The sequence below is a fragment of the Balaenoptera physalus genome (assembly GCF_965194825.1).
Source record: "Balaenoptera physalus genome assembly, chromosome: 5".
NCBI classification, from domain to species: Eukaryota; Metazoa; Chordata; class Mammalia; order Artiodactyla; family Balaenopteridae; genus Balaenoptera; species Balaenoptera physalus.
In genome coordinates, this window is record NC_138884.1 from 51,612,479 (window position 1) to 51,679,747 (window position 67,269).

Consider the following 67,269-nt stretch of genomic DNA (forward strand, 5'->3'; position numbering starts at 1 on the left):
ATTTGCAGTGGATGCAGTGCGCGCAGGACCCACCGAAGCTGGATCCTCGGGGGCCCCCAGCCCCAAAAGTGGGCCTTCAGCCAGGCACCCAGGTTCCCACTGGAGCTGAAGGCACAGGTAACAGGGGCCTAGGGTTGGCCACCGTCCCCATGTGGATCCTCTTCTTTCAAGACAGGGGCATTGGTCTTTCAACCAAAACAGCCACCGAGGCGGGGGGTGGGGGGGGGTCTCAGCTGCCGTTTTTCACTAGGGGGTATTGACTTGGTCAGTTTTGTAACTCCTCTCACACCTCCCTTTCAAAGGACCCCACACTAAGTCTGCCTAAGAAGTGGGCTTGATGGGGAGACCCCTAGAAAATTGGAGGTTCCCCACTTCCTTACTTGTGACTCTCTTAGATGACCCCCTAACCTCCCCTCTCCAACTGTGCATGAGGCTTCAGATGGTCCTGACCCCTCCCACACCCACATCAACGTCCCCCAAACAATGCCCTCACCAACGTGCGCTCGGTGGTCAGGAGGTGGACCGGGAGTCCCTCACCTTCCTTCCCTTCCTCCTGCTCTGCCTCAGCCTGTGCTCCCAGGATGTCCGGCCCCAGGGCCCAGACCTCGCACCCGAAGCCACACAGATCCCAGCGGAACCCGGAGCCCAAGGCGCCCAAGGAGATTCCCCCTGAGGCTGTGAGGGAGGATGTGGACAGGATGGAGGCGCTGGTGGGGCCCGTCCACTCAGCCCCAAGCAAGTCACATGCAGAATGTGGAAAGGCCGGAAATGAGCTGAAGCAGGAAGAGGACGACACCTACTTGGACCCGTGTCTCTTGAGCTACACTGACGAGCTGCGTTCCCGGGAACACTCTGTCACCAAGGTAGGCTGGGCCTGGAGCCTGGGGTCTACAAGATGCCAGGGCATGGAACTCTCAGCACCCAAGATCTGGGTTCTGCTCAGGCCGATGGGACTTAAGCTCAGCTCCTTGTTCCTGAGCCTGGTGTTAGGGGAGGTTTACGCAGATGTATGTGTGTATATGTTTGTGTCTGTGTGTATGCCTTTGTGTGTCTGTGTATGTGCATCTGTATATGTGCTCTTTTCTGTGTGACTGTGTATGTGCATGTGTGTGTGTGTGTGTGTGTGCTGACCATCCCCGCCTTGTGGAGGAGAGTGGGGGTGGGTCTCTGCTTTTCACTTTCCCTCCTGGTCTTCTTGTGTCACAGGCCACTCCTGGCCAAGGATGCTCACAGCCTCTTCTTTCTGTCCGAGGTGGAGGCAGTCATTCACCCTCGATTCCCGGCAGAATTGTTTTCCCCAGACCCACAGCTGGATGTCTCGGCCCTTGCTGAGGAGTCGAAGCAGGAGGAAGGACTCACCCCTGAAGAAGTGAGCCAGGGGAGGGAGAGGGACACTTAGGGAGCCAGGGGACTCCAGGGGAGGGGGGACCCCAGGTGATCCAGGGGACAGGGGAAACCAGGTGGCCCAGGGGAGCCCGAGGAGGGAGGGATCGCAGGTAGAACAGGGGAGACAAGGGACACCCAGGAAGACCAGGGCACGGAGGGACCCCAGTGAGCAGGGGAGAGGTAGGGCCCCAGAGCAGGAGGCCCACATGGCTCTGTCCATCCCTTCCCTGCCTCGGAGGCCTGGCATGGGGAAGGGCCCTCTCTGGGGTGGGTGCAGCGCAGGGTGATAGGAAGGAGAGGATGGGGAGCCGGGAGCGCAGGGAAGGACACACAGCTGGGAATAAGGTGCAGGAGGATGGCAGGAATGCCACCGTGTCTGGATTTGGAGTCTAGTCCTGGGGTCACCCGTCCCCTCCTCCCCCCCAGGGCCATTGTCCCACTGCCCAGTGCTCCTCCTCTCACACGTGCGCGTGGAGCCGTCACTGTCCTCCTCCCTCCTACCAGCTGGTGCAGAAACGACTCCTGGCCTTGAAAAAGGACGAGGGTGGGCCGGCAGCCCCGAGCCACAGTGCACCCGGAATGGGCTCAAGTCCATCTGAGTCCCACGCCGGCCAAGGTGCCCAGAGGCACGACCAGGACCGCCGTCGAGGGGTCAGTGATGAAGCCTGCCCACCAGAGATTGATGTTGAGGCTCTTCATAGGCCCATCCGAACAGACACTGGCCCGTTCGGGCCCAAAGTCTTTGTTCCCTCTCCAGGACGTCAGGAGGTCTCTCCATCCCGGGCTGGGCGGCCCTCCCCTCCCCAGGGTAAAAGGCGCACTGGCCCTCGACTGGGACCCAGGGATGCGTCTGTTCTCAGAGTGGCGCCTCCTGTTCGGGAGGCCCGAAGGCCCAGGGACGCGGCCGGTAAGGACAAGGAGGAGCGCCCCAGCCTGGCCTCCCTCTTGGCCTCTCCGCAGGGCCTGCCGCCTTGCCGGCTGTCCCAGAGTCGTGCCCCTGCCTCAGGCCTGGCCTCCCCTGGAGGTTGGGGGGCCCAGAGTGCTCCCCAGGCCCCCTCCCCTCAGAGAAGGGGCCTCAGTCCAGCTCCACCAGCCGCTCCCAAGTCGAAGAAGCGGGCTCTGTGTGGGCGCCCAGCCGCTGCTGAGAAGCTGCCCATCCCCGGGGCTGCCCACGGGGTCTCTGCGAGGCCAGCCTTGGCTCTGGGGCTGGCTCGCCCCTCACAGCCGAGAAAGAGAAAGCGTGACCCGTTTGTCACAGGGAAGAGGAGGAACAGGAAGAGGAAGCGCTGCAGCTAGTAGGGAACAGCCGGGCCGGCCCTCCAGGGCGAGCCCCCCAGGGCGGCCCCCACGGGAGCCTAGGGGCTCCTCCTCACCCCAGTGCTGATCCTGGAGGATGTGGGGGGAAGGGAGGGAGGGCAGGACCACCAGGGCGGGGAGGGGGAGTGGGATTGTGGGGGGTTAGGGAGGTGGGGGAGGTGGGTGTGGGCAGGACCTTTGGAGTGATGTATGAAAATGGTCAATAAAGATAGTTTTGGTGGGAAATGCTCTCAGGCCACTGTCATCTTGTTCGTGTGGAGCTGCTCCACAGAGAGCGATCCTGAGAAGAAGGAAGGGTGAGGGAGGTCACAGGAGCTATGGATCTACAGGTGACCAAACCTTTCCTCCACATAGACAAGGACTCCTCAGGCTGCCCCTGGGAACGCACAGCTCTCACTTTCCCCAGGGACCCCCTCATCATCCCCTTCTCTAAAGCCTGCTTGGCTAGGGGCCTTCTGGGGCATCTGTAGCATCTTCTGCATCCCTGAACCGTCTGGGGAGGGAGAGCTGCTTTTGTGCCTCTCAGCCCTCTGGACACTAACCAGTTTCTAGGACGGAGCCTGGAGACGGCCCTTGTCTTTATGGAGCTTCTCTCTGCTTCCCTGAAGTGGCCAGGCGATGGCGCTGGGGTGACCCTCCGCTCATCCAGGGTTTCCTGTGTGGGTGGCCTGACCAGACAGGAAAAGTCTTGGCCATGGGGACAGGACTGTCTGCCTCGTCATAGCGGGAGCGTTCTCTAGTCCCACTGGGATTATTGCAATGTGGAGCGTGGTTGAGGCAGCTACCTCTTAATCCCAATGAGGATGCAACAAGGGGAATGGGCGCGGGGAAGTTCATGGGGCACCTGTTACAGGTGTGTATAAGGGTAGTGACAGTGGGGCCCCTTTGTGGGACTTGTGGGATTTCTGTGCAGCAGCATCTCGTTCAGCTGAGGGAGGAGGACCCATCTGGCTGTGGCTGTGGGGACTGGCCTTAGGGGCCTAGGGGTGTGCAACGACACCCCAGAACTACTGTCCCTTCCCTTTCCACCCATGGCTGGACATGTGTGTGTATTGGTATCAACACTGATTTGTATTCCCATAGAAAACAGTTCCTCCTGACAAACTATGACCGTGTTTCACAAGAACAGCTTGCTCACAGGGGCAGCAGGGGTGGGGAGAGGTGTCTGTGGCCCCAGATCTGGGTGGGAGCTGGGATCCATGCTGAGGAGTGTAGAGGCCTCAGTCACCGTCCTGTGGTTGCCGGCAGAGACTGAATCATCAGAGCAGGGGAAATGACCCGCTCATAAGGGTGAGACGAGCAAACAATGAGGGGCAGGGAGCAGACCCCTGCTGTCTCCCTGAACTGCCCCCCCTCGCAGCCTGCTTAGCCCCCGTCACGGCCTGTGCTGGCCCACCTCTGAAGCCCCTTCCTCCTAATGCACTCAGATGCTCTGATCCTTTGTGGACCCGCCCTGGGCCTCACCCCCCCTTCCCTGCTGGCCAAGGCCTCTTCTCCCGGTTCTGAGTTCTGATTCCTTCCCCAGGACCCAGGCGGGGGTTGGGACACCAGAGACTCCCTAATTCTCCCTCCTCCTCCCTGAGATCTTGACAATCACCTTTGTATGTTTCTATGATTTTAACTACTGTAGATACTTCATGTGAGTGGCTATGATATGTCCTTTGATGAGTGGCTTATTTCACTTAGCATAATGTCTTAGAGGTTTATCCATGTTGTAGCATGAGACATGGTTTCCTTTTATTTCAAGGAAGGAAATATTTCCTTGTGTTTTTAGACCCCCATTATCCCTTCATCTGTTGATGGACATTTGGGCTTCTTCACGTCTTGGGTATTTTGGATAATGCTACGACGAATGTGGGTGTGCAAAGATCTCTTTGAGATCCTGCTTTGAATTCTTTTGGATACATACCCAGAAGTGGGACTGCTGGATCACATGGTAGTTATATTTGTAATTTTTTGAGGAAACTTCATATTGTTTTCCGTAAGGGTTGTCCCATTTTACACCTCTCACCAACAATGAGAAAGATAGCTACCATCAAGAACTTGGTATATATCCATCTTATAAAAATGTTTATGCTTTTAGCAGAGCTGTAGATAATCAAAATTATGTATAATAACAATATTTTTGGTTATATATGGTGTCATGTAAATCATATTGCCTTTGGCTTCTTCTTTCAACATTCTTACTTTAAGAAAAATGGATATATTAGATGTTCTTTAATTTTTTAATTATTTATAATTTTGCATTGTATGCATACATTAAAAATATTTTATCAGTTCCCTTGTTGGTGAACTTTTAGAAATTATAATGTGACAGGGTAATCAGTTCCAGAGGAAAAGTTTTTCCTTTCAGAACTTTGAGTATTTATTCCATCGAATATGGCTTTTGTTACTGTTTTTTTCAAATTATGCCATCAATACACCCTTTCATGGTGGGTGATCAGTTTCCTTGCTGATTGTTTTTTGGAAGACTGTCTGTTGTCTTTTGTGTTCTCCAGTTTCTTGACGTGTGATTAGTTTCAGGTTAAAAAAATGTATCCTCCATGTGATCTATTTTGCTTCATTAACTGATAATCCACATTCTTCATCTCATCTAGAACATAATATTATCTTTTTCATATGTTACTTCTACTCATTCTCTCCTGTCTCTACTTCTAGAACCCTGGATATATGTATATTAGACCATCTTATATATTCTCTGTGTCTTCATCAGCTTGGACGGCTATAACAAAATGCCCTAGACCTGGTGGCTTGAAAAACAGACGGTACTTTCTTAACACTTCTGAAGGTTGGAAGTCCAAGATCAAGGTGCCATATTTAGTTCCTGGTGAGAGCTCTCTTCCTACTTTTCAGATGGTTGTCTTCTTACCGCGTCCTCACGTGGCAGAGAGAAAGAGGGATCTCTCTTGTGTCTTTTCTTTTAAGGGCACTAAACCCATTATGAAAGCTCCATTCCCATGCCCTAATTACCTCCCAAAGGCCCTATCCCCAAATACATTGAAGGGTAGGGCTTCAACATAAGAATTGGTGGGGGGGATATACGTCCATAGCATTCTGCCCCTGGGACCCAAAATTCGTGTCCTTATTGTATGCAAAATACATTCATTCTATCCCAACAGCCTCAAAAGCCTTAACTCATTCCAACATCAACTGTAAAATTTAAAGTCCAAAGTCTGATCTAAACACCATCTAAATCACATATGGGTGAGACAGGAGGTACTATTCATCCTGAGGCAAAATTCCTCTGTAGCTGTAAATCTGTGACCCAAACAAGTTAAGTGTTTCCAAATACCATGTTGGGACTGGCATAGAATAGACATCCCTACTCCAAAAGGAAGAAATAGCAAAGAAGGAAGGGGTGACAGTTTCCAAGCTAGTCCAAAGCCTAGCAAGGCCAGTCCCATTAGATCTTAAGGTACGAGAATAACATTCTTTAGTTTGATGCTTTGCCCTCCAGGCCCACTGGGGTGGCAACATCATCCCCACAGCTCGGTGGGGCAGCCCCACTCCTTCAGCTTGGTGGGGTGCCACCCACACTGCAGCTCTCTGTAGGGCCTCCACCTACACCATGACTCTCTGTGAGAGCGACAATCTCACACTTTGAAACTGAGACCCCTGGGCCTGTGGTGGGATTGACAGACCCGATGACCTCGGAATCACCTTTGGGGTCCTTCTTCCCTTTTCTTCAAGAGGAGTACACATGCACAGCCAAATTGCTCTAGTCTCCCATTCTGTAGAATCCAAGAATTCTGACAGCCTTCCTCATTCTGCCTGGCTTTCTCTGTCCCCTTTCGTTCAAACTGGCAGTGTCCCTTCTCTACTCCTGGCCTCTGCTGAGATGACTAATTAAATTAATATCACACCTATGATCTCTTCTTCAAAGGGTTGCTCAGCTGCACCCTTAGAGTTTCTTCAGAACAAGCTTTCTCACTTTCAAATATGGATAGGCTGAGAAGTTTCCAAATCTCTAAGTTCTGATTTCTTTTTGCTTAACAATTTGGTCTTCAATTTCTCTCTCTCCTGATGTGTTTTACTAGGAGCGGTGATGAGGAACCAAGCTACTTCTTCCAAACTTTGTTCAGAGATCTCCTCAGATGAATATTCAATTTCATCACTTACAAGGTCTACCTTCCCAAAAACGCTAGAACACAGTTCAGTCAAGTTCTTTGCCACTTTATAATAAGAATTGCCTCTCCTCCAATTTCTAATAATGTCTTCCTCATTTCTGTTGGAGACCTCACCAGAATAGCATCTAACGTCCATATTTCTATCTGTTCATGATTATTTCTGTATTCTCTACAAAGATGGAGACTTTCTCTCCAGTGTGCCTCTTTGCTTTCTGAGCCATCACCAGAATCACTTTTAATAGGTATAGGCTGAAAGGACTTTATGGAGATTTCAGCTCTTTTTTAGCATGCACTTCAAATCTCTTTCAGCCTTTACCTACTATCCAATTCCAAGGCCACTTCCACATATTTAGGTATTTGTTACTTCTTGGTACTAAAATATGTCTTAGCTCAAAAGGCTATAACAAACTACCACAGACTGGGTGGCTTAAACAAAAGACGTATATTTCTCACAGTTCTGGAGGCTGCAAAGTCCAAAATCAAACCACCAGCAGACTCTAGGTCCATACATTTCTCATTCATAATTTCTGACCGTTTCTTTTCTGTGCTACATTTTAGCTAATTTTTCACATCTATCATCCATGTCATCCACGTCCTCTTTGTCAGTATCTGATCTAACTTTTTCCCACTCCCTTTGATATACAGATGTGTGATGTTTGTATGTTGAATTTCATCATCCACTATAAAATATTCAATTTCAATGGTCAAGATTTACTAACATCAATCATTTTTACTGTTGAAGACAGAACATTCTTAACTGGAACTGGCACTGTTAATACAAGTGTATGATAGTGAATACAAGCCCAACTAGTACAGTTTGGTGCTACTCCTTGATTTGGGTTAAGGTGCCAGCACTTCTGCCACCTTTGCTTTTGCACCATCAGTACCTATGTCAACACAATTGTTCCAGAGTAAATCATGAGATTAAAAAAGTTTCACCAACAGTTTGAATATTACAGCATCATGTTGTTTGTGATCAAGCGTGAAGATCGTCAATATTATCTAGTGCTAGTACTAGACAAATTCAAGGAAAACGGCAAACCCAGTCACTTTTTGTTTCCTTTTCCATGTGAAAAGCTGTAAGCAACATTTCTTTGCCCTTTAAAGGGCTCATATGTCTCTGTTTAAAATATTCCATTCCTCTCTCTCTTTTTTCAAATTCATTAATTTATTTATTTGTTTTTAGCTGCGTTGGGTCTTCGTTGCTGTGCGCAGGCTTTCTCTAGTCGCGGTGAGCAGGCTTCTCATTGCGGTGGCTTCTCTTGTTGCGGAGCGCGGGCTCTAGGCGCGCGGGCGTCAGTAGTCGTGGCACACGGGCTCAGTAGTCGTAGATCGTGGGCTCTAGAGCGCAGGCTCAGTAATTGTGGAGCACGGGCTTAGTTGCTCGGCGGCATGTGGGATCTTCCCAGACCAGGGATCAAACCCATGTCCCCTGCATTGGCAGGCGGATTCCCAACCACTGCGCCACCAGGGAAGTCCCAAGTCCTCTCTCTTTAAACAGAAAGTGATTGGACTTAAAGCAGTGCTTAAAGTTTACCGGTACTAGAATCCTTGTTCAAAATTGCTCTGTGGCATAAGCCACAATGCAGTGAATTGTTGACACCTCCAAATCCCAGGGAGGCCCCTGAGTGCTCTCTCAGGAGGAAACTGAGGTCAGGTGTATCTGATGGCCTGTGTGCTCTCTGTGCTTCTGGTGATATGTGGGGGCTTTCAGGTGAGTGCAGTGGGTAGACTCATGGACTCTTAGTCTTGGCTGGGGGAGACAGCACTGTCGGGTTTATGTTTCCACATTTGCCTCCTTTTGTGTTGCCTTTCTCCCAGTTGCATTTAGCCTGATGAGAGGGAAGGAGGAGATGTCGGTAGCTGGGCAGGTGGTTCTCCAGGAGCAAATGTCAGGGACGGTTGTGTGGGCAAGATCCCTAGGCCCCGTCCTGGCAATCTTGCTGTGCACTGAGCAGTACAGATGAATCGGGTCCTTGACCAGAAGTCCAGGAAACTTTTGGCAATCTGGACAAAATTTGGGATCTGAGGATGGGCTCAGAAATTTCAGCAAGGATTTGGCGGAATCTTACCCTCGGGCTGTTTAAGACCCCTGGTTTTGAATGGCATGAAGCACCAGAGAGCCTTTGATCACATTTTATACAGCTGTCCTGTGTGTGGCCCTCCAGCAGCAAACCTTCTCTGCTGTGACCTCAGGGCAGGCCCCATTCCGCCCCCCCCACCCGAGGCTCCTGCCCTGTGAAGTATGAGGGTGTAGCGCAGGCTGACTGTCAAAGGCTCCTGGCTTGCCTGGCCCACAGGATGGAGCATCTGTTCACCTTATGCTGGTGCCCTTCCCAGAACCAATGGGCTCACAGCCCAGACATTTATGCTGAGTCTGGGGGCAGCTGTGCCCTGAGAAGCCATGTCTTGTCACTTGGCCCCGGGAGCACCTCCTCAACGGACCACGCTTATCATACGGGCCTCCTGCTCTTGTGCCCTCTTGTTTTGTTCTGAGGCAGGTGGTTGTGATGGCCAGTACTGTGGGGTCTTGTGATCTCAGAGCAGACACTGGAGGCTGACTGACCCCACAGAGGTGGACAAGGATGTGGGCTCAGGCGATGGGTCCTTTCTTGGGTTTCTGCCTCTCCTCCCTGACTCCTGACCCTTGCTCTCCAAAGCTCACCTTTCTGTTGTAGTTGCCTCCCAGGGGGCAGTGACGGGCTTTGCCCCGCTGAACTATACCCTCGGGGTAGGTGGCCACAGCCTGGCTTGTCACACACTGGGGAAATCCTACACTGGGGAAGTCAGGATTGTGACTTGCTGGGCTTGGAACCCAGGTAGAAAGGTAGATGGTGTGGGTCTGAGGGACTGATGCCCCAGCCCCAGGGCAGGTGACTTCTCCTGGGAGAGGTTGCCCATGGCCCCCTTTGGCCCCTCGACCCTGCAGAGGTGCTGATACACGCCCCCTGCAGGCCACAGCCTCTGTGCATAGGATCTGCCCCAGTATCACATGAGAAGCCGGGGCCAGGAGCCTCGTTCTCTCTGAGAGCAGCTGGTCATCCCACACTGAGGGGCGTCTTCTCGGACACAGGGCCCATAGCTGACCTGTAACTGACATATGGACTCTTCCCTGGGCTTTACCCCTGAATTTACCTCCATTCTTGTCTCCTGTCTCACGGCCCCTGCCTTTTCCCCCAGACACCGGAGATCTCCAGGCTTGGGTGGAGTATGGCATGTTGTCAAGCTCAGTGGTGTCCACCTCACCAGCCCACTGGAATCAAGCCCCAGGGAGCCTTTGAGAGAGCAAGACCAAGGACTTTAAGAAGACTACGGTTAATGTTAAGGAGCATAGATTGTAAGATGAGGAATTTCACTAGTGTTTTTCAATCCGTAAGAAGAAGGAAATAGAAATTGCAGAATTGAAACTTGCACAGACATCAAGAAATAATAGTTTAGGGCTTCTCTGGTGGTGCAGTGGTTGAGAGTCTGCCTGCTAATGCAGGGCACGCGGGTTCGAGCCCTGGTCTGGGAGGATCCCACGTGCCACGGAGCGGCTGGGCCCGTGGGCCGCAGCTGCTGGGCCTGCGCGTCTGGAGCCTGTGCTCCGCGGCGGGAGGGGCCGCGGTGGTGAGAGGCCCGCGCACCGCGATGGGGAGTGGCCCCCGCTTGCCGCAACTGGAGAGGGCCTTCGCACAGAGGCAAATACCCAACACAGCCAAAAAAAAAAAAAAAAGAAATAATAGTTTAACAAATGCCCCATTCACAGAATCAAGGAAATGAGCACCATCCACAGGGTGTGCAAAGGAGGTGCCTAATCCCAGGAGCAGCGTGGCCACGGCTCGGCTGAGAGCGAGGCATGTGCTGGGCAAGCTTTTGTATGTAATGTTCACCAAAGGGAACCTTGGCCAGTGATACCAGGGAAAGGCTATCATGGTGAAGGCCCACTCATCACCACACTCAACTTGAATCCAAGTATTGGCTGAAGAAACAGACTTGACAGAGAATTTGGCCACCTGGCCTGGCTTCTCCCTACAAAATGTCATGTTCCTCCAAGAACAGGCCAAGGAGTCACAGTTGTCCGAATCACAGACGGCATATCTTAACGGTACAGCTATTACAAATTTGCACCTTTGTTTGAAGGGAATTGTTAAGTGGTGGGTAGGGAGTGATGTGTTCCAGGGAGGATTTGGGCCCTCTGGCTTGCAGGTGACCCTCTTATCAGACAGGGCAATTCTGCCAATAACTCATCACTGCCTTCATTCCTCAGGTGGTAGGGATACAAAGGGATTAAAAGGGGTGCGGGCAGAGGACAGCCCTCACTGACAGCACAGAGCCATCACCTACTGTCTCCTCAACTCCTCTGCCCATATAGCCACCGAGGGTGCCAGCTGCTTGCGTTCACAGCAGCTGTTGATAGCACACCATCATCCAAGGAGTTCTTGAGCACCAACTTTGCACTACTCAGCAGCATAATGGAGAAATCAAGGATGGTCCATGGAAATAGCGAAGGGTCTTGTTTTAGGGCAAACGAGCTTATTCTGCAATATGTGCTTCTTAGTTAATTGGGGTTCGAATGTCCTTTCTTGGATGAAATGATGTTGATAATGTTTGAAAAATAAAAGGTTGGCCACCCCATGAGAAACTATGCTTTTATCTGAGTGGGGTTGGGGAGCAAGAGGGAGTAATGAAAATTTGGGTTGTTGAAGTAGTGACAGGGCAGGGCTGACTTGTTCAAGACTGCCTCCCTGCAGGAGGAAGGCCGGCCTTCCTCAAGACTTCATGGACACTCCCCATAGCCAGGGCTTACGGCTGTCATAGCTGGTGACTCAGCCATGGGCCTACTGAGCAATACAGCTGCAACCGCAGCTTGGCTCAGCCCTGACCAGCAGGAGAGAGGCTGGGCCTCCCTCAGCCTGAGTGCTCGTTCCATGGAGAGGGACTGGACTTGGGTCCTGTGTGTCCCAGTGCTGGTCCTAGTTCCTGCCCACACGGGACCTGGGCTTCCCTGATTCTGCAATATAAACACCAGAGCCCAAAGTTTGGGTCCCTCTCCTGGACCCTGGATCCCTACTGGATCCCTGTGTGCTGGCCCAAAACAAAGTGTGCAGTGGGGACCCACAAACTACCCACTATTCCTGTGACTGTGAACTGCCCCTGATAAACATGGCTCCAGCAGCCAGGGTTACATATTTTTAGGGAACTCTCTTATGGTTACAAGTGCAAAAGACTGAGAACTACTATGGAAAACTAATATTTGAAAACTTCACTCCAGTGATATTTGAAGAACCTCTATAAAATAACTATACAAACATAATCGCATTTTATTCCACTGTGTCCACAGTCTAAGCTTTAAATTGTATAAAAATGAGAACGAGAAGTAGAATGCCTCCAAACATTTGGAAATTAAGATGCACACTTCTCAATAATCCATGGTTAAAGAGGAATTTCAAGGAAAATTTTTAAGATAAATAGAACTGAGTGAAAATGAAAATACAACACATAAAATGTGGAAGGATCCAGATAAAACATTATTAAGAGGGAAACGAATGGCACTAAATGCTTAGAATAGAAAAGAGGGAAGGTCTCAGATCAATAATCTAAGCTTTCACACACGGAAACGGGAAAAAAATTGCACAATAAAATCAACACATGAAGAAGGAAGCAAATAACAATACACTCTGATCAACTGGAGTCTATTCTCGGAACACAAGCTTGGTTTACTATTCAAAAAGCATCAGCGTAATTTGCCATATTAATAGACTGAAGAAGAAAATCTACATGGCCACATCAATTAATGAAGAAAAAGCATTTGATGAACTTTAACACACATTCATGTCAGAAACTCTCAGGAATAGAAGGACTCTACTTCAACCCAGTAAAGAATATCTACAAAAAACCGACAGTGAACATCATACTTCATGGTGAGAGAATGAATGTTTTCCTCCTAAATTCAAAAGAAGGCCAGAATGTCCTCTTTCATCTCTCCTTTTCAACTTAGTACTGTAGGTACTAGCCAGTGCAGCATGGCAAGAAAAAGAAAGAAAGACACACAGATTAGAAAGGAAGAAATATTACTGTCCATACTCATGGATAGCATGACTGTCTGCATAGAAAATCCCAAGAAATCTCTAAGAAGCAATTAATAAGTGGCAATTACTTTAACAAAGTCTCAGGATACAAGATCAACACAAAAACATTAGTCATATTTCCAAATATTAACAATGAACAACTGGAAACCAAAACTAAAAATACAATGCCGGGGCTTCCCTGGTGGCGCAGTGGTTGAGAATCTGCCTGCCAATGCAGGGGACACGGGTTTGAGCCCTGGTCTGGGAAGATCCCACATGCCGTGGAGCGACTAGGCCCATGAGCCACAACTACTGAGCCGGTGCGTCTGGAGCCTGTGCTCTGCAACAAGAGAGGCCGCGACAGTGAGAGGCCCGCGCACCGCGATGAAGAGTGGCCCCCACTCGCCACAACTAGAGAAAGCCCTCGCACAGAAACGAAGACCCAACACAGACAAAAAGAAAAAAAGAAAAATTAAAAAACAAAACAAAACACAATGCCATACACAATGCTTCCAAAACATGAAATATTTGATTATAAATATTTTAATAGAGGATCTGTATGATACAACCAAACAAGACCTAAATCAATGGAGAGACATATCGCATTCATGGATTGGAAGACCCAACATAATAAAAGGTCAACTTCCAACAGAATTTTTTTGTCAACATGGACAAGCTTATTCTAAAATGTATGAACAAAAGGTAAAGGCAAAGGAACCAGAACAAGTAACACAATTTTGAGAAAGCAGAATATAGTTAGAGGATATTAAGACCTACTGTAAAGCTATAAGTAAGACAGTGTGGTATTGGTGGAAGGATAGATACATAGTTCAATGAATAGGATAGAGAATACAGAAATAGACACATGCCAATACAACAAACTTTTTTTTTTTTTTTACGTAAGTTAAAAAGCAATATAAAAAGCAAAATCTCTAGTCCTTATAATAACCCTGAAAGGAATACAAATCTGTTAAATGACTAAGCAAGACCATACACTTAGTGGCAGCACCAGAATCAGAACACAGGTCTACCTACTCTTGCTATGACTGAGCCTCTTCCTCTACATCTCCTAAACGTCACTCTGAGTTGAAGAGGGGAAAGAAATGGGAGGCCACCGTGATGCCACATCCTGTGCTTTAACCAGTATGTTTTCTTTATATACTGGACCATCTATTTCAGATTTTATTTGAAGCAAGTTTTGGCTTGCTTCAGTATGTATTTCATTTTCTATTTATTACCCTCTTTCATTCATGGCAGACAGGCTCTAGAGGTCCTGAGAATGTCTGAAACAAAGAATGCTATAAAACACCTTAGTAACTCTCGAAAATGCTAAGTGGACCCTGAATCAAAACTTCAAGTTTCAGAGAACTTACAGCCACTAACAATCTGCAAAACAAACAAATAAACAAACAAACAACCCCACACCCTAGCAACTCTCAACCTTGGATCAAACTACAATATGTTGGAAGAGGTATTACTGAAAAGAGCTTGAAAGGGCAGCCTAAAAGGCAGAGGGTACAGAACATGGGCCATGTCCCTGTAAAGGGGACATGGTTCATAATATTGTGAATCAAGGGGCTGGTTCACAATACTGGTCATGATGTTCAAAACTGTCAATCAAAGAGAGGTGCATTATTATATATTTGCTTGTTGCTATTGCTTTTCTGATTAGAAGATACAGAGTCACTTTAGGTAACTTCCATTTAATTTAATATTTATCTTCATTTTATATCCGGGTCACATTTTCTACATTAAAATATAATCATAAAAAAAGTATATATATATATATACATATATATATATATATATAAAATCATGCTGACTCCCCCCACCCCCTACACCCTCAGAGAAAAAAAGTGAAGAACTTTACACAACTTGAAAGAAAGATGGAATGCACAGAGAAGTTGCTATTGCACCCAAGTAACAAAGAACACAGAGAGACCAAACAGTAGACATGTCAGAAGTGCATAGAAGACAGCTCAGGGCTCGCAGCAGGAAGGAGGAGGAATTAAAAGACTAAAGCTTTTAAATGCTATCACTTGTGCCTCAAGATTACCCTGAAAAGGCAGATAGGTCAGAAAGCAGGACCAAACAGGGGATTTTCCAAAGGCTGCTATCTAACAGAGTTTAAAATATCCATAGATTATATATATATATAAAACTCCATACACAGAAGAGCTTTCTCTTCCCCACCTTGCCTCTAGCATCCGGTCAACACTTTAGAAACTTAAAACCACTGTTAGCATGTCCGAATGTAGAACCGATATAGGTTTTTTCTTTCTTAAAAAATTGTATCCCAACTCTTTCCAACCAACAATTCTGTTAATTATTTTCATTATGATTCCTCTGCATGGAAACCCAGTAAGGGATCATCAAGACAGGGCATCTCACTACTATCAGATCAATGCCAGTTGGGCAAAAGCTGCATGATTCTGTGTTACTCAGAGGGAGGGAGAACGGTAAGACACAGGAGTTGAAACTTATCCGTACCAAAGAGGAAAAGGAAACTCCTTTTCTAATCTATTCATTAAACAGGAAACAGCAGGTGGACAGGAAAAGCCGTCTGCCTAGAGCAGACCCAGAGGCACACCGAAATCTAAAAACAAGTGCTCAGGAAAGCGTCTCGGCTCAGAGAGGAAGCGTCTTTCAGACCCTATCTTGTCCCTAGTTTGGAGATCAAAGCATTAGAACTTCAGATAGTGATACTCTGGAGGGGGTGGACAGGGAAGGTCTGAGAGACCCAAATAATGAGGACACTAGGCAGCTAACTACACCACTACGTACAAATACACACATCAGTACGAAAAGTTCACCTCCAACCCTCAGCTACTTTAAACAAAGCATTGCAGGTCCAGGTTTTCTGAACAGGGGATATTTTAAAGTCTGTTAGCAGTTTGAAACATTGCAACACTGGCACAATATGTTACCTATTCTTTGTTTTTAATTACAGGGCTACACAGTAAACTCCAACACAAAGGTGGGGATGGGCGAGTGCAAAAGGAATAAAGAAAACAGAACCAGTATTTCACAAGAGCATCGAGCCAGCGATGAAGTAGCAGCTAATGCTTTGCAGCGTCTCGAGGGTAGAATTCGCTCAAGGTGCTCTGAGGGATTCTCTTCAGCATTTCTTTGGGGAAGATTCGGAGCAGTTGCCAGCCAATGTCCAAAGTCTCATAGACAGTGTGCTTTTCGTTAAGGACCTTACAAAACATTGAGATTAGATGAATAAAGGCCAAGTACTTCCAACTTATCAGCGTTATTCAAAATTTATTGTTATGGGTCTAGCACTGTGAGCATGAAGTATAAAAAAGAGACACAAAGCAGTCAGGTCTCCCAGGACTGGATGTGACCAAATGTGGAAATGAGGGTCTAGACAGTAAGTACCCCTGGGAATCAGAGAAAAGGGAGAAAGCCCGCAGGCGAGACGTTGGGCGTGTGCGTGCGTGCGTGCGTGTGTGTGTGTTTAACAACGGGTGGGATCTAAAAACACTCCACTGAATAATGGAAACTAGACCCAGAGTTTTGTCCAGAGAGTAGTGAGAAAAGCAGTTTCCCAGCAACACAGGCTGACCTGAAGGAGGCTAGTACAGATACTTAGAAGGCCTTAAATGCCAATTAAGCACCTGAATAGGTCCATGTGAAAGTTTTCAAACTTGCTATTGCTATTATTATTTTTAATAGCAGCATCATTCTTATCCTGCAAATAAATCTCATTTTTTAACGAAGGAGTTAGAGTGGCTAGAGTTCTGCATTCTTTTCTCTACCCGAATAATTTTTATCTTTTTAAGATATTAAGGTTCTGCATAAATTTTTTTTTTTTTTTTAGAAAACCCAACAATCATATGTTCTGGGGATTTTAATGTTACTTAAAAAATGTATCACACAAATAGAAAAGTGCACAAATCCTAAGTGTGCAGCTGATGCATTATTCCAAAATAAACAAACACATCGTTTGTAAGTATCACTGAGGTCAAAAATAGAGTTTACCAGCATTAGCAGGGGTGGCAGGGAAGAGACCAAACAAAACAGCTTGAAAGCCCTACACATGCTATGTAATAAAAACCATTATAGACTTTTTAACAGAAGGACAATCAATAAAATTAATACTAAATTTACCCCGGCAATGGCACATAGAGAGTCAGGGAGACTGGTGAAGATGCTGGCACTAACGGTCAAGGATGATGGGACAAAGGTCTGGACTAGGTCTTGGGACACAAAGAGTGGTCAGAGATCAGCAGCTTCAACGTCACCCAGGAACTTGTCAAAATACAGGCTCTCTGGCCCCACCCACACCTACCGAATCAGAATCTGCACTTCAACAGGATCCCTGGTAGATTCAAAAGCATATTCAACTTTGAGAAACACTGGCCTAAGTTTTTTTAATAGGAATGAAAAGAGAACAGGATAAGATGTTTCAAAGGAGAACAATGCAAATTAGCAAATATTTGATGACTGGAGAATACATGAAGAGGCTTAAGAATGCCCAATTCCTGAGCTTGGGCTAACTAGGGTAATGGTCATGCCAGAGGTAGACAGAAATTGAAAAGGGAATTGCTAGGCAGGTGGTCAGTTGGGAAAATACTCTGGCTCTCACCACGCTGAGCCAGAGAGGATGGTGGCATAAACACAGGCTTCCTAGCTGGAGATGTGGGATTAGAGCTTCAGAAAGAGGGTAAAGGCTCATACACAGGAAGTTAGTCGTCAGCATAGGGGAAAAAAAGCGCAGAAAGAACAGGTAATTAAGCCTTTGGGAACATTAACAATTAAGAAGCAGGAAGGTAAGAAATCAGGAGGATGAAAACAGATGGACTGGGAAAGTCCAAAACCCCCAAAGCCAGAGGAGAGCATTGCAGAGAGGTTAAGAGGGAGGAGAAGCGGCAATGGAGGTAGGAGAGCAGAAGGCCGGTTGTAAGGAAGATAAAAAATAAGACAGGAGCTAAATAAAGGGATAAAGACATCGAAGGTAGAGGGGAAGGAACCAGAGGGCTAAGAACAAAGACATGGCAGGCGGCTGGAAGAACCTCTTCTCTCATCAGAAGGAAAACTGTATGGAGACCAATGTAAATTCTCTCAGACTAGGGAAGAAGTCCTCAAAACTACATATGATGCGGTTTCTATTCATAGGAAAATAGTAATCTTACCCTGAGCAATGAAGTTCCTCTCAAACTTCTGCAGAAATTCCAAGTGAAGCAGATCATCTGAGGTAAGGGCTTCTTCTCCAACTACGGCTTTCATGGCCTGCACATCCTTACCAATAGCATAGCACGCATACTAAAGAGAAAAGAAGGTTTACATGAACCTTTATAAATGGTAACGGTACTCTGGGCTATATAAGTGTATTGCTGTAGCTATCTTCACAGTATTTCACATTATTTCCAAACATAATTCACATATGCAAGTACTGGAAAGACTTTATTATACAGTAGTCTCACTAAGAAAGGAGTCTTCAGGCATGCAATACATAGACATTACTAACACTCTACAAAAAATACACTCCCTCAATATATCAATGAGCTTCCATTTTGTAGAGCATTTAAAAATCACAACTTACACAATAGGAGAAATCCATCTCTAAATTCTATTCAAAAAAAAAATATCTGTGTTATCAGTAGGTTTATTTATCATTTCTACTTTAAGGTCAAATGTATTTTTCTTTAATTATGCTTGGTATACAATCTCAGGACTATAGAAACCAAGGATTTCATAGAATATACACAGCTGTATCCCTTAGCGTTCTGGTGATTGCCTAATATGTTAAACAAAAAATTAGTTAGAATAGTCTTTCAGAAATACTCTATAATAAAGGTTACTACTAAAAACGTAATCGTCTTATGCCTTTTTTATTTAAAAACTACCTCATACAGCATTAGAGGTGGGTTTCAAGCATGTGATCTTTAATCTTTGTCATGAGCAGTTATCCTTATGAAAAAGACTGTTTGGCTCTAATGAATGTTTCTGTATTCCAGTCTTCTGTATTATATATTCTATATTAAAATTCTACTTTGATGGGGGGAGAAGAAAAGTGATATGGAAGAAAGACAAGAGGTATAAGACAGCAGAATGAACTGAGAAAGTATTCATTTCTTTAAACACAATCCTGGAGAAAACATACGTACCAGCTGGTTAGATACATCGGCATGATCCTTTCTGGTCATACCTTCTCCAATAGCCCACTTCATTCACCGAGACAACGAGGGCAGCACATTAATAGGCGGGTAAATCTTGGGTAAAAGGGGAAGGGGGAAAATATTATATTGAAGTACAAAATTCAAGCTTTACTGGTAGTAAAGGAGGATTTTGAAACTCATTTTTATTGCTTAAATTGCATAAAACTGCTACATTTGTTTCCTAGATGATTCCTAATATCTCTTCCTGGTAAGAAAAGGAAGTAAGAAACATTTTACAGGTTAAGATTTCTTTTTGAGAATCAAATCCAAAAAGTAAAATCTACAAAACAGTACAAGATTCTATTAAAAACCTGAATTTTCAACATCTGCCTACAATAGCAAATCCAAATGGTCTTCTGAACTCTGACTCATAAAATCACACATAAAAAGATTAACAAGAATTTCACCTAAAGGCTGATATCAGAAGCTGGCATCTACTACAGAACCAATACAAAATCTGTTTTTGATTATTCAGTCATAAAAAAGAATGAAACCTTGCTGTTTGCAACATCATGGATGGACCTTTAGGGCACTATGCTAAGTGAAATAAGCCAGACAGAAAAAGATAAATACCATATAATCTCACATATATGGGACCTTAAAAAACAAACAAAAAAATGTCAAGCTCACAGATAGAGAACAGACTGGTGGCTGCCTGAGGCAGGGGATGAGTGAGCCAAATGGGTGAGGGAGGTTAAAAGGTACAAACTTCCAGTTATAAAATGAGTAAGTCATGGGGATGGAACTTTCACAGCATGGTGACTATGTATGTTAATAATACTGTATTGCATATTTAAAGGTAGCTAGAAGAGTGGCTCTTCAAAATTCTCATCACAAGAAAAAAAGTGTTGTAACTATGTGAGGTGGTGGATGTTAAGTGGACTTATTGCGGTGATCACTCTGCAACATCTACAAACATCAAATCATGACATTGTACACCTGCGACCAATGTAATGTTACATCAGTTATACCTCAATTAAAAAAATTTTAACAATAAAAGACAAAGAAAAAACTCTGAAAAATCTGTTCTTGTATTAATAACAAAAGTGTGTGTGTTTAACAACGGGTGGGATCTAAAAACACTCCACGGAATAATGGAAACTAGACCCAGAGTTTTGTCCAGAGAGTAGTGAGAAAAGCAGTTTCCCAGCAACACAGGCTGACCTGAAGGAGGCTAGTACAGATACTTAGAAGGCCTTAAATGCCAATTAAGCACCTGAATAGGTCCACGTGAAAGTTTTCAAACTTGCTATTTCTATTATTGTTTTTAACAGCAGCATCATTCTTACCCTGCAAATAAATCTCATTTTTTAACGAAGGAGTTAGAGTGGCTAGAGTTCTGCATTCTTTTCTCTACCAGAATAATTTTTATTGTTTTATATATTATTATTATATGTGACCTGGAGGGAGTCACTCACTCTTTGAGACCTTGTTACAGGGAAGAACCAAATCTGACTACACTGTGGATCTGTTTCTTTTACTTTAACCTTTGCCTTCCGCTGCTTTTGTTCACTAAAAGGATACATAATGGCCTGCCTCTGGGAACCCTGTTCCTCTGTCTGAATGTTAATCCAAAGTGCCTTTGTTCAGAGAAACATACGGACTCTGTCCACCTGTGGATGGCTGCAATTAAAAAGAAATTAACACATCCCCTCCCTGAGGCTGGCCATTCCAGGGGATATTCGCAAAACTTATGGCCCTTTTACTTTACCTCCTCATCTCCTCCCCATCTCTGTGCTATAGAAGAAACTGGCATCCAAACCCCGGTAAGATGGTTATTTTGAGACTTTAGTCTGCCGTCTTCTCGGTCTGCTGGCTTTCCGAATAAAGTCGTATTCTTTCCCTCAATGCGTCATCTCTGATTTATTGGCCTGTCGTGGGGCAAGCACAGCGAGCTTGGACTCGGTAACAACCTTAGTTTATCCGGATGCGGGTGCTTTGTACCAGGTGAACTCTAAAGTTTTCCCTTCTGTAGATAAGTTTACCTCAACACGTTCCAGAAGGGAAAAGAATAATCTCTCCTTCTGCTTGATTAAAGTAAGCAAACATCTACCTAAAGTGCACTTAAAATATTTGCTTTCCAGACATTTAGGTAATATATTCCGCCATGAAAATCTCAAGTTGTGGTCAATGTGTTGGAAAAAGTATGCACTTAATCAGTATTTCCAGTTTGGGTTTATGGCCTCTTGGTGGAAACAAGTCAGGAGAGTCAAAAGCAGAAAGAGATAACCATCTCCGTGTGTCCCACCACCTTCTCCTACAGCAAGAGGGAACCCACCTGCCCCATGGCTGAGCACAACTACACCACACAGGAACTCACAGCGCCTGGCCCTGAAATAATCCGAACCCCAGGGCCAATGCAGATCTGTGAAACTGGGTCCTAAATGCTGCTTTTAATTGACATGCTTTTGTTATCTGTATTGTTTAGACAGCTGCAACGTAAGCATGATAGAAATATTATTGAAATCAAGTATTTTTCAAACACATTGCTAAAGTTATAGGCTTTTACTTTTTTTTTTTCCCTCCTGCTTGAAATATTATTAATCTAGGATGGAACACAGCTCACCCTTCCTGTGCAGCAAAAGTACAGCTCAAGTTTCTCAATACTCTTTCGTTCCCAATCTTTCTAAATGATCAGGAAGAAAACATTTTAGAAGACATCTGGGAACATATCTTTTGCTGGCAAAGATGTTGAAAACAGAGAAAAAGTCAGAAAAAAATTACTTCCAGTGACATCAAGACCGTATTTTGAAATTGTTACCGACCAGGGTTCTTGGCGTCCTTAAACAATAAAAATTGATCAAAGGCCAGACAAGAAATTCAGGCAAGGCTTTATTGGGGCCCCTGCTGCAGCAGGGGGGAGCGAGAACAAACAACAGGTTCCTTTGCTTGCGTGCTCCCTAAGCGGGGGCGAGCTTGCTGCTTATATGGCAGTGGTCCCCAAACCTTTTTGGCACCAGGGACCGGTTTCATGGAAGACCATTTTTCCACGGACCGGCAGGGGGTGGGGTGGGGGGATGTTTCAGGCAGTAATGTGAGCGATGGGGAGCAGGAGATGAAGCTTTACTCTCTCCCCTGCCACTCACCTCCTGCTGTGCAGCCTGATTCCTACCAGGCTGTGGCCTGGGGGTTGGGGACCCCTGTTATATGGCGTGAGGGCAGGGGTGTGTCCAGGGGTCGGGCCAGAAGGGTGGCTTAGGTGGTTTGCCCACCGCTTAGGTGGTGTTGTGTGCAGGCGGCACGTGCAGTACCCTGCTTTTGCTCTGGGATCTTCAAAAGTGGCAGTTGGGTTTTTTGGTCTCTTTGTATCTTTTGTCCAGAATTTGCCCCAACTGGGCATGCACGTCGTTATTTTTAGTCCCATACAGTTTCTTTGTTATTTTGTTGCTCGAGGAGAGGTGTGTCGAGGTGCAAGCACTGCAACACTGCAGCAAAGGGCCCCAGGTCCCAGCAAAGGGTCCCAGGTCCCAGCCTGTCTCAAAATCAATATATGGCTGTTGAATACAATACTAGAACACTGCAAATAAAAGTATGTTATTTGATACATGGCACAAATTTAGTTCTGACAAATGAATTGGCTTCTAAACTTCAAGAGTAACACAAAAGAAGAAAATGAAGTATGCTTAGTGTTATTAAGGAATGCCTCAAAGGAGTGCTGGGTAGTGGGCATATTCTATTAGCAGCTTCAAGGAATTAAATAAATTAATGAAATTAAAGGAATTAAAGTATTTAACTGTGAGTCTAGACTGTTTTAGGACTACTGGGAGAATAGCACTAACCCAGTGGCCTCCTGTATATGTTGAAAATAGTAATATGCAAATTGGGTCATTTGTACAAAATTTAGGAAGATTTCTCATTAAGAAGTTCCATTGACTTAAAGTGATACCAATATGTGTTTAGTTCAACATTAAACTACTTCAAATGGTAGGGAATTCCTTTAACCTACTGTTATGTTGAAGCCCTAACCCCCAGTACCTCAGAATGTGACTGTATTTGGAGAAAGGGTCTTTAAAGAGGTGATTAAGGTAAAAGGAGGCCATTAGGGTGGGTCCTAATCCAATCTGACTGGCGTCCTTACTAGAAGAGGAAATCTGGACACAGAGAAGCACCAGGGAAGTGTGCACACGGAGGAAAGACCATGTGAGGACACAGCAAGAAGACAGTCATCTGTCAGCCAGGGAGAGAGGCCTCAGAAGAAACCAACCCTGCCAACACCTCGATCTGGGACTTCCAGCTACCAGAACTGTGAGAAAATAAATTTCTGTTGTTTAACCGTCTGAATGTGGCATTTTGTTACTGCAGCCCGAGGAAAATAATACTCTTAGCTTCTGGATTGGCCTGTGGTGGCCTTGCTGAGTGACTTGGATCGGTGAGTCCCTTCCGGCTCAGCCACAATCCGTTATACTCATGACCCTCAGGGTCTCACAAGGTTTGTATGCTAGGTGGGTGCCATGTTCGCTACCACTCTCTAAGTCTGCCTTATTTCCAAAGTACTTTAAGTTTCTCCTCAGACCATCACTGACCAGTCTAGTTCTGGCAAGCAGAAGGCACTCGGTGGCATTGTTGAAATTCAGGAAGTTTTCAAGTTTAATTGTGTCTGCCAGTTGAATTCCCGGAAGAGTTTGTGTCTGAGAAGGACCACGATGGTACCTCCTAGCTAACTCAGACCATCCTTAACCACATTCCACACCGTCCGTGCCTAACAGACACTTGTCCACTGACTCAATTTTCAGGGCCAATTGGTCATTTCTAGGCCTTTCCATTCTTTCTAGCGCAGGCTCCTTGTTCTCTCCTATAGAGAGGGCCAGTCCAGAGGTGTCCTCTATGAGCCATCGCTCTTAAGGACTCAGGGAAATCACCCTGAGTCCTTATTTTTGAAATGTGGCATCACTTATTTTTGAAATGTGACAGATTAAGCGCCTTACTAGGGAATGACCATTTCTTAGGTAATGAATGAAGGGCCTTGGTCGTGCCCTCCTCAGGAGCAGAGCCTCCAGAGCTTCAGAAGGACTTGGTGTGTTCTGTCCACCTTAGCGCAGGACCATGCTGGTACTGTCATGTAAGAAACTAAGGGTGTTAAATCAGATCATCTTATTAAAATAATAGAATATAAGATTGAAGGTAAGAAAGACTGAAGGAAAGGAAGAAAAAAAATCAGAACCAAAAGAGATAAGAGTGATAACATCGCAGGCCTGAGTCACCATCCTGAGAAAGGCTTGCTGGTGTCTAGGCACCTGAATTTTGGGAGGGCTTTCACCACTCCCAGAATTGATAAGAGTGGCTCACTGCTGCCTAAGATGTTTATGCAAACAATGTGGTTGGTGCTGAACACTTGCTTTCCTTCTGGAATCTGGGATTTTGATATGTACCAGGGAGAGGGTGCCTACATGACCATCCCCCATAAAAGCCTGGGCTCCTAGGCTGAGGCTAAACTTCCCTGGTTGGCAACATTTCACACATGTTGTCCTCATCGCTGGAGGACTTAAGCGTGTCCTGTGTGGTTCCACTGGCAGAGGACTCGAGGGAACTTGCCTCTGGTTTCCTCCAGACTTTGGTCCACTTGCCTTTTCCTTTGTTGACTGTACTTTGTGTCCTTCTGCTGTAAGAAATCACAGCTGTGAATATAACGCTAGGCTGATTCCTATGAGTCCTTCCAGTGAATCATGGAGCCTGGGAGTGGCGTGGGGGACCCCAATACAGGAGTGATCACGGAGAACTGCCAGAGGCAAAGAACCCAGAGTGGAATGCAGCCTGGAGACATTCCCTATAGGACACAAGTCACCTCCATGAGAACTGCACAGAACAAGCTCTTAACATAGCGTCCTCCTTTCCACCTGTCACAGATGGGCCTTTCATAATAACAGGAGATCTGTTCTGCATTTCCACACTTTCAAGTAACAATCACAGGTCACAGGAAGACGCGTGACACAACATACTTATATATTCCAAGCGCTTTATCTAGTAACAGGGCAACTCTACGAGGCTTTCTCAAGATTTGGCTCTTTCGGTGATTTCATTGCTTCTGAGAATGAGATTATTATCTTGCACTCAATAAAACATACAAACAAATAAATGTGTTAATGTCTGTACTAACTGTTAGATTTGGGTAGACTAGTATAGGCTATGTGTGGTAGGATTAATTCTTAGATTTGCCAAAGTCCAAAAGAAGAGAACCAGGTAAGCATCAAACTTCACACTTGTCATCACAAGAAAAAGAATGTGTAACAATGTGAAGTGATGTTTGTTAACTAAGCTTATTGTGGTAATCATTTCACAATATATACATACATCAGATCATTCTGTTGTACACTTTAAACTTACACAGTGTCATGTGTCAATTACGTCTCAATAAAACTGGAAAATAAGTTTCACGCTAATGGTAGACATCTTGAACAAAAATTCCATTTTTAAATAATTTGTGAGGAAGAGTGAAAGCCACTGAACAACTAAACCCTTCTGAGACATTCCGTATGGATTTTTAACCTCTTTCAAGAGGCTAACTGTCCATTTTAATATTAGGGAAAAGTAGACAATCCTGCAACAGTGGAATGAAAAATTCCTCCATTCAAAATTTTCTTCTCAAATCAGAATATTTAGATTTATCCTACACTGTGTTTGTAAGGGAAACATACTTACTACCACAAGATTTTGCTCTCATTTATGCAAAAAATAGTAGCTCTCTTACAGTGTTTGTCACAATTTCGATTTCAGAGGAAGTGTTAACTTACATAGGATTTAGCCAAATATGTTTAAAAATATGTCAAGATTGGGACTTCCCCGGTGGTCCAGTGATTAAGACTTTGCCTTCCAATGAAGGGGGTGCAGGTTTGATCCCTGGTCAGGGAGCTAAGATCCCACATGCCTCAGGGCCAGAAAAGCAAAACATAAAACAGAAGCAATATTGTAACAAGTTCAATAAAGACTTTAAAAATGGTCCATATGAAAAAGCTCTTTAAAAAAAATATGTCAAGATCAAACAGCTGTTTTTAAACTAATTGTGTATTTAAAGCTCTTTTGGTAGTTTTAGTGACAAAATAGAGATGCTTTTTAAATTTGAGTTAGCAATACTGTTAAACCAAAATGATTAAGGTCATACGGTTCACACTGTAATTTCAAAATTAACTCTTACACAAGAGAAGTTAATCTTAGAATAGGACAAAGAAATATATATTTGAAAACTAAGTTTAAGTAAATGTGAAATAAGTCCTTTGCAACATATAATTGCCATTTCATAAGAAAAGTAAAAGGCTGTGTGTTAGTCAGAGCAGAGGTAAGACAATTCTCCATGGGCTTCTCACATTTCTGCACATCTTACAAACAGAAGCACCGACAGCCCTTTATGCTCAGCTATCTTTCCAAGGATGTTTATATAGAAAACAGCCTTGTAAGATAATGTCTTCTTCCAGAGGTAAGGGCAAGCATGCTTACCTCCCAAAAGATTCTGATTCCCTGAACTCTTGTATTATAACCCACTGTGTGTGCAGGCATCCATCTGGGCCTAGCCACACAGCCCCTGTGTGACTCAGGGTCAAGGAGAACCAAGGCAAATATTCGGATGCCCATGCTGGCTGCAGTGGTTTATGAGTAACCAAGTAAGTAATAGAGTCCTTTGTTTCTGACCCATAAGTCTTCTGTCTTCTACCTGCATCCATGGAAAACGGCAGCTTAACTTGTTGCAAATAGGGCAAAATCTCAGATACTCCAAAGTTCTGGATGGAAAGATTAAAGTTCATCTCTCAGAAGACTTACTATAGAATGCATATGAAAAGGTCTATGACTAAATAATCTATTTATTTCAGGTCACTATGCAAACATTTATATATTTTAACATATTGATCTGCTCAATATGTTAAAATATATATGTATGTTTGTGCTCTTTTGTTTTTTATTGATGCATGATTAGAAATTCTTCTTTGTTTCCTTTTTAAAAATGGTATGTATTGCATTGTTTTTTGATAGAAAATAACAATGAAAAAAAATGTAGTCTGTGGTCTCACTAGTCAGAAAATCCCTGGTGACCTAAAAAATAAATAATAGACATAGGCACACTTGGCTAGAAAATTCAAATAGTACAGAAAAGCTTAAGGAACACAGAAACCACTCTTTCCCACCCAGCACCAACTTAACCATTTTTATGGCTTATTAAAATTGTCTGGGCTTTCCTGGTGGCGCAGTGGTGGAGAGTCTGCCTGTCGATGCAGGGGACACGGGTTCCAGCCCTGGTCTGGGAAGATCCCACATGCCGCGGAGCAACTAGGCCCGTGAGCCACAACTACTGAGCCTGCGCGTCTGGAGCCTGTGCTCCGCAACAAGAGAGGCCGCGATGGTGAGAGGCCCGCGCACCGCGATTAAGAGTGGCCCCGGCTCACCGTAACTGGAGAAAGCCCTCGCACGGAAACGAAGACCCAACACAGCCAAAAATAAATAAATAAATAAATAAATAATTAAAAATGAATATCTGCTTAAAAAAAATTGTCTTTTACTTCTGCATTTACTGCTTCCCATAAATCCTTTCTTTTCAGATTTTCTGGTAGGAAACTCCACAATCTAAGACAGGGAAGGCATCAGGTTCCTGGTTTAGGCACGGTGGCCACCATCCCTCTGCCATGAGATCCTTCTCATCATTAACAATGTTCTAGGGAAGCTGCAGCTTAGGTTCCAGGCACTGGGGGAAACGTAAGCAAATACTTCCTCCTTCCTCTTCCCAACAGGGAAGTGTGCTGGGCCCACAAGACTCCAGTCCCTGTCACCTGGGGACACCCTCCCCTTTTCTCTTCCAAAAGGGAAAGAGAAAAAGATCTACCATGGCCATAGTTAATCTTCTGAAGAGCAGATCAGGAGCTTATTTTTGCTTTAACCATGTAGAAGCAGGATCAACTGAAGTCACTATTGTGAACTGATTACCATTCATTTTTAATTAAAATGTGACATAATAAAAAGCATGCATCTCGTTAACTATATGTCACATTTGCTCAGCTCTAAATTTTGCTACACCATATTCTATTCATGTAATTTCAGTCTTTGAGTTTGTTTCTGCAGTAAAATTTCCACCTACATAAAATTTAACAGAATTGAAGAAACATGTTATGTGTACAGCCAGGTCTTTATCATTTCAAAATGTTTATATCCATACTTCAGTATGCTTTGATGATCTTATTTTTAACCTCAGAGTACAGGTTGGACTCTTTAGATATGCAGATTAATCTATGATCTTGCGATTTCAGAGTCACAGGCAATGATGGTATCATTCACCAACCAATTGCTAGTGTCAGGAAGCAGACTTTTCTTCTGCCCTATTAGGTTTAGTAATTAGAGGCCTGCAAATTAAAATGACAAAAGATAGTTTAACAGGAGAAGAAGTTTATTCATATATATGGGAGCTAACAAGAGAAGTAACTATCTCACTAAATGTTTAAAGTTAGAGGTTTATATATCTAACTTAGCAGAGAAAAGGAAAGTGGAAGAAAGGACTTCTATTCTTTTAGAAGAATAAATGAACGATAAGTAATTTTGTGATTATTTTGTGTCTGCACGTTCAAGCGGTCTTTCCTTCTTCTATGCGAATCTCCCCAGAGAGGGGATTTGTGGTAGGTTTACTCTTGATTTCTCTCCTGGGAGTAGACCTGTCTTGAAGAGGGAATCATAGAAGCCTCATTTCTCAGAAATGTCTGCTTTTCGTCAAATAAGGAAAGCTCTTTCTGCATCTGTTGATTCCCAAATGTTTTGAGCTTAAAATAATCTCCATACCAACTCTGAGGGTCCAACTGGGTCTCTAGGCATTCCTCCCTATATGTCCTCACTTGTAATGCTGTGAGGCAGTGCCTACTCTACCTTGTACAGATAAGGAAACTGGCTCAGAAGGACTCAGTTACCTGCCCCCGGTGAACAACTAGCCAGTTTCAGAGCTGGATTATTACAAGGGACATCTGAATCCATGGCCCAGCCTCTTAGCCCTTTGAGACATGATCACTCAAGAGATCTTAGAGGGCTTCCCTGGTGGTGCAGTGGTTAAGAATCCGCCTGTCAAGGCAGGGGACACGGGTTCGAGCCCTGGTCTGGGAAGATCCCACATGCCGCAGAGCAACTAAGCCCGTGGGCCACAGCTACTGAGCCTGTGGGCCACAACTACTGAAGCCCACATGCCTAGAGCCCGTGCTCCGCAACAAGAGAAGCCACTGCAATGAGAAGCCCGTGCATTGCAACGAGGAGTAGTCCCCGCTGGGTGCAACTAAAGAAAGCCCATGCGTGGCAACAAAGACCCAACACAGCCAAAAATAAAATAGAACAACAACAAACGTTTAAAAAAAATAAGAGCGATCTTAGAGCTCATGTGATCCAACCCTCTTTATGCTATAGAATAAATTTGTTTACCTCACTGTCAATCACTAAATCACTAAATGGGGGGTCTTGGACAATTTTCTCAGCCCATTTGTGTCCCGGTTTTTCCATCTGTAAAATGATTACAGTACTCACTTCAGAAGCATGCTTTGAGGAACAGTGCCAGGCACATAGTAATTGCTAAGTATCTGCTCTTATTATTATTTACTTTATAGACATCAACGCATTCTTATAAAATATTCCAAGACTAAGTGTACAGAATAAAACATGTAAATCATCTCTTACCCACCTGCCCACCCTCTTCCCAGGGGTCACCATCAGTGGATGTGTTTCTAGTCCTTTACCATCATAGTCATACCTATTTTTAATCTGTGCAAACACTCATGAGCTGTCTTCATGCATTTTAAGAGAAATGGAATCATATTTTGCAAATTATTCTCCAACCTCCTGTTTCCATTTAAACCACTCAAGTCTTATAGATCTTTCCATGTCAGAACATCTCAGTGTTGCTCATTCTTTTTTAACAGCTGCATGGTGTTATACTGAATGGACTTAAAATGATGTACCCTTCTGATATTGATAAGCTTCTAGGCAGTTGTGGGGCTTTTGGTTTTGTTTTTTTCATGTAGCTAGACAAGCCCTTAGTGATTATAGACATGTGGAAAAGCTAAAGAGAGCATGTTGTTCCAGAAAAGTTCACATTAATATACAGCAGAGACTCTTCTCTCATGATTGGCTTCGTGTCTCTCCAGCTCTGATAGATAATATCATCTAAACAAACATTTGGGGTTTTTTTTTTACCCATTTCTAGTGGGGCTGCACTTTTGGTTCCCTAACAACTTGCAGCTTCTGATCTGGGCAGAGTGAAGAACAAAAATAAAGGTGATGGTGGAGCTTGTGCCTAGGATGACACCCACTGGACTGAGATAATGAAACAGCCACTGAATGATGCACGTTTGACCCTGGGGATGTCAGAGGTTCCTAAGGGAGCTTTTAATGGGCTAGTATCACAGGGTCACTTTTTAAAAACAGGTTCTACTTAAGTGGGACTGCATCTTTCTGCATGTTTCTTTCTACCATCCTAGTTTCCTTCCAAACCAACGGGATGACAGACCATGCTACAATAACATGAACATGTCGGTTTACATGAGGGAGCAGGGAGTTTACCCTTATCTGGGGAATTCTGAAATAGAGACTCCTGGAGGCACTATTTCTACCTGAATGTTTTGCACACTGCTAACTAATCACTTCTTAACTGCATGAGAGAGGAGTTTTTCTATGTACCATTTCAAATCAGAATCCGATGGTATTTTACCATTAGGCAACAAAACATCAGCAGTTTCCAAAATTTAGTGAAATTTACAATAATTGAAAAAAAATTTTGTGCTAGCAAAAGTATCCAAGAGAGAAGAATCCAAGCCAGGAGCAAATATATTATCAAATTATTCATGAAATAATAATGATAATGATGTTGTGTGTTTGTGGAGAGCTTCCCATAAATGACGCCCTGAGCCAAGCACTTGGCTTAGATCACCTCACTTAATTGTCTCGACAGCGTAATCACTCTCACCTAAATATGAATTCAATCAGTCTGACTGGTTGAAATGCAAGGAAGAGTTCACTGATGTTCCCTGGTTTATAAAGAAAACTGCTTGTTATTACTTCTCTTCTGGATTATTTCACAGACATTAGATCGAAGTTTTAGAAGAAAATTCCCCATTTTAGTTTAGCAGATCTTCCCATGTTTTTATCATGTCTTAGCTATAAAAATTTCAGAAATGCAAATATAGAATGTAATATAATATAATATACTCTTTACCAATAAGTAAAAGCAAAGATTTATCTCATTCACAAAAATGCTAAAAAAGCAAGATAGCAGAATTAATGCTTTAAACTTACTTAACACCTGACTACTACAGGCTACTACAGATGAATAAACGTCTATAGAAGACAAACTACAGGGACTCCCCTGGGGGCGCAGTGGTTAGGAGTCCGCCTGCCAATGCAGGGGACACGGGTTTGAGCCCTGATCCACGAAGATCCCATGTGCTGCAGAGCAACTAAGCCCGTGCGCCACAACTACTGAGCCTGTGCTCTAGAGCCCGCAAGCTCTGCAACATGAGAAAGCCACCGCAATGAGAAGCCCGCGCACTGCAACGAAGAGTAGCCCCCGCTCGCCTCACTATACAGAAGGACTATATGATGAACAGCATCAAATTTATAATCACTGGGCAAACCATGAGGTACGATTTGAAATATACTAGAAATAGCAGTGTCTTTCAAAATATCCCTTCTAGTCTTCCCCATAGTGTCTAAGGGGGCACCATGGCATTGAAATATTGATTTACTGTGAATCTCAAAGACTTTTCAATCTTAAGAAGTGTCTTTCTGAAATGGAACTACCCTTTGTGGCATTCTTTTTTTAAAAAAATTAATTAATTAATTATTTTTTAAAATAGATCTTTATTGGAGTATAATTGCTTCACAATACTGTGTTAGTTTCTGTTGTACAACAAAGTGAATCTTTCAAGTCAGGGTCTCTCATCCGTTTATTCATCCAACAATATTACTTGAACCACAATTGCCAGCAGGCGCCGTGTAAGGCTCTGAAGAGGATGGGAGACAGAGGCAGAGCTTTCCTAGGAAAGCTCACATTTTCACCTCCTTTATTTTCACCTGAGAGCAGCTGACACAGAAAGAGCAGGAGAAAATGTTGATGTCTGAGTAGGTAAGAGGGAAAGGACAGAACACTCTCTTTGACCGCCTTACTATGAGCTGCCATGGGCTGGCTCTGTGGACAGAACATAAAACATGTGGAAAGACTGTGCTGGGGTAAGTGGTTTCTACATGGACTATTTCTAAGACAGTGTTATGCTCTTACAATTTCTCACTTTCATTGTATAACTGTCTCTGCTCTGAGTACATTTCAGAGAAATATCTTAGGTGAGCATTCAAGTAAAGCAATGAAAATGTACTGCAGTGTGATCAAGCGGGTATTTTAGCGATTTATAATTATGCCTCTAACATATAAAATGCTCTACACTTCACAAGTTGGGCTTGTTAGGAGGCAGATAAATTCATGAATGTGTGCAGTCTCTATTATATTTCTATCCTGGACTATTTTACTTAAAGATTTATATAGCTGCATAGGAGGTGATTTTAAGAAAAATACTTTGACTACTTTTTCATGTTAAATACTCACTACAAATATTGTAGGAATAGTCAAAGATAGAATTCTTCTGTTCACCTCCTGTCTTGAAGAAGCTTTTACTTGGTGTTTTTGAGTGACATAAAGTCTCTTTGCCTTTGTGTTTGAAAGTGACATAAGTGTGGTAGGTGTCCTGATACAAGGATGGCATTTTCGGTTCCGTGCCTGTCTCTCAAAGGTTCAATGAAGCACAGAGGAGCAGGTGACTTCCTTACTGTTTCTCTGTGGGCTCTGCCTGTCCTATCACTGAGTCTGCCTGTCATCCTTGTGCAAATGGGCAGGCAGTTTACAGGCCCCATGGGGTCTGTGTCCTGGCTTCAATGTTGGACCCATTAGGAGAGCCCTGGGGGGCCATATGAGTTGCCCACAGGGTCCTACCTGAGCTCAGGGGAGCAAAGGTGGAGATTGAGGGCAGTGAGAGCTCTCAGCACCGCTGCCCCTCGGCTCCCTCCCTGGAGGTAGTGATGAATGCCCAGACCTAAGAGCCTTCTGTCCATGTTTGCTGCACATACAAACTTAGTGAGGCAGTGATGAATTTGTGGAGAAAACAATATTTTTTTAAGTCCAAAGAACTAAATTAGAGTTCCTGACCTGTTGTGATTCCAACTTTGTATACATCTCTTAATCTCCATGAACCTCCATTTTTCTGCGCAAAAGAGAGGTAACAGTGATTGCCCTGACTACCTCCACGATGGAAGATGTATTGGTGTTTTATGTACAATGAAAAACTATACAGGAGTTCCATGGCCGATGGTTTGTAGAATGAGGCAAGGTAGAATAAAAACAGTGACAGAAGGAACAAAAACAGAAAGACGGGGTGTTCTTTTCTTGTTAAACAATAATGAATTCACTGAGGAGTCTGAAAAGTTCCAGGAGCTGGGTGCTGCAGAGCCCAGCGGACACCATGGAAACCTCAGCAGGATGTCCAGTGTTTCAATGTTGCATCACCGTTAACTAATAGGAAGCCAGTTTCCTCTCCCTAACTTTCGGAGAACTAAGGATTGTATATTTTGGAAAATAAGGTTGAAAGTGAGAATAAAGAGTGAAGATGATTGGATTGTAAATTGTTTTTTAAATTTCCTATTTTCCTGCTGCCTCAACACCCAGGGGACCAGGTGCGTGGGTGTGCCCAGGCTGGTTCCTGCCGCAAGATTCCCTTTTTGCCCTCCCCGACTGTGACCTAGACATTCCAAGAAACAATGAAATCTCCTCAAGCCTTGTTTCTGCTCCACCCAGACTTGCCCAAGGTCCTCACTCTCTCTCGACTCCCCACCTGCTAGGTGGCTGCTGAATGGTGAGGTGCGCCCTGTCTTCTCCTCTAGGACCTGTGAGTATAATAAACCCTGTAATTTCTTCTGCAGAAATATTGCAGTGGCCCTTAAAGACCCTACAAGGGGGACTTACTCCCCCATTTACAATGATACTGGCAGCAAATGGAATTTTAATTCCAAATGTATGCAGTTTGGGAAAGCTAGATGATTTCCTATACAGACTATCTAGAAGGTTCTGTTGGCTCCTAGACACCCAATAAGCTATTAGAGAGTCTGTTTCCCGGACCTTGGCTCACAATAGCTCAGTTTCTCAGGCCCCATCTTTATTTTCATCCTCCCCATTTACACTGGCGCTTAGGACTGTCAGCCATGGTTTATGACTAATAAAACCCTATTGTGTAAAATGCACTAGAGTGAGGACTTTGCACAACAGGTGATTTAGGCATAAGAAGCTATCCTTCTGCTATATTCTTTTAAAATACTGAATCATTTTTTAAAACATGAATTACAAGCTGTCAGGGATGTCAGTCATGTACACGCAGATATGCAACTAAAATTGTGCAGGTGTATCCCTCAGATTGTTTAGTGCTTACAGTTTATTTTTGAAAGACATTTTGTGCTAAGTGAATGTAATCTAACATATAATTTTGGTATGTTTTACGAAAGGGACAATCATACTTCTCACTATTATCATTTAATTAATATGAAAAGAGTTAGTTTGGCTTTTGCTCAATTTTGAATATGATTTTTAAATCTCATTTTATTAATTTAGATGAACTATAGAACTATGGTATATCATAGTATCAGCAATTCAGAAATCCTCAATGCAGTTTAACTTTCAACCTGTTCCAAGAGGATTTAAGGGCATCGTAATGTCCCAGGGCTGTAAAAATTTGCTTGTGGATGTATTAACGATACGCTTATCTCACATACAACTTTTCAGTCTTAGAATGAATGGTTTTTGTGAATTAAAAATTATTCTGCAAAAATTAGCATAGCTGTCCTTGCCTTTAAGCATCACTCTGGTGAGCTGGTATTAGGAATAATGAGAAGAAACTTGTATCAACCCTGCCCCCCACCACTGGTTAAACTACAATATGCTCTATACACCGTGAATCACTTCTTTTAAGAAAGTTACCTTATGAGATGGCAGCTGCTTATACCTGGAAATGTAGAAAATACTTCACTCACAACGTTTACGGAGACTAACTGATGAGGAAACACCCAAGGCAGAGACAAATGAGACGGAGCTGTGTGCTCAGGGATGCACAGGCTGGGATGCAGGAACCGAAACTAGCACCAAGTGGCCCCTGACCTGACGTGATTCTGCAGGGAATTGCAGCAGATACGTTTGCTAGGAAATCAGGCAATGCTCAAGGAGGAGGAGGCTGCAGATTTGTAATTTAATAACGAGGAATTTAAACTGTTGCCACAAGAGGAGGGGCATTTCTGGTAGAGCAAACCTCCACGCAGAGGCCTGGACTTGGAAGAAGGCGGTACACTCTCCCGACAAGCAGGATGCTGGGTGGAACTTGGCTGAAGTTTAGGAAACAGGATGGTGAGAAGAGTCTGGGGAGTCAGGTCAGGGCCACTCTGTGAGGGGCCCTGAGTGTGAGAGTAAGGAAGGGAGACCGCAGTCCCCAGGCAAGGGGGTGCCCAGGGAGGCACGGGGGAGAGGGGGGAATATGCCCACCTTCTCTGGGGGAAGATGCCTCCCCCCTCCCCAGGCCCCACAGGGGTGGGAGGCGAGGCTGGGGGATTTGCTTCAGAACACAGACGGGAATCTATTGTTATAGACTGTATCTGAAATGAAGAAAATTAGTAATCAGTAATGAGTTAAAATAGAGATCATTTCATTTGGAATTAGACAAATCCTTAAAAGGTGCTACATACACATGGAAGTTCATTTATCTTCTGGTACAGAGTCAGGTTTTGGTTTTAGTTTTGTTTGTTTTCCCTTTTTTCTAACCAGCCACAATGAAATCAGGGCTGGGGTAGAGTTCTCAGTAGCAGTGACTGCATTCCGGAGGGAGGGGCAGTGAGCAGGGTCTCACCTCCTCGCCTGGATGCAGCTCACCGAGCTCTCAGGGAGGAGGGCGAGCTCCCTGCCGTCTTCCACGGTCCCGAGCCCTCGTCCTTCTCCAGCCCGAGGTCAGAGAGGTGAGCGGTCCCTCCTTCCTCAAGGGCACAGCCCTGCCTTCCCCTCCTCAGGAGTGTCTCCTGGGATGAGCCCTGGGTGTGGGGCCCTGAGAGGCTGCCCCCGGCAGCTCCCTGCAGTACTGAGGGCTCCTCCCAGCGTTTGCCAGCAGCTTCCGTGCTGGTGCTTGTTAGGGCCGCTGGGCTGGGAGGACGTGACCTACAGAAATGTGTCATTTAGTGACTCCACAAAGTGGCATCACTCAGCCCGGGTTGTTAGGATCACATCCAGATGGCCCTCAGGAAACATCTGATAGAAATTGGTAAGTGTAGGTCACCTGAAATGCACCTAGAGAGAGGAGATCCTGGGGCAGGGAAGGGCTTAGGGGACCGGCAGAGCCAATGATAGCCAGACACAGGATAAGATAAGGCCTGGGTGGGTCAACAGGGAGACATTAGATGAAGTCATTAAAGGAGCTCAGGGTCAGGTCTGGTTTCTAACTGTGATACTAATTTTTTATCAAATCAAATCCTGGCCAGGTACTTCCTATGTGGAGTGAAGGCTGCCTTAGAAACTGGCATGTTTTTATATCTACAGTACTTCTCTCACTTCCTGAACAAGTATTGGCCTGGGAGCACGTCAGTACCCTTTATTTTTGTGAGGTGTCCAGGCATGCAGTGTTCCATTTCTAGCAGCATCTGGAGAGACTGACACCACCCTCAGCAGAGGGAGCAGAGCTGTGTTTGAGGGGAAGCATCTCCAGTTATACAAGGTCAATTGGTTCTCTGTAAAAAGTGACAGTGTCCACGTGCAGTCCTAAGGGCCCTTTTATCCATCACACGTGACAGGTTGGCAGAGTAAAGACTCTTTTCTTCCAGCAGTGATGAGAATATGTTCTTATTTTGATTTAAGTACATAACCAGAAACAGACTAAAAAGGCATTATACAAACTATAGAAATGAGTCAAAGATCTACAACAACCAAGCGAACGCACCATCAAAAAAATGTCACATTTAAAAGTGTAGGAAACCTGTGGCATTTTTTAGTCACTTTTTAGTGCAGCTTGAGGAAAGTGGCAGCCAGATCCCCAGCCCCCTTTTGCAAACCTGAGAGAGAGCAGACTGATCTGCAATGTTCTAACCTGTCTGTGGGCTGCCTAAGGATTGGTCTTTTGACACCTAACTCAGAGTTCAGACAAACAAAAATGGCTTAGATCTCAGAATAAGGGAGCCATGGGAAGCAGCGGGTATGATTTGTAAAAACGGTTGCAAAGGTAACTACAGACCCACAGACACCAAGGACAAGAGATTACTGATTGAGGAGTACAATAGAACAGCTAAGGCCCCAAGAGTAAGCAAGAGTGAGACTCTTAGAAAAGCAAGACATTTAAAAGCAGATGTATAAATAGGAGAACTGGGGGAAAAAAAACACACACACTGGTCCAGAGACAACACAGGCCTGAAAAGACCCTAAGACATCACATTAGGCTGATTACAAAGGTCTTCCCCTGTGTAGAGCAAGTATAAGAAGACTGGGAGAGGTGGCTGTTTTTTAAAATGCCCAGTTTTCAACAAAAGATCACCAGGCATACAAAGAAACAGTAAAACTAGGCTCATTCAAAGGAACAAAATAAATATCCAGACACCATACCTCAAGAAACAGGTTTTGGACTTACTGGGAAAAGATTTTAGAACAACTATCTTATGTATGCTCAAAAGGTTAAAGGAATACACCAACAAAGAACTAAAGGAAATCAAGAAAACAATGAAATGAAAATGAAAGTGAAAGCACAACTTACCAAAACTCATGGGATGCAGGGAAAGCAGTACTTAGAGGAAAATATAATGTAAAAGCTTACATTGAAAAAGAAGAAACATATCACAATCAGCCACCTAACCTTACACCTTAAGGGACTAGAAAAAGAAGAACAAATTAAATTGAAAGCTCAAAGAAGGAAGGAAATAATAAAGATTAGAGCAGAGATAAACAAAGAGAGACTAGAAAAACAATAGAAAAAAATCCATGAAACCAAGAGTTGGTTCCCTGAAAATCAACAAAATTGACAAATCTTTAGCTAGATTGACTAAGGAAAATAAAAAAAAGAAGACTCAAATAATTGAAATCAGAAATAAAGACAAAGACATGGCTACATATTTAACAGAAATAAAAGGATTATAAGAGATTACTATGAACTGTACACTAAAAAACTGGATAATCCAGGTGAAATGGATGAATTCCTAGAAACACATAACTTACCAAAACTAAATCAAAAAGAAACAGAAAATTTGAATAGACCTAGTAAGGAGATTTAATTGGTAACCAAAAGTTTCCTGGCAAAGAAAAGCCTTGGACCAGATGACTTCATGGATGAATTCTACCAAATATTTAGAAGAACTAAGAAGAACCAACACCAATCCTCTCAAACTCTTACAAAACTTAAAGGAGAAGGAACACTCTCTAACTCATTCTGAGGCCAGCATTTCTCTGATACCAAAGCCACATGGACACTACAAGAAGAGACAACTGTAGACCAACATGCCTTATAAACAATGATGCAAAAATCCTCAACAAAATACTGGTAAATCCAATTTAGCAGCATATTAAAAGGATTATGCACCATGACCAAGTGGGATTTATTTCTGGAATGCAAGGGTGGTTCAATATATAGAAAACCAGCAATGTCATATACAGTATTAATGAAATGAAGGGGAAAAGCACAGGATCATCTCAACTGATATAGAAAGAGCACTTGACAAAAGTCAGCACACTTACATGATAAAAGCACTCAAGAGACTAAGAATAGAAGAAACTACCTCCACATAATAAAAAGCCATATATGAAAAACCCACGCTGAACATGATAATTTTTGGTGAAGGTTGAAAGCTTTTCCTCTAAGATCAGGAACAAGACAAGGATGCTAGATTTTGTCACTTCTGTTCAACATAATACTGGAAGTCCTAGCCACAGAAATTAAGCATGAAAGACATCCAAATTGTAAAGTAAGAAGTAAAATTATCTCTGCAGACAACATGATTTTATATGTAGAAAACCCTAAAGATCCACCCCCCCCCCCCAAAATTGTTAGAACTAATCAGGGAACAATGTTTCGGGATACAAAATCAATACACAAAAATCAGTTGCAATTCAATACACTAGTAAGGAACAATCCAAAAATAAAATTAAGAAAACAATTCCATTAACAACATTATCAAAAAGAATAAAATACTTTGGAATAAGCTTAGTCAAGGAGGCAAAAGACTTGTACTCTGAAAACTACAAAACATTGCTAAAAGAAATTAAAGACACAAATAAATGGAAAACCATTCTGTGTTCATGGATTAGAAAACTTAATATTTTTAAGATGTCAATGTTTCCCAAAGTGATCTACAAATCATTTTCAACAAGGGTACCATGTATTCAGAAAGGACAGTCTTTTCAACAATTGGTGCTGGGAAAATTGGATATTCACATGTAAAGGAATAAAACTGGACCCTTACCTTACACCATATACAAAAATTAACTCAAAATGGATCAAAGTCCTAAACCTAAGACCTAAAACTATAAAACACTTAGAAGAAAACATAGTATAAAAATTTCATCACATTGGATTTGGCAATGATTTCTTGCCAAAGAAACATATAAACATATATGTTAACATATAGTATAACATATAGCTATAAATGCTTACATTGAAAAAGAAGAAATATCAAAACATAACAACAGAATTTAAAACTTGGATACATCAAAGAACATTATCAACAGAGTGAAAAAGGCAACCAATGGAACAACAGAAAATATTTGCAAATCATATATATGATAAGGGGTTCATATCCAGAATATATAAAGAACTTTGTACATCTCAACAACAAAAAAAATCAATCTGATTTTAAAATGCACGAAGTACTGCAATAAACATTTATCTAAAGAAGATACACAAATGCCCAATAAGCACAGAAAAAGATGTTTGTTAGGGAAATACAAATCAAAACCATAGTAAGATACTACTTCACTCCCTTTAGATTGGCTATTTTTTTTTTTTTAATGGAAAATAAGATGTGTCGGCAAGGTTATATAGGAAACTTCGTGCACTGCTGGTAGGAATGTAAAACAGTGCAGCCACTTGCAAGACCGTTATGGCAGTTCTTCAAAAAATTAAAAATAGAATTACCATATGATCCAGCAATTTCACTTCTGGGTATATATCCAAAAAAGTTGAAAGAAGGGTCTCAAGGAGATATCTGTACACTCATGTTCACAGCAACATTATCCACCATAGCCAAAAGGTGGAAACAATCCAAATATCTACCAACAGATGAATGGATTAAAAAAATCTGGGATATACATACAGTGGAATATTATTCAGCCTTAAAATGAAGGAAATTCTGACACATGCCACAGAATGGATGACCCTTGAAAACATTAAGTGAAATAAGCTAGTTACAAAAGAACAAAAATTATATGATTCCACTTATATGAGGTATCTATTCAAATTTATAAAGCCAGTAAAATGGTGATTGCCAGCGCCTGGAGAAAGAAAGGAAATGGGGAGTTAGTTTTTAATGGGTAGCAAGTTTCAGTTTGGGACGATGAAAGAAGTTCTGATGGATGCACTTGGAGGGCATTGTGCTGAATGAAAGAAGTCAGACAGAGAAAGACAAACACTGTCTGATATTACTTACACGTGGAATCTAAAACCTATAACAAACTAGTGAATATAACAAAAAAGAAGCAGACTCACAGATATAGAGAACAAACTAGTGGTTACCGGGGGGAGGGGGGCAAAAAAAGGGTGGGGAGTGGGAGGTACAAGCTATTGGGTGTAAGAGAGGCTACAAGGATGCCTTGTACGACACGAAGAATAGAGCCAATATTTTGTAATAACTGAACATGGAGTGTAACCTTTAAAAATTGTATAAAAAATATACACAGTAAATATTAGTTGTTTTACCTCTCAAAAAATTCTGAAGATGAATAGTGGGGTGATAGTGACACAACAATGTGAGTGTACTTAATGCCACTTAAAATACTTAAAAGGGTAAATTATATGTTATGTATATTTTACCACAAGAAAAATTTAAACAAAGTAAAAGTGCATTTTCATTTAGGTGAAATGTTAGCAATGAGACCCAGACTGATACAATGAGAAACAGAAAGTTTCCTGCCTATGAACTCCCTGTGGTAATGGGAAACTCTACTCGTCCCAGCCACAGCTGCAGATTTCCTGGGCACTCTGGGTGGGTGCCACCACGCCCACCCTCAATTTCATGTCAGTGACACAAAGCCCATTGCGACTGTACCTTGCTTGGTGTCACGCGGTGGCAGGACAGGACAGAATTTCTCAGTTCTTACCAGGGAATATAGTCATCATCAACTTCACACAGTGAGAGTCTCAAATTGCCCACAATCTTATCTAGCTCTTGCCAGCAGGAACACCTTTTTTATCTTAAGGTAATGAACTCTGAATCATTAATACAAATCAAGAGCTGAACGACGACGGAAAGTTACACACCCATGATTCAATCAAGATAAACGCCGAGAGGCCACGTGCTCCCACCCCCTGTGATTTGGATGCTTATATTACCCAGCTATGATGAGCGAGCCAGTTCTGACTGAAACTGCTTCCCACTGAAAACGGGTAGCGGAAAGTCTCCCAGGAGATTGTCTGTTAGGCAGCTTCCCCACTGTTTCTTGGGGAACACAGTGCAGTAAACAGATCATCTCAGGGGGCTGTCAAATAGACAAAACAGGAGTGAAGGTAACAAAATCAGCCCTTAGCAAACAACGTAAACTGGCATTAAGAAGAAGAAAATGGTGATTGAAAGAAAAGTGTTACTTGAAAGTAATAAAGCCAAAATCAGGAGAAAAAAGCAGAAAGCAAAACCAAAGTAAGTGTAAATGAGAAAATAAATTAAAATGACATTTGAAAATGACCTAACAACTTTCTAATAGAGAGAACTGAATCCAGTCAAGCTCTTCAGGCTCCAATCTGGAGGCAGGTAAAGTGAGGTGTGAACAATCAAGGCCACTTGCTTCTGTTCTGCAGGTGACAGCTGAGCTAGGACCCTTACCTGTGCACCTCTCCCCTGCATCCTCCTTTCATCCTTCCTCCCCTTCCCTGGTTGATTCTTGGCCTAAGGACCAAGCATTGGGTTCAGATTGATTTAGGGAATAATATACATCTTGATGCATCTTGAGGGCTTCCTATGACTGAGGAAAGGACCAGGAAAGGACCAGTAAAGGGCAAAGACTCAGGAAAAACTGATGCTCAGAGAGGTTGTGTCCAGATAAGAGGGCAGAAAAGCAAAGCCTGGCCTGGAACTGCTCTGTCTCTCATTTCCCTGAACCAAGACGCCCCAGGTCCTGAGCTGAGCAAGTCCACACCCCTTTATGAAGCAGGGAATGCGTTTTGTCCAACGCTGAACTCCTCGTCGCTGGCTTCCAAACCTGGCAGGAACATCTGTGTCTATTCTACATCTCACTCCCAGTAGGGAGACAGAATTCACAAAGGCACCAAACAACCCAGCATCTTTGTTTCTATGTGGAACCTTGAGCAAAGATGGCAGATCCCTAAGAACAGAGCCACAGCCTGGGCTGGGACAACGGCAAAACCACAGCACATAGGTGTCCATTCAGGATCCTGAGGTCAGCAGTTCTCCAGGTCTTTTCTGACCACTGCCCTTGGGTGCACCCTCACCTCCTAAACCCAGCCCTGAGGTGACCCAGACTTGCCTCTGCCCCACCAAGAACACGATTGCGTTGTAAAGTCTTCCTCCCTCTCATCCTCTCTTTCTTCTGTGTGTTCTGGGAATCTATCTCACTGCACATAATTAATAATAATAATAAACAGGAAAATAAAGGGCTACTTCAATCATACCTTAGAATATTCCAGAGTAACACAGAAATTGACCATTGTGTAACTCTGAGCCTCAGTTTCTTCGTCTGTAAAATGAAGACACTCATGGAGAAAGATTAAATGATATGATGCACCTGAAATGCTTAAAACCATGCCTGGCTCACAATAAACACTCAGTAAATGTCAGACACCAACCACGGTTCTTCACCTTGACACAAACTCCAGCCTCCCTTTCTAGATGCCACTCCTTGTAATACTCAGGGGTGTTGTTTGCTCATTTTCTCACATTCCATTTGCCATGGTGTCCAGAGCATTTCTTACCAATTTCTCATCAATTCCAGATTAATCTTCTTCTTCCCTTACAAAAAGTGGGCACAACAAACAAAATGAGAAAGTGCCTCTTTTCCTTTACGATAAGCATTGTTTGACGATAGCCACCTCTGTCCTTCCAGGCCACTGTCATGGTCACGTTGAGATATATTGGAGTTCTTGCTCCGGAACCTGTGAATGTGAACTTATTTGGAAATCTGGTCTTTGCAGAAGTCATCAAGTTAAGATGAGGTCATGACAGAGGACCCTAATCCAATATGACCTGGGTCCTTACAAGAAGAGAAGAGACATGCACAGAGGGAAGATGAAATAAAGACACAGAGGGAGAACACCCCATGACAGTGGAGGCAGATATTGGAGTGATGATCTACAAGCCAAAGAACTCCAAGAATTACTGACAACATCATAAACTAAGAGAATGACCTGGAAGAGATTCTCCCGAGACCCTTGCCCTGCCCATGCCCTGCCAAGACACTGATTTTGGACTTCCAGCCTCCAGAATTATGAGAGAATTAATTTCTGTTGTTTTAAGCCCCTCAATTTCCAGTACTTTGTTACAGCAGCCCTAGGAAACAAATACAGGGAGAGATTTAATTCCTTTCAGTTTAAAGGTGCCCTGTACTGTTTGACAGGGGAAGGTTTTCAAAAGACCCTAGATATCACAGTCAGGTTCCTTTAATAAGTGACTCATGTATTTATTATTTATTTAATCTAAGGCTAGAAAACTTATTGGCGATGTAATTCACTGACCATTTCACTTATTATGACTTGGGTATATATGGATGAAAAAGTGTTGCCACAGTAATTTTGCATTCCATTCTGACGATATTTTTTGGTAACTCTCAAATTTGCTTCCAATATGTAGGAGCTTTTCCTATGTCTGAATTTTCCATCAGTGGGAACTTTAGCTAATAAAGCATTTGCTGCAGCATACACAAGAGCTCCCCAGGGATCTCTTTCCACTGCTCAAGTGATTTTTCTCTTCTCTCTCTTCTAAAAAAGAAGGATACTGAATCATTAAAATGTTCAAAGCTGTGAGAGGAAGATAAGCCATTCAGGTTGAATGATTAAGAACATTAAAAAACACAAAAGAGAAGACAGGAGTTCAAATCCAAATAAACTTCATTTGTCTAATGCACATCAAACATTATTTATTTTGAACTTCTCTCCCTTGGCCAGAGCTGTAGTGTGAGGCTAAGTTCTGGTATTTCCACCACTTGCCCTTCTTCTTTCTTATGCACAGCTCCTTCTAGAAAAATGCCCTGACCTTCGACTCTTCTTCAAAACTGCTCTTCCTTAGCTCTTAACTGATCCCTCCTCAAGGACAAAGTGAAAGGTAGAGTATGCCAATAAAATAAGCAGAGGTTTTCAAGCACACCACAGGGTAATTGGGAAAATGACTGGAAGATGAGTCATGTGCTTCAGGTCCGGAGCTCACCCTATAGGTATTTAGGGTGCATGGCAGACAGATGCACTCCTGTCCATGCATCCAGACCAATGTAATATAATCTCAGAGCCAGCTTATCCTTTTATTTTATTTTATTTTATTTTTTTTTAAATTGAACTGATTGATTTTATCCTTTTTTTTTTAAATAAATTTATTTATTTATTTTTGGCTGTGTTGGGTCTTCGTTTCTGTGCGAGGGCTCTCTCCAGTTGCGGTGAGCTGGGGCCACTCTTCATCGCGGTGCGTGGGCCTCTCACCATCGCGGAGCACAGGCTCCAGACGCACAGGCTCAGTAGTTGTGGCTCACGGGCCCAGTTGCTCCGCAGCATGTGGGATCCTCCCAGACCAGGGCTCGAACCCGTGTCCCCTGCATTGGCAGGCAGATTCTCAACCACTGCACCACCAGGGAAGCCCTAGCTTACCCTTATATATGCCAGAAGAAAGCCACCTCACCATAAAACTCTTAGAAGAGAACATAGGCAAAACATTCTCTGACGTAAATAGTACCAATGTTTTCTTAGGTCAGTGTCCCAAGGCAATAGAAATAAAAGCAAAAATAAACAAATGGGACCTAATCAAACACACAAGCTTTTGTACAGTAAAGGAAACTATAAATAAAATGAAAAGACAACATACGGACTGGGACAAAATATTTGCAAATGATGCAACCAACAAGGGCTTGATTTCCAAAATATACAAACAGCTCATACAACTCAATAACAACAACAACAACAAAACCCAATTGAAAAATGGGCAGAAAACCTAAATAGACATTTCTCCAAAGAAGACAAACAAATGGCCAACATGCACATGAAAAGATGTTCAACACTGCTAATTGTTAGAGAAATGCAAATCAAAACTACAATGAGGTACCACCTCACACCAGTCAGAATGGCCATCATTAAAAAGTCTACAAATAACAAATTCTGGAGAGGGTATGGAGAAAAGGGAACCCTCCTACACTGTTGCTGGGAATGTAAACTGGTGCAGCCACTCTGGAAAACAGTATGGAGGTTCCTCAAAAAACTAAAAATAGAGTTGCCATATCATCCTGCAATCCCCCTCCTGGGCATATATCAAGAGAAAACTATAATTAGAAAAGATACATGCACCCCAATGTTCTTTACAGCACTATTTACAATAGTCAAGACATGGAAACAACCTAAATGTCTATCGACAGATGAATGGATAAAGAAGACGTGGTACACATATGCAACGGAATACTTCTCAGCCATAAAAAGCATGAAATAATGCCATTTGCAGCAACACAGATGGACCTAGAGATTATCATATTAAGTGAAGTAAGTCAGATAGAGAAAAAGAAATATCAGATGCTATCACTTCTATGTGGAATCTAAAATACAACACAAATGAATTTATCTAGGAAACAGAAACAGACTCACAGACATAGAGAACAGACTTGAAGTTGCCAAGAGTGAGGAGGGCTGGGGGAGAGATGGATTGGGAGTTTGGGATTAGCAGATGCAAACTGTTATATATAGAATGGATAGACAACAAGGTCCTACTGTATAGCACAGGGAACTATATTTAATATCCTGTGATAAAACATAATGGAAAAGAATATGAAAAAGAATGTGTATATATACATAACTGAATCACTTTGCTGCATGGCAGAAATGAACACAACATTGTAAATCAACTATATTTCGATAAAATTCATTTTTAAAAAAGAAGAAAGTCACCCAAAAAGGTTTTTCTTAACTTGAAATAGTACTTACTCTTATCTATATCATCTAAAAGCCTGTATTAGGAATATATTCACTGTGGAAATGACTTAGAATCTACTTACATGAAGGAAACTTAAGTCTAAATCCCAATTTGAGCTGAAAATCTCAAGTAAGTAATGAGCATATTTTTATATTTTTTATGTTTAATAAAAAGGCCATATAAATGGTTTGACTTCTAACAGTTAGTACACAGATCTTATATTTGACATAATTTAGGTCGAGTGTATAATTTGGGAAACAAGATCAGCAGAAAAGCACCATGAAAGAGAAAAGACGATAACTGAAAGCATTCCAAACACCAGCACAGAGAGACTGAGCGTCGTATAGTTCATGGTCATCCAGAAAGACATCTGAGAAACGGCACCATTTTGGAAGCTGTTCGCGTGGCAGAGACACGGCTTAGTGAATACTGCCTCGGTTTCCCATGAACCTCCCTATGTGCTGCAGGTAATGCAAAGGGTCCAGGGCGGATGATGCTGCAGGCAGTGGGCTGCCTTAGAGGATCAAGCACCACGCTCGGGGGATTCACTGCTCTTGTAATGAGAAGATGCAGACCTGCTCCTTGCCTGGGGGAGGCTGGCCTCTCATCTCTCAGGACTGCTGTTTCGCTAGCACACCCTGAGAATGGCCTGGATAAAATGCAGCTAGAGCCTTCACTCTTAGCCTATCTAGAAAGAGCACACAAGCACTCAGGGTCCATGTGGATTGCATCTCCCCACATATCTTGAGGCTATTTCAGTGGGTAAGGGAACCAAATAAAAACACTATTTAGGGGAGGATGCAGAGAAATTGGAACCCTTGTGGAAATGCAAAATGGTGCAGCCACTATAAAAAACAATATGAAGGTTCCTCAAAAAAAGTAAAAATAGAATTAGCATAATAAGCTCCAGCAATTCCTCTGCCGGGTATATGTCCAAAACAACTGAAATCTGGATCTTGAAGGGATATTTGTATACCCATGTTTATCACAGCATTATTCGCAATAGCCAACAGGTGCAAACAACCCAACTGCCCGTAGATGGATGAATAGATCTCTTAGTCCATTCAAGTTGATATAACAAAATACCACAGACTGGGTGGTTTACAAACAATAGAAATTTATTGCTCACGGTTCTAGAGGCTGACAGTCTGAGGTCAGGGTGCCAGTAAGTTTGGGTGAGGGCCCTCTTCTGGGTCTCAGACTTTTTTTTTTTTTTTAATTTTATTTTATTTATTTATTTATTTATGGCTGTGTTGGGTCTTCGTTTCTGTGCGAGGGCTTTCTCTAGTTGCGGCAATTGGGGCCACTCTTCATCACGGTGTGCGGGCCTCTCACTATCGCGGCCTCTCTTGTTGCGGAGCACAGGCTCCAGACGCGCAGGCTCAGCAATTGTGGCTCACGGGCCTAGTCGCTCCGCGGCATGTGGGATCTTCCCAGACCAGGGCTCGAACCCGTGTCTCCTGCATTGGCAGGCAGACTCTCATCCACTGCGCCACCAGGGAAGCCCTGGGTCTCAGACTTTTGTTGCATTCTCTCATGTTGGAATCAGGTAGGGATCTCTCTGGAGCCTCTTTATGAGGCACTAAGCCCTTTCTTAGTGGAAGACTTAGTCACTTCCCAAAACCCCCTACCTACTAATACTATCACCTTAAGGGGTTAGGATTTCAACGTATGAATTCTGGTGGGATACAAACATTCAGACCATAGCAACTGATAAACAAAATCTGGGATATACATACAATAGAATATTATGCAGCCCTAAAAAGAAGGAAATTCTGTCATGTGCTATAATATGGATACTCAAGGACATTATGCTACTGGAAATAAACCATCACGAAAGGACAAATACTGTATGATTTCACTAATATGAAGTATCTAAGGTAGTCAAAATCATTGAAACAGATAGTAGAGAGATGGTTGCCAAGGGCTGAGGGGATGGGGAGGGAAAGTTGTGTTTAGTGGGTTTAAGTTTGCTTTACAAGTTGAGAAAGATCTAGAGATCTATTCCACAACAATGTGAATATACTTAACACCACTGAACCGTACACTTAAAAATGGTAAGGATGGTAAATTTAATGTTATGTGTTTTTTACCACAATTAAAAAACTATTTTGTATTTCCTTTGCTTTTTTTCCTCTAATCCTTTCAAAACCTGGTATTGAATTGAACAGCAATATACGCATGTAGTTTAAAAATACCATTCATCGCGTACTCATGGCATATCTTTACCCAGAATGAGAAATGCTATTAATAATTTATCTTGTATGCTTCCAGAAATAGTCTATATATATTTACATGCACATATACGTATATGTTCATCTTGGAAATTTCTAATGGGAGCACAATAAATACATCCCTTTTCCTAGCTGTAAAAAAAAAAAGGTTTCTTAAATCTCATTATGAATAAATGCATTTGATAATCTTGTACACATGAAACTTATATAATGTTTTAAACCAACGTTACCTCAAATAAATAAACAGATCAATTAATTAAATAACCTCATTGTTTTCAAAGGAATGAATTCCATATAATATTATATTATTCCATAAAATGGAGTATCGTAATTTCTTTGTGTTCACCTATTGACAGAAAACTGGATCTTGACTGTAAACAATGCACTTAGTTTTCTTACAGGCACTTTCTGTGCACCTCTGAGTGTTCCTGTGGGACTAACTCCTAGAAGTGGAATTGTTACTTGGTGTAGACGATATATTGACAGGACTTCAAAGCATTACTCCTTTTGGGCTGTCATCTTCAGCGCTCTAACTAGCGGGTGCTTTTGAACACTTAAGTTTATAGAAATTGTCCTCCAAGGACGTGCATAATGCTGTGATGAACATGGGTGTACAAACATCTCTTCAAGATCCCGCTTTGGGTATATGCTTTGGGCATATCCCCATCTTAGGCCATTTTATGCTCCTACCAGCACTGTCTGAGAGTGCTTGCTTCCCACGCCCTGAGGAGGAGGATCCCCATCCTGTATCATCACTTTATTCACCTCCAACATGAATCCTCTGTACTGTGGTGAGGTGGTTTGAGTGTGGGCCCTGCAGCCAGACAGCTAGGGTTCAAATCCTTATTACATCACTAACTAGTTCTGTGATTTGAGGATAGTGAACTTGAACTTTTCATGCCTCAGTGTCCTTTTCTGTAAACTGGGCATAAGAGGGCTGTTGTGAGGATGTGTTTAATAAATATGTATAAAGCGCATGAAGCAGTGTCAGGCACTCACTAAGTACTCAGTATAACACTTCTTATTGGTTTAATAGTTTTCTTTAAATTGATTCTCTTTTTAACCTTAGTTTTATGCTAAATGCTATGTAATAATATCATAGATCAGATGTATACTATCTATATCTTATTCTGAAAGACATCAAATTACATGCATACATTTAAAATGAAAAGAAAGTATTTCTAGGACACAGTTTGAAAAGGACTCTCCTAAGCAAGAGTATTAGCAAAGGTTTTGTGGAGTTCAAGTGGGAGAGGTTACATTGTGTCACACTGATGTTGTAATTTTCATTTCTTCATACTGAATCCACACATCATACCTTAAATAGATACAAAGTGGACTAGACCAGGGGTAAGCAACCTAAACCCAGAACCAGCTGGCTGTGTGGCTTTTTAAATAAAGTTGTATTGGAACACTGCCACACTCGTTCATTTACATATTGCTTCTGGCTACTTTCACACAACAGCAGAGTTGAGCAGTCACAACAGAGACTGCATGGTCTACAAAACCAAAAATATTTATTATCTGTCCCTTTATAGAGAAAGTTGGCTGGCCCCTGGTCTAAACCAATATTTCTCTCTGTCTGAGACCCTTAAACATGCTTGAACAGCATCCAGCTTCTCAACTGCTGCCCTAGTCTTAGCCACTCTGAAAGTTTGAGGTTTGCTGATCAGAAATTCTCAACATCTCAAGAGTTTTGAGACTGTGATATTAATATTAAAAAAAGTACTCAAAGCCTGTCTTCCTGTTTTGCAAAATTTTAAACTTTCATCATTGCTTTTGTCTATACAAATATATAAAATGTGGTCTGCATCAAAGGCAGAAAATTGTTCTAACTGTTAAGTGGCATAGGACTGCAGAGTGCAGAAACCATAGGAGTTATCAAGGGCTGTGAACACAGCAGTGCTCTAAACACTCCACCTCTGCTGTGGGCCATTTTCTCAAGATCCCAATTAGTTTGGTACCAAACCACTTGAGTCTTTTATGTCAAAACAACAGACCCAGGAAATCACCCATGAATAGCCTGAAGTACATACCATATCTGTACCTTCTGTACATTTACATTATGTGTGCAAATTGTAGAATTTGTAGACTTTGCCTGTCGTTCCCTATGAGACCCACTATTAGTACAACATCCTATGAAGCTAAGCTGCCAGAACTGCAGTCACGAGGAAGAATTTCCATGAAACCCTGGTGAGATGCTCCCTGGGCTGTCCTGCCTTCCACCTTCCCAAAACTTGGCTCTGCAGCACTTCCTTTCAATGAGTCTGCTGCCGGAGCACCTTTTTTGGTAAAAATTCACTTTTTCCATCATTTACTTTTCTTGATCAAAAACAATACTCTTGCCATCTCCCAAATGAATAAAAAAGTCTACTTATAAAGCTATTTCCCCCACAACTCTGCCATACTCTGTTCATATTACTGTTTAAGATTTACCTTTTTCATAAAATATATCCTAATTTCCATATATCTCTAATAACACCACTTCTGGAACTACTTCATTCCAGGAAAAGTAAAACTGTCATTTGTAAGATGTCTCAAGAGTTGCTATTTATCCTGCTGCATATTTAAAATTCTACTCACCACCACACCCCTCCCTCCCAACCTGATAACACCTGGCAATTCAAATGAGCAAAATCGTTACTTTTGCAAAGCAATAAAGTAAGTACAAAGGATATCGGGATAAACAAGCTGTAGTCCCTGATGCCAGAATTGATGTGAAATAAGCACGAGGTGAATAAATATGGCAAAAGAAAAGTAATACTTGAGAAATAAAAATGAAAAATCCTAGGAGTAGAAAAAGAAGGGCGTGTCTACACAATTTTAGTACAGAGTAAAAGGGATTTGAGTGAAGGTTTTCAAGTTGGGAAGGAGTGTAATCGACAAATGGAAGGAAGGACGCTCCACACCCACCGAATGCAGCTGGCCCTGGCGAGAGGCAGTTGTTACTGGATCCTGGGTTTCCAGGGACCCATCGGCTACTTTGTGGTAGCAGCTCAGGTGTCTCATTCACTTCTCTGCCTCAACCTTTTCAGCTGCTCTGAGCGTTTTCGACAGACCAAATCCAGCTTTTATCTCTATTGTCACTGAGACCTGCAATGAAGGGCAAATGGAACCACCTCTCTCTCAGGTTCAGTAGGGCATCGTCCTTGTACAACTTTGTGGGGAAGAAGTGTTAAGCCTCTTGTTACACTCAGGCTTGGCACCGAAAGCCTCTCATCACACAAGCAGCATCACACAGTTGGCTAAGTTTTAACTTAACTAACCATCTGGGTTGAGGTCTGTTTGAGAACAGCAACTTTTCCTTAACTCAATCTAACAACTCCTTATTGAGAATCTGTAATAGGCCTCGCCCTCTGAGGAGATTAACCCCTGACCTAACGGCTCTCAGAGCCCAGGAGGGGGAGACATGTACAGAAAATTCGACTGTGGTCCACAATGGTAAGTGCAATCAACAAGACTGTCCATGGTACAAAGTCACTGCCTCGGGGATCAATGCGCTTGACGTAATGAGGTGAATGGTTAGGACGGAGAGGGCCGTGTCCCTGACAAGGCCAAGTACATGGAAGAGATCGATACACAATCATTGAAAGGCTGCTCCTATTCTGCCCAAAACCACCCAGTCTCAGAGCCAAACTTGAAATCGGCAAGCCTGGAGCTGGCACAAGCCTCAGACAGCCAAGGCACACTCTGCAGACCCTTCTTTGCAACCTCCTACCTGATGTGGGGCTTGGCTCTGTTGAGTCATCAACTCATTAGCAATAAATGTATTAACCTAGACCTGAAATAAACCAACATATATTTAAATGACTGAATTAGCAGGAATCTCTGTCAAGAGAATTTCCGCTCCTTCTACCAATAGAGCTTCACACTTAGCAGAGTGTCTGCTTCCTTACATACAAACCCTCCTTATCTCTGAGTCCAGTTTTTCTTATTATGATTTGACACTGTTCTTATCCCTCTTTATTCTGAAACTACACAGTCATATGATCTTTCTATTTATACCAAGTAAACGTAATTCTTTTAAACCTGAATCCAATATTCTTTATTAATTTGATTATGCAATATTTCAAACATCCCCCCAAAACAGATATGCATGTACTGATAATCTAGATTTATTTTAACAAGGTAAATATTTTGCCATATGTGCATCAGCTCTTTCTCTTAAATAAATGAAGTGGTGCAGGTATAACAAACAGTCCCCTTCCCAACCCCCATGCTTCCAGTATTTCCGTGTCTTTCTTCTGCCCTGCAAATTTGGGGTCACCTTTGTTGCTCTCTTAGAGCACTGTGAGATTGTTGTGAATCTTTCAATACAATATTAATTAGCCTTATTAATTAGTCTACTTGGTGTTCTAGGTTGGAAATGATCTAGAGAAGAACAAAGGTTCAAACGATTTGCTATGTCTATTTTATATTCATTTAAGCACCTACTGCTACCTATTTTTTCAAGGCGAAAGAAATCTATTAAATAGAATTATTTATACTAGAACTGATGTTTATTTCAAGTAATTTCTTTTCTTATTTTTCTCAAATATATTTTGCCAGTCCTTTCCTAGAAGAATGCCTTTTTCACACAGAGGGCCTGCATAGGAAGAAAAATGCACTTAAATTCTAAGTTTAATTCAATGCATCTTGAATAACAATTTCCATCTTAAATTCATAAAGGATATAACTTCTGAATTAGCGTTCTGATGAGTTTTTAATATGAAGAATAAACTCCTAATGAATGCAGAGTATAGCGATTCAGGAAATATTATAGTTCTCAAAGATAGGACTAACTTTAACCACTTGATTGTTATTCACTGATAACAATGAGAAAATACCTGGGCTCCGCCCCCCTAGGTTGGTGACTATCAGGAAGAAAGAGGGTGTCTTGCAGTCAGAGGGCACTGGAGCAAGCTTCCTGAGGCCCTGTTACAGAGAGCATCACCTGTTCAGGCTAACACGTGCGTGGGATAAGCTGCATCCTAGAGCAGGCGGCACAGTCTCCTCTGATCCAGGCAGCTGGAGGATAGTTAAGGGGCAAAACAATTTCCCCCACAGATGGGACTTGGTTCATCCCAGTCAGTGCTTCTCACAATCTAGCTTGTACTGGAATCCCCTGCTCATCTTGTTAAAATGCAGATTCTATTCAATAGGTTGGGGTGGGGGCTGAGATTCCATATTTGTATCAAGATCCCGGGTGATGCTGCTGGTCCGTAGGTTACATGTTGAGTAGCAGGACTCATAGCAATCTAGGTCCTTTAATTCATAGAGAAAAAAGGAAGGCGAGGAGGAGAAAGATAAGATGTATAAGGAGAGGAAAGCAGAGAAATAGAAAAGAAAGCAAAAGGTCACGGAGAGAGAGTGAAAGAGAGAGAGAGAGAGACAAAGAACAGGAAATTTGATAATATGGCCCTCCCAGCATCCCTCCCTTCTAAGTGCCCCCATTAGGGTGGACATCAAGTCTTTACATGGCCCCACCCCCCAATCCAGGGGCTTCGGTGCTAAGTGTAGGGTGGCCTGGGAGCCGTCCTGATCAGATCAGCTCTTCACAGGTGGTGAGATCTGAGACTCCCCTCAGCCAGAGCCAAGTAAGTCCGAGCATTTCCTCAGATTTTTGAACCAATATAGGAAAATGAATGCCAGAAGCTAATCCACAGAAGGCACAGGGCAGGGCTGCCTCTTAGTTACAGCCATGCCAGAGACCCAGCTAAATCCTCCCCTTCTCCGTGTGGTCGGATTCCCAAATTACCTAGACTGATTCAAGTTGATTTTCTAGAATTTGTAACAATACAGATAGAAGAGGGATATAGGGAAAAATGGAGAGAGAAGAGAGAAATAAGGAGAAAAGTATTTAATGATAGGTGAAAAAAATACATAAGGAAAGAATAGAAGGATAGAGGAGAAGAGGGAGAAATAGTAAGGAGATGAGAATGAAGACAAAGTATTGATAAAATAGAAGAAAAAACACCCAGGAATTGCAGGAGGAAAGGTCCCCATGGCCAATAGGGACCCAGTGGTCCCTGGGCCAGATAAGCCTCAACAGAGGACACCATTGCAGTGGACACCATTAGGCACGGTCTCCCGAAAGGAGAGGTGGGTATTGGCCTGGCTCTCATTGAGTCAGCCCATTGTTCCCAAACAACTGGAACGGGGAGGGAGAAGAGACAGAGTCAGGGCAGGCAGGTGGTCTGGGAGGGACAAGGCTTGCTATAGGGTCCCAAGAAGACCAAATAGGTGCCCAGGAGGGTGGTGATGGAGCTGCCCCAACACCCCTCTAGAATACTGCCAGCGCTCTAGGCTGCCCACTCACAGATCTCTCCTGCCCACCAGGGATGCTCACAGACCCAGACTCAGAGCAGAACAGTGGTTGGCGCCCACACCTCTCCCCAGCCTGGTCCAGAGGCCCCCAGGGAGCTCAGAGCTCACATTAGCTTGCAGGTAAGAATCCTGGTTCGCAAGGGCTGCCCCACAAAATTCTTGTAATGAATCTAAGAGTCACAGTAGACTGATGTAAGTGTTGGCTGACATATTCTCAGGGAAACAGTAGAAAATAAACATTAGTGAGCTCTGTCAGTGATCACTGATCTGCTGCACTGCTCACTGCAATGCTGTTCTATGATCCTCAGCGTCCTAAGACTCTGGCCACTTCCTGATTTAGTTGGGCTGAAGTTGCAAACTCATCTTCTAAGTCCTATGGACGTTTAGCACCAAGCTTGGTCAAGCCACCTGGTTTACTAAATGACCGATATAAACCATGATTGTTCACATCGTATAGGAAATGCACCCCTTCTAAACTTGTTCCAACAGTGATACTTCTTCCACTACATTTCAAGTGAGGACATTTACTCTGCACATCAAAAGAGTTTGTATGTCGTGAGATGTAGTGCATCCCTTGGTGAGAGATGGTGATGCCTTTTCTGTCATGTAAGACACATGCCTATATTTCCATTTAAATAAAACCCTTTTGGAATGTATTTCACAGATCTGAGTATTTGTTTAATTTTTTTGGTTATTTTCACATAGAAATCCAACTCAGCCATGGAAGCAGTCACTCATTAAGAAAAAATATTAAAGTGGACCATATCACCAGTGAAGAACATAATTTCTTTTTTTAAGAAAGTCAATTTGGATAACTAACCTTCAGTAACTGGACCTGCAGTCCTCAAATCTTTTCTTCAAAGACTTTGTGGCCAGCCATGTCTCAATTTTATAATTTTGAGAATTTAAAGAGGTATACATTGCATTTCACATATTAATTAATATTCCATGGCAGACATGTGGCAAAGCATATGGACAACTTGCCCAAAGGAACATAAGTAAAGACCTTTTGTCTTATTATCATCTCATGTCCATTTTCAGTAAGGAGTTAGGATAGACCTTTTTCTCAGCGTTTTCGGAATTTGGAAAGAGTTAACATGTATTAGCGGACAGAGTTAGCACAGACAGCAGACAGACCCAGAAGAACAAGAAAAGTCACTTAAAAAAATTATGACAGGGAGAACATCCACAAAACTTTTAAGGCCAGAGAAGGAGTGCTTGATTTGGACTTTCTTATAAAAGTAGAAGGAGGCTTCCTGAGAAGAAAGCCAATACACAGTCTTTCTTGCTGGGGGTCAAGGTTACATCAGCGAGACCACAAGCTGGGGACACTGCTGTGGGTGAGAGCAACACTAGTGATGGCGGGGCAGCAGCCTCTCAGGGGGGACACCTGTGACACACCAACTGCGAGCAGGTGCTCAGATACCCCTGCAACATGACTTCATATGACTCTGGAAAACATCTTCAGATCCAATGAGAAATGTGTTTGCTAGGAAAGGATACCAAATGCAGAAAGAAAAAAAAAATCAGAGATGTATAAATACAGTGGGGTGGGCAGAAAGGCCTCAAAGATGTCCAGGCCCTAAAGAAAGGAACTGTGAATATGTTACTTTGCATGGCAAAAGGGACTCTGCAGATGGGATTATGGTTAGGAAGACTGTCCTGGATTACCCAAGTCGATCCAGTCTAACCACATGAGCCCTTAAAGTAGAGGACTTTCTCCAGCTAGAAGAAGAGGAAATCAGAGAGGTGCAGCAGAAGAACAAGAACAAAGAGCAATTTAAAGATGAAAGGGACTTGACCCCCTGCTGCAAGAACAGGCCACACAGAAAGCATAAGGGATGTGGGAAACCTCTAGGAGCAAAGACCAGCCCCCAGCTGGCAACCTACAGGAGATCAGTGTCTCAGTCCTACACCCACAAGGAAGTGAGTGAGTGTGTACGCAGAAGCATCAGGAGGGCAGTCCTGACTGCTGCCCTCTGAAAGGCCTGCTTGCAAGGCTGGCCCATTCCCAAGACTCTAATGATAAAGGTGGCTTACTGTGCCTAATGTTTGTTCAAACAGTGTGGTTCCTACTCAATACCTGCCTTCCTTCTGGGAGTCTGGGATTTTGTTACATGCAAGGCAGAGGGTGCCTACATGATGAGCCCCCAGTACATGAGTTCACCTGGTTGGTAATATTCCATGTGGGTTTCTATAACTCACTGCTGGGGGATTAAGCTAGTCCCATATGACTTCCCTGGGGGAGGACTGTAGAAACCTGGGCCTGATTTCCTCTGGGCTTCACCCCAAGCACCCCCTTCCTTTGCTCATTTTGCTCTGTGTCCTTTCACTGTGCTAAATCATAGCTGTATGACTACACACTGGTCCTGTGAATCATCCCAGCAAATCATGGAACCTGGGGAAGGTTCTGGGACTCTCCAGACACCTTGAAGGACAAGTCTTCCCCAGAGGCTCCAGGAAAAATGCCTTAAGCAGAGAACCCAGCCAGGTCTACTGTACTTTAGACCTACAGAACTATGACATAATAACTCTGTCTTGTATTAGGTCACTAAATCCATGAAAATTTGTTAAAGCAGTGATAGGAAATTAAGTAAATGGCACCATGAATAAACATATTACTTTCACTAATGAAGAGTATAATATCTCAAGGACATTTTTTAAAATCTTAAATTCATTCTCAAGTTAACATCAGCAATTCATATCTAAAACAACCACGTGAAGAAGGGGTAGAACCTCTGGTAAGGTATATGGTTGATTTTTAAGAGCAGCTGACATTTTGTGAGAGGTCTGGAAAGCAGCCAAACCAGCCCAATCTTTTTAAAGAAACTGTGAGTATAATGTCAGAATCATCAACTAGTGTGATTTACTGCTGTCAATGCCAGTTGTGTATAGTCGGGCCCAGATTAGGAGAAGAATTCACTTAACCCACGGTGGTGCACGCAGAAGATGTGAGGATGAGCCCTTTTCCTAAAGGAGCTCAAACTGTAAGAGAGGAGAAACACCTCCACTGGAGCTTCAAGGATCACTAAGTTGAGACCAAGGGCTACAGAGAAGCACAGAGCAGGGAGCCAAGGAAGGCATCCTGCCAGAACGTAGATTCCACTCATTCGTTTTAATTCAGCAAACATTTACCAACGTGCTTGGCCCCAGGCACCATGAAGTGCTGGGGACACAGGGAGGGATGCAAGCTCAGCAGGAGTGTAAGGCAGGCCACTTTACCCATGTTTATTGTGTGACAGGATGGATAGGATTGAGGGGTCCACTTCTGCCCTCACCTGCATGATCTAGGATTAATAATGCCACTATATTCTTGACCCTACTTCCCCAAGGGTGCCTGACCTTTAAAGAAATCAGCAGAGGGTGATGCTTACATTTGATTCCTCTCCAACCTGCTTAACTAAAAACAAGAATTGTTAGAGTTGCTCAATCAAATGGGATTGGAGCGGGGCGAAAATATGAACCTTAATTAATACAATGAAGAATAAGTAGGCATTAACTATTAGTTAACTAATTTTGAAAAATAATATTTAATTTTGAACAAAAGTTCTCTATGTAAGTAGATGTTTCATTAAGCTTTAACTTACTTAAGCAATATTGACCTTAACCCTGCTTTGGACTTGGTGTTCTTAGAATAAGCACAACATTAATATCTGCTTCGGATCATACACATGGCAATTACTTGTTTGGAAACCTTAGGTCAGCCAGCCCTAAAAACATTCACATAGCCCTTCCCACTTTGTTCTTTTATCTAGTATTAGACAACTAACTAGTTTTTCTTGATTCAATTTGCATCAACATTTATTGACTAACTAATAAAAGCTCCAGGGATAAGAAATTAAGTAGACCACAATCCATTAAGTTATAATAAGCTACAGAGTTCTAAGGAAATTCAAATGAGGGCAGTTTGTTACACAACGAATATTATCATTTTGTTGCCTGTTAGTTTTATAGATAAGCTATGTGCTAAGACATAACGGCTTTTTAGCTGACAATTTTCTTCTTACTCTGACAATTAAGAAAAAAAATTTCTTAAGTGATACAACATTCTTAGCCTAAATTAAATGGAAGATACACTGTGTATTTTTTATTGTGGTAAGATATACATAACAAAAAGTTTAGCATTTTAGCCACTTTTAAGTGTACAGTTCTGGACATTAACATTCACATTGTTGTGCAAACATCACCACCTTCCATCTCAAGAACTTTTTCATCTTCTCAAACTGAAACTTTGTCTCCATTAAAACACTTACAGTCCATTACTCCCTTCCCCTGGCTCTTGGCAACCATCTAAATTATATTTTTCATAAGAAGAAAAAAGTAATTTCTTCTCCACCTGATGAATCTTCTTCAGGCCACACCCCATCAGCCAATTGCAAACCTGCTGCAGACCTTTACAACACTCTACTCTTAGAGCTTCTCATTCAGAGCAGACTGTGATTTAAAGATATGAAATGCTAAATATAGAATAAATTACATAAATTTTAATATTCAAAAAGTTAAGCAAACAAAATTTAATTCTTCTAAAAGAAGCATGGATATGTAATCAGAAGTAGAAACTATGTCACTGATGTAAAACAGTTATGATTCCAAAGAATCCTAGGGATCTATTGTTCATAAATTACAAGGGGCCACATGGTGCCCAAGGTCCTGTTGGAGCAGGAACTCAACATATCCCTCAACAAGTCCTCCACAGAGAGACTCTCCATTACATCTATTTTTACATGTTCAGGGTCTTTCAGAAATTTCAGTTTATCAGAGGGCACAGAGAAAATGAATTTGCTTTATTTAAAAATGCTGAGGCAATATAAACTATTGTGTTTGTTATAAAACAAAAATAAAATCAGTTGTATGTGACTTATTTATTCCTTAGACTTCACACTATTTAAAGGAATAATGGGAAGACATTTTCAATATTTCGCTACATTATAAAATTGTTTTACTTATTTCATAAATTAGCCATGGACGGTGTATTCTGGAACGTCACATGTGGCTTACATTCAGTGGAAACATTTTCAAGTAACTTAGGAGGCTCTGGTTCTATACTTGATCTGACAGATGGGCAGCAACAGGCAGTAACTGGCATAATTCATACTCCGACAGACTGCTTTTCAATAAAGCACATACCCAGATGCTTTCCTCTCGTCGATATTGCTTCCAGTTCCTCCCGCCATCGCCGAACATCAGGAGGTAGCTGGTCACCCAGTCGGAGCTCCCGTATCCTCCCTGGGTGGCCACAGCTGTGACCTCCATTCTTTCTCCAAAGTCAATCTGCAGCCACTGGTATTTATTTGACACAAGGGGAGACCAGCCACCAGCTCCTTTTTGTGGGAATAAAAATAAGAAAACCGGTAAAGACAGAGAAATCTTTGAAATCTATATTAACCTGTAAGAATGGGGTCATAAATAAGATTTATGAAAATCATAGTTTCAAATTCTGCATTATATAATGCGCCTCATAATTATATAAACACACTCACATACACACACACAAACACAAAATAAAAACACAGGTTAAATGTAAATGGATGAAGCCTATATTAATTGTTTTGTTTCTTAGTTCATAACCCCTGACTCTCTGGTATTGGGGTGTCCCGCTAAGTGAAATTGCTTAATGTAATAGGTGGACAACTAAACACCATGCCATTACATCAGTGCTTGGAACTAGTGTCTTTATTGGCTTCAATGCATGACTTGCCATTTGTTGGACATAAACAAAGGGCAAACCTTCCTTTGTTGGAAAATAACAAACTTTCCTTTGTTGGAAAATAAAGCTAGAAAACCTTAATTCTGGATTCCCAGCATGAGGAAGTACCATGTTGAATGTTGGGATAACAAAGATGGCTATGGCATAGCCCTACACTCAAGGTGCTTACAGACTCATAGGAGAAGCAGACATTTCAAAGAACAATTTGAAATGCAATATGGGAGGGGTGGAGGTGAAAGTGATTTCTGTGCAGGGAGGGAGAGTTCTAAAAAGGTAGCAAGGAGGGTGAGAGAGAACCCAGAGGAAGTGAATGAGGAGGAGTTTCTCAGGTATTCAAGACAATAGGTGCAGAGTGGAAATTACTGTGCTTTGTCTTCTCCAGTGCCTGTGAGACACCGAAGAATTAGGGATACCTGTGAATGTATGATTGATATATCTTGTTCTTCTAGTTTAACAGAAACATGAGTTTTGAATTTGGATTTAGATGTCATATTAAATTTTCTGAATTTAAATTATTATGCAATATAAAAATTGGGAAACAGGTTTGAAATGCATTCTGGAACTGATATTTTGCTAATTATCCATGTCTAGAAAACACAGTGTCATGTAAACAGTCCCTAACACAAAAAAACTAGCTTTAAAAAAAATTTTCCCCATTGTCCTGACATCTCATTTGAGGCTCTCATAATAAGGTCTGACACTTTAGACAACATTTATTATCTTTTTTATTAGGGGCTATTATTAACATCCATGTCCTGTTTACAAAAGCTGTTACGACCAAGTACATGTCAGGAGGTGTGTGACATGGTTACAAGACAGCTCAAAGGAAAATGGAAGTGGAGCGCTTACATCAGGGTGTGGAGGTGAAACTACCAAGTGGGCACATCTGTTGCTTCACTATGTCCTCCGCTAATGGCACTACGTGTATAACCCTTAGCAAAATTTAAAGCTTACAAATTCTTTAAAACTCAAATTCTTTCTAAGATTTCCTCATTTCCTGCAATCTTTATTCCAAAATTCCAAAATTTCCTCTCAACCACAAGCACAATGTCTTTTCCTTTGATCCACATCTTAAACATGCCACAACTCTGGCTGTTCTGTAATGCATTATTAAACTTTTTATTTTGAAATAATTTCAGATTTACAAACGAGTTGCAAAGATGGGATAGGGAGTTCCTGTCTACTTTTTACTCAGTGTGTCCTAATGTTAATATCTGACATCACCATGGTATTTTGATCAAAACTAAGCTATTAACACTGGTACAATGGTAACAAAACGACAAACTTTATTTTGATGTCTCCAGTTTTTCCACTAACTAACTCCCTTTTTCTGTTCCAGAACCCCACATTGCATTTACTCACCTTGTCTCCTTAGTGTCTTCCAACTTGTGATAGTTTTCAGTCTTTCTTTGTCTTTAATAACAAGATTGATCACCACCCAACACCTCCCTGCTACTTCTACTGATTTGTGCAAAGGTCCCATCTAATGTTTGATGAATGATAAGTCCTTCTGGGTTCTAGCTGAGGGTTAACTAACAGTCCCAAGTAACATTACTCTGCAACTGCCTGTAATTTTATAATAATTGCCAAAAGAAGTCAGAAATTAGGTGTTGGCTTTTAGCTGATCATTTTAACTTAAAGGTTCTACATTTGAAGTTTTATATGAATCAGTTTCAATCTCTGAGAAACTGCTAAATGTCCTGTATTCTTAGTATCAAGGTTGTAAAGAATGTACTGAAGATACTTCTTCTTTTTGCATTTCACAATCTTTCTCTGTCATCTTTCATCTCTCTTGAAGCGGGAAGTATCATCAACACGGGCACCACATGTACAGAAACGCAACAGAGTAAAAAGCGTCAGCATGCTTCCAGCATCTGCCCTGGGACCAGCCTCTCCCACAGATGCAGCCACGTCTCTGTCAGCCACTCTTCACCATCTGCAGGTAATCAACCTTGAACATTTCATATTCCTTACCTGTGGTGAGAAGGTGCTACTGGTATGCAAATTAAGCTATCTGATTAAGTAGGTACTCTGATAAAGTAATGAAACTGCAGAATTCCCTGTGCTGCAAAGCAATTCATTTCAGCTGGGTAACACAGCCACGGCGTAATCCCCAGACCCCTGGAGGGTGATGATGTTGAATTACTGTGCATTTGCCCATGCACGCAGTCCACTGGGGTAGATGCCCATTTTTCTAATGACTGGAAAAAGTGGGAAATGCACAAACATAACCTGAGGACTGTTAGGGAGCCCCGAACAGTTTTACTGACGGGTAAGGGAGATCACTGTTCTGTAATGGAAAACAAAACAAAATACACTGAAACAACATTAAAGTGGGTACGCTTGAGCACAGCCGCCCCACCAGCTCTTAGCTGCAGAGCAGTGGTTCTGAAACTGATCAGCCTGCATTATTCAATGTTGCAAATCTTCAGTAAATTCCCCCTGGGAACCAACACCCCCTGAAACAGAGCCCAGGGATTTGCAATTACTGTTTTGGAGTCACCAGTGCTGAACCCACAAGAAAGGCACTTGCCCTCCCACCCAGCTCTTCCCCTGACCACACCACAGACTGTCTTTTTCCATTGTCACCGTCCTGTCTCCTGCCTCAGCCCCTTAGTTGAATGAAGTGTCACAATTCATACAAAGGAAAACATGTCCAGAGGATCTGACTTGCACAGAACAAGGTTCCACAGCTTAGGACACTGAACACAAAACATCCCTCCCAGCAAAGTGTGATAGGTATGCTTTAGGGCTGCAATGAGAATTCAACAAGAAACTGTGTTAGAGCATCTAGCACAATACTTTCTCTCCCATACACGATCACAAGACGGGAGACAGTCATGGTGAAAGAGGGGTGACATCCAGAGTGTGGGGCATTGCAGTCTTTTCATTACTGAATGGCCCGTTACCTGCCACTTTATACTAGATAAAGGAGAGAAAATGAGGAAAGCCAAAACTTGTCACAAGCATGTGATGTGTTCAGGACCCTGCCAGATGCTCTAAGTGCTACCTCACAACTCCTCCATGCACCCGGCAAGTGGGACGGGTGTCACAGTCTCTGCTTTGCAGACAAGCAAAAAACAATCATTTTAGGTTGGGGTGAGGGTATTTTGTTAAAGCTTAGCTCCCTTTTCATTCTCTACCCCTTCTAAGAACATATCCCTGTGATGTGTCAGTTATTCAGTATTGTTTGCTCATCAATAGCAGACTGTCTTTTATAGTGATACACTGGCAGATATATTGGAAGGTTTCTGTCTCTAGTTATGCCTGCGTGATTGTTTCCCCCACCTTTCGCTGGCTCAGACACAGGCAGTGACTTGTGTCTTTGGGGAGAGGAAAGGCTGAACAGGAAACTCTCAGCGAGGGCCTTAATTATTCTGGTCACTGATCAAGATGAAAATGACCCCTGCCCCTGGTGGCCACGGGGCATGCACTGTCATAATGAGTGTCAGCTTTGTGCAGAGGGGGAAATTACCCAGAGGTGGAAATTACCCAGAGGTGAAAAGGAGAATAGCTCATGCCTTCTTCAAGTTGGAACAAGGTCCAGAGCAGAAAGATACCAAAGGGAGCAAAGTCAAGTGGGATAATCTGAAGTGAACAGACTAACCTATCTCCAGGGCATCTAAATGTCAAGCAAGTAAATGGCTACATTGAAACTGTAACGAAGGGAAGTTTCCCTCCAAGATCTTCATTACATTGTCTCAAATGGGAGCTCATCAAGCTCTGTGTATTTCTTTCCTCACTTCAATGCATCTTAATTCACAGAAAACTCATTCCAGATTCCAGGCGGTGCTGGGTGAGTGGGGAGAGGGTGAGATAAGCAGGAGTAACAGATGTTCCCAGGAAAAAGGGGCCATAGGGCAGCAGGCCCTGGGGATGCTCCCTGACCATCCCACTCAGAGATCTCTGGGATTTATATATTGGTGTTTTTGTCACAACCCTGCCTACATTGCTGAGGGAAATTTAAGCATTTGCTCCAGCTCTGATTTCTTAAGGAGCAATTCCAACTCTCTACATATACCATTTCTGGCTATCAGGATGTAAAAAATGCAGAAATCCTCCCTCTGGACCTGTCTAGGTAACCTCTGATTCCCTTTCTGCTGTGCTTCCTGCAGTCTGCTAGCAGCCTGAGCAGGAGACAACAGGTAGTTTTCCAAAAAGTGCATCCATAATGAAAAAATCACACAGAGCTGCCTAATTGTAAAACAGATTCCTCTACTAAATGCAGACATACCCAGTAATGGTTTTGTAAACAGACAATTTAAAATTAAATAAAAAATAAGTGTATACTTGTTAATTTGTGATTCAAATTAAATGCCAGTGATATTAAAGAAAAAAAGTACAGTGTGACTGTTCACACGTGACTCCCTTAAGTTCTGTGTGCAGTGTCCCGAGGGACAACTTTCAATGCCCTTGGCAATTAACATTCATCGCTGCAGCTCTTTCTGCATAAAATAAACAAAAATCCACTGCTACTGTGTGTTTTGTTTTGCTTCTCTCATAGACACTCCTGACCAAGTTTTAAAGAAACACACAGTAGCGAGGCATTCAGATCTGAGTTGATCTCAGGCTTTGCAGTTCTTATGTGTTTGAAGTTCTGTATTGACAAGACTATAAGATGATTTTGCTAATTTCTCACCTTAGAAATAAAATACGAATTGCCCAGCAAGCCTATAAACCATCCGAACATGTACTAAATACCTCATTCATGACTGAATAAAATGTATGACCAAGTTTATTTGTGCATCTCCCGGGAAATCTTCATGTTTAGGAGAGATGCAGCTCTGAGATCTGGTCTAATTCTATAAAAGCTTCATTGTGCATCTTTCAGAGGCCCCCTGAGTTATTCAGAACAGATATGATTCCAGATCATTCTTGAGGCCACTCAGAATAGCTGCATCTCCCTCTGATATGTAGAGAACAGTGGGGAATCCAGGATGCCCAGAAAGGCAGGAGGCCAGGCGTTCTGCTCCAAGGCCCCCACCACTTCCCAGGGACACACCGTTACTCTTCTTAAGGCAAGAGCTCCTTTTTCTTTTTAATTAAATTCAGTGTAGGATCATGTCAGGAAATGCAAGGGTGAGATGCTTAGAAATAAAACCATGAGTACTAAATTATCCATCCATACTTGACTGCTCAGTTAACCAGAAGCCTTTGGAAAAAAAGTCCATTGATGGTAAAACTTACATTTTCGTTAGTGATGTTATGGAGCTGAATTCATTACAATTTGTAAGCACACTGTAAAAGCCTTGGATAAAAAGAGATATGTACAGACGAGCTGCTATACAAAATAGAGTGGTAAAATGAGAATGCAAAAAGGATAAGGTCTGAGCATCACAAAATGTAAATACTACTGACAAAGGTGCATTTTTTGGGGGGTAGGCATTCATCCCCAGCAAAGTATGGCATTATTTTGTGTCGGAGAAAAGCCTGCTCCACTGGATTTCCTTGGAGGAAACACGGCAACAAGGAAGAGTCTACTGCAAGGATCACAGGACAGAGAGAACAGGGAACCCCTGAAATACCATCTTCCAGTCAGCCCCTAGTCCAGAAGCTCCTCATTAATGTTCAGAGCAAAGGTGGGAGTAGCTGACCACAGGGTCCACTGAGATATTCCATTAGCCTTTGCCACTGGCTGTGGCCTTCCTGGACCAGTCTCTGTGCCACAAGTTAAACCAGAAGTTCAAGACTCCTGTGTGCTTTGGTCATTAGTGATCCCAGATGCCTCATGAAAGGTTGCTAATTGAACCTCACCCCTTTGGCAGGATTGAAGGTCACCTCACTTGGTACGTCTTTCATCAGTGACTCCAAACAAGAAAAAGGGAATATCCCTACAAGAGGCAATGTAATTGCATTGGATGAGTAAAGCAGTATGTAATGGGATAAAATATATCTCCATAGGGATGCCAATAATATTTATTAAAAGTGGAGGAAACAAAGACATCATGGTGTATGTCAAGGATACATACTGTTAAATAAATAATTTTCATGAACATTTTTGTATATTATACATGATATAAAAGTGATTACTTTGGAAAAGAACAGAGTAGAATTTGCTAGACAACTATTTTTGAATTTGGATAGTGCTTAGAAGGGCTTCCACATATCTTTTGGGAAGTTGCCAAGTACGTCATAGGCAGTACTTACTTTTGGAAAAATACTATGGCAAAATTGTGGCCACCATAAGATACTTACTGGGCAGATAATAAACACAGACATAATTTTGCAAGGATAAACTGTTGTGTTTTTCATTCCTCTCCGGTAAATCCTGTTAGCCGGTGATCATTATCCCATGAAGCCCTAGCGAAGCCAGGGAGGGCAAAGACCAACTAAGAAAATAGGAAACAGGACGTGTGCTGTCTCCCTCTTTGGCAGGAAGAAGAGATGGGAACCCAGACGATCGTGGGAAAGAGAGGAAATGGAGGAAGGGCAAAAGGTGGTGGGAGGGTGATTCAGACACCTTGCTCAGGAGCGAAGTCCCAGGGGGATCAGAAAAGTGAGAGGAATAAGCAAGCTGTGGAAAGGCTTTGTCTTGGCTTCCATTTGGAATTTTGGGAGATCACCTTGTAGGGGGCTGTGTAGTCATTACTAATGGTTGCCAACTATTTCCCTTCTTCTACCTTCCAGGCACTTGGAGGATTGCGATTTCCACGCCCCCTGGTG

General features: G+C 42.7%; 1 long non-coding RNA gene across 1 annotated transcript; it reads right to left on the reverse strand.

Annotated features, from left to right (window-relative positions):
- Window positions 1–18,025: 18,025 nt before the first annotated feature.
- LOC309661909 lies at window positions 18,026–35,973 on the reverse strand. Its single transcript, XR_014264360.1, has 3 exons — window positions 35,558–35,973; window positions 18,997–19,101; window positions 18,026–18,151 (listed from the first exon to the last, which is right to left on the reverse strand). It is a non-coding gene; the product is annotated as an uncharacterized lncRNA (long non-coding RNA).
- Between the last annotated feature and the right edge of the window lie 31,296 nt (window positions 35,974–67,269).